This window comes from Thunnus maccoyii, chromosome 1, assembly GCF_910596095.1.
Source record: "Thunnus maccoyii chromosome 1, fThuMac1.1, whole genome shotgun sequence".
NCBI classification, from domain to species: domain Eukaryota; kingdom Metazoa; phylum Chordata; class Actinopteri; order Scombriformes; family Scombridae; genus Thunnus; species Thunnus maccoyii.
In genome coordinates, this window is record NC_056533.1 from 36,149,598 (window position 1) to 36,221,181 (window position 71,584).

General features: G+C 38.8%; 5 protein-coding genes and 1 long non-coding RNA gene across 6 annotated transcripts in view; 3 read left to right on the forward strand and 3 right to left on the reverse strand.

Annotated features, from left to right (window-relative positions):
* The window catches only part of ctsd (cathepsin D), a 10,216-nt gene extending 7,790 nt beyond the window's left edge, over positions 1–2,426 (forward strand). Inside the window, exons 7-9 of the mRNA XM_042417026.1 lie at positions 237–381; positions 1,440–1,538; positions 1,856–2,426. Coding sequence (XP_042272960.1) covers positions 237–381; positions 1,440–1,538; positions 1,856–2,017 — 406 coding nt within the window. The 3' untranslated portion in view covers positions 2,018–2,426. The remainder of the gene's footprint in view (positions 1–236; positions 382–1,439; positions 1,539–1,855) is intronic.
* Positions 2,427–3,623: 1,197 nt separating this feature from the next.
* cdhr5a (cadherin-related family member 5a) lies at positions 3,624–15,055 on the reverse strand. The gene is made up of 13 exons (XM_042412577.1): positions 14,847–15,055; positions 14,624–14,683; positions 14,360–14,449; positions 14,189–14,275; positions 12,718–12,822; positions 12,451–12,636; positions 11,031–11,121; positions 9,897–9,994; positions 9,555–9,761; positions 9,340–9,453; positions 9,154–9,220; positions 7,712–7,872; positions 3,624–6,594 (listed from the first exon to the last, which is right to left on the reverse strand). Exons 1-13 carry the CDS (start codon positions 14,871–14,873, stop codon positions 6,004–6,006), a joined length of 1,884 nt encoding a protein of 627 aa, XP_042268511.1. The 5' UTR covers positions 14,874–15,055; the 3' UTR covers positions 3,624–6,003.
* Positions 15,056–30,423: 15,368 nt separating this feature from the next.
* On the reverse strand, positions 30,424–31,212 carry LOC121900035. The gene is made up of 2 exons (XR_006096878.1): positions 31,124–31,212; positions 30,424–30,801 (listed from the first exon to the last, which is right to left on the reverse strand). It is a non-coding gene; the product is annotated as an uncharacterized LOC121900035 (long non-coding RNA).
* A 4,173-nt stretch (positions 31,213–35,385) lies between these two features.
* drd4b (dopamine receptor D4b) lies at positions 35,386–51,221 on the forward strand. The gene is made up of 4 exons (XM_042410197.1): positions 35,386–36,431; positions 37,260–37,372; positions 38,398–38,993; positions 47,825–51,221. Exons 1-4 carry the CDS (start codon positions 36,183–36,185, stop codon positions 48,025–48,027), a joined length of 1,161 nt encoding a protein of 386 aa, XP_042266131.1. The 5' UTR covers positions 35,386–36,182; the 3' UTR covers positions 48,028–51,221.
* A 7,170-nt stretch (positions 51,222–58,391) lies between these two features.
* Positions 58,392–64,579, reverse strand: sirt3 (sirtuin 3). The gene is made up of 9 exons (XM_042414097.1): positions 63,863–64,579; positions 63,720–63,775; positions 63,581–63,632; positions 61,926–62,105; positions 61,564–61,796; positions 61,379–61,479; positions 60,651–60,812; positions 59,931–60,143; positions 58,392–58,771 (listed from the first exon to the last, which is right to left on the reverse strand). The coding sequence occupies exons 1-9, from the start codon at positions 63,907–63,909 to the stop codon at positions 58,748–58,750; spliced, it is 1,068 nt and encodes a 355-aa protein (XP_042270031.1). The 5' UTR covers positions 63,910–64,579; the 3' UTR covers positions 58,392–58,747.
* A 143-nt stretch (positions 64,580–64,722) lies between these two features.
* Positions 64,723–70,901, forward strand: psmd13 (proteasome 26S subunit, non-ATPase 13). The gene is made up of 13 exons (XM_042414085.1): positions 64,723–64,913; positions 65,963–66,041; positions 66,419–66,453; positions 66,543–66,598; positions 66,684–66,727; positions 66,812–66,898; positions 67,369–67,540; positions 67,617–67,696; positions 67,796–67,921; positions 68,582–68,644; positions 69,914–69,994; positions 70,265–70,381; positions 70,554–70,901. Exons 1-13 carry the CDS (start codon positions 64,813–64,815, stop codon positions 70,647–70,649), a joined length of 1,137 nt encoding a protein of 378 aa, XP_042270019.1. The 5' UTR covers positions 64,723–64,812; the 3' UTR covers positions 70,650–70,901.
* The last annotated feature ends 683 nt before the right edge of the window (positions 70,902–71,584 follow it).

A 71,584-nucleotide genomic window follows, 5' to 3' on the forward strand; every position in this document is an offset into this window, starting at 1 on the left:
TGTTGGTCTGACAAAGCAAGACATCTGGAGACATCACCTTAAGCTCTGGGAGCCATTTTTCACTTTTTTATAGACTAGATAGTCGAAGAAATAACAACCAGATTAGTAAATAAAGAAAATAAATGTTAGTTGCAGCTTTAATCACAGGTCTGCTTCAGTGTGTAATGTCCTAAACCCAACATGATACAGAGATTACATGTTGGATACTGAAGCGTATGTGTGTGTTTTTATGACAGGATGGCCGTGGGCAGCCAGCTGAGTCTGTGTAAGAGCGGCTGTGAGGCCATCGTGGACACCGGGACGTCTCTGATCACCGGCCCCGCCACGGAGGTCAGAGCCCTGCAGAAGGCCATCGGAGCCACTCCGCTCATCCAGGGAGAGGTGAGATAGTGCTGCTGTCTAAAGGAACAGTTTTACTGGTATTCTGTGGTTTTCCTGTGGGTTTCTAACACATTCTGAGTGTGTATCTAAAGTCTGATATAACTTACTTCTTTGTTCTGTTGTCCAACAGCTGTTAAATATGTCACTGAGTCACACTGTTTCACTGGGTGACACACTAATCTATTTCCCACAAAGGTTCAAAGGTTTCATTTATTCATCCATAAAAACAAGAGCTGTGCTGTAGTGAATATTTCCGACAGCAGGGTTAGTAGACCAGCCATTGTTAAGAGGAGAAAATGATGCATTTGCTCCTCTTTGTTTATTAAAAACTACAGTAGGCAGCTGTTTGAGGAAACTACTGAACCTTTTCTAAAAGTGGAAAGACATTTGTGAGATTTAAGTCTTCAGTAGGAACCAACGGGTTTGGGTAGACACTGATGGTTTGAGTTTGTTGACAATAATAAAAAATAAAGAAGCCTTATCTCCTCACAGCTACACTAAAACCTGATCTGCTGTAGCATATTTGCAAAATATCAGTATTTTATGTCACTATGAAATATGTATTGTAGAACAATTAATGATGTAAATTCATTAATTTTACTCCCAAGTTGTAGCAAATAAGAAGTTGAGTACAAATTTGAATTGACTAAAGATTCAGTAGCCCAACCTTGTTTCCCAGGAAAACTTTTCATTCAAACAATTCAGTTCAGCTTCGGAGGAAACGACAAGCAGAGACAAGACTCAGAAACATGTTGAGTCAGTTTTGCAGGTTTAGAGAAATCCTCGTTTAGCCAAGTTGAGTTTTAGCTGAATTTACTGTCTACCTCACACTGAAAGAGTCACATCTGCTTCACCAGACATATACAGTAAATACAATAAGATTTACTTTATACTTTTAGGATATAAAAAGTACAGTGCAATAAATTAAGATTAAATAAAAAAAGTGTTGGCTTCATTGTCTATTTACTGTGTTTATGTTGCAGCTTTATTTTCCAGTCATGTCGGTTTCTAGTTTAAATTCTATTGTACTAATAAGTGAACGCCGTTTGTGTTTTCAGTACATGGTGAACTGTGACAAGATCCCGTCGCTGCCCGTCATCACCTTCAACTTGGGCGGAAAGCCTTACACTCTGACCGGAGAGCAGTACGTCCTCAAGGTGAGAACTGTGTGTGTTTTATTATTATCCAGCAGGAGGCGACAGAGAGTCAGCTCCTGCAGTAAACAATACAACCCTGTGACTGTGTGTTGCGTCATGAGAAACCAAACAAGTGCAGCTTTGTTTCATTTGGCAAAGCCCAGGAGGAGGCTGGTTTGTTGTCTGAGGAGAGATTACAGAGATCCATGTTTGTTTTTCCTGATTTGTCACACAGCCACTTTCAGATTATCAGGTTTATGTTAAAGGTTATTATTTTATATGATTGTAACATTATAGCCACCCTGTCTCTGACTGTGTGTCTCCTTCCATGTATCCAGGTGACCCAGGCTGGAAAGACGATTTGTTTGAGTGGCTTCATGGGTCTGGACATCCCTCCCCCCGCTGGGCCCCTGTGGATTCTGGGAGATGTATTCATCGGCCAGTACTACACCGTCTTTGACCGAGAGAACAACAGGGTGGGCTTTGCCAAGTCCAAATAAGCACATCCTGCATGCGAGCAAAGCTAAAAGTCCAAGTTTTGGAAGACGAAAGTCTGTGCTGCACACGTTTTCTGTTGCTTTGCAATCAAACAGTATTTAGCAATAGATTTTGTGTAGAGTCGAAATGCACTGATCTGAAGTTTTTACGATTTCTTGCAGAGAGTGAGAAACAGCAGATTTGATACGTTGTGTGATGTGTTGTGTGTATTTGATCAGGGATCAGTTGACTGTATCGGTAGTGACCTTTTCAAACATCAAACATCTTTTAGTGAACTTTTTTTTTTTTTTTTTTTTTAAATCAGGGACCTGTTTTAAACAGAACGATTTTAATTTGCATTTTAGGGTGAAGCTTGTGGACCTTTGGGATGTATGTTAATGTGATTGGCCTGAATAAACACTTTTAAAAAGATAATTTGTGTCTTCTGTGTTATTTTGATTTAATAATGGGTAAAAAGCAATTAGTTTTACCTAGTTGTCTAAAGGAATAGTACAACGTTTTGGGAAATACTGTAATTTGCTTTTTTGCAGAGAGTTAGATGAGAAGATTGACTTCACTCTCATATCTAAGCTGCAGCCAGCACCAGTTTAGTTTTACATAAACACTGTTTTCATGAGCATATTTCCCAACAATTTCTTGGCCAAGTATGCTAACTTCCTTGACCCTCTGCTGGTTGCCTGGCAACCTCAGGGTAACAAGACTACAGGAAGTCACTGCTCACTGATGAGAAATAGTCACAGAAGCCTATAAAACCACAACATGTCACTTCAGGTTTTTGAACACATTAATGACATGAGATAATGCGTTCAAACCTGATGTTGAAAAGAACAGTTCAACATTTTTAGAAATACATTTACTCACTTTGTAATGTGACACTACCACCAACAGCCAGTTAGAGTAGCTTAGCACAAATACTGGAAACAGATAACCTGCCTCTGTCTAAAGGCAACGAAATTTGCTAATTAACACGTTTTATCTCCTTTTACAAGAACCTCAGTGTAAAAACAACATGATGTGCCAAACTAAGTTCCTTACCAGTAGCAGTGACTTCCTGGAGGTTGCCAGGCAACCAGGGGAAACTCCAGGAAGTGACTGTGCTAGCCAAGAACTAGTCTTGCTCGTAACCCTCTCGTAAATCTAAAACACAGCTTTTATAAAACAAGATATAACATGTTAACTAGTGAGCTTTAGAAGCGGGCAGATTCTGTTTCCTTCAGACACAGCCAGGCCAGCTGTTAACCCCCGTTTCCAGGCTTTATGCTAAGCTAAGCTAATTGTAACTGTCTAACTTTATATTTAACAGACACAAATGAGAGTGCTTTTAAGATTGTATCGTCTACTTTTGTCTAGTTATTTCACTCATTTCCTGATCTTTAGATTTGACTTGTTTTTTTCTTTTTCTTGTTTTATTTATCAATGTGGGGAGACTAGCGACGGCTATGTGGAAGCTAATGAGGATCCAAATAAAGAATAAACAGTGGTATCAACAGAAAAATACATGAATATTTCCCAAATTATCAAACTATTCCTTTAAATATTAAAACATCCTAGGCGACAGGTGTGAATCATTTGCACAGAAAAAATTTATAACCAGCGATTCCTTATAAACTCAACAAATCCTTCAAACTTTATTATTCTTTCTACATCATCATCACTCTAATGTACAAAAAGTCAAATATACATTAACCAAAGATTTATCCATAACAGTAGTTATTGTACTTAACCTGCTCAATAAAATACAGTCCACATATAAAAGTCTTCTCAGCTGTTTAGTATTCAGTAGATACAGTTTGTCTTCACATATTTCTCTCACTGTAAAATCCAAACACTACTGGTTCAGTTTAGTAACGTTTGTACAGAATATGTGCAGAGTGAGACAGAAATCATAACAGCACTACAGCGACCGCCGTCACCGCAGACAGAAACATCCATCAGTTTTGGGGCCCTTTGGTTGACTCATGTTGTCATCTGTCGTCCTGACCTGACTGGAAGTAGGAGTGGGTGATATGGACAAAATCTATCTTGGTCCATGTCATTTTATATAGTAATAATGACAGGCTACTGTATATTGTGATGTAGTAAATTTCCAAGGAACTCAATTAAAAAAAAAAGGAATAAACAAACCAATAACATGAGAAAATGGGAATGTCTGTTTTTGGATAATAAACTGAGTTAAACACATGCAAAACATTTAAATGACTCCAACACTTTCTAGAAAGGCACTCCTATTAATGGTTAATAAATAATTTATCAATGCTTTATAAATCAGGTATAAGGTATGAATAAGAACAATTTTTGGGTTGCCAGGTTTAAAATAAAATCTCTTTAATGGACCTTTTTACCTCTGACTTTCTTTAAAAGAGCTGCAGAGGATGCTAGCACTTAGTTTCCCATCAGACTCAGCTGTACTTTATTTAGCGCTGATTAGCAAATGTTAGCATGCTAACGCGCTAAGCTAAGATGGTGAACATTATAGTAAACATTAACTAAAAAACATCAGCATGTTAGCATTCTTACCTGAAAGCATCACTGTGCCTATATACAGCTTCACAGAGCTGCTAGCTCTCATTAAACAACTTATTAACATTTATAACTGCAGATTTAATAGATTATTATAGGAGTAGATTATTAATAACTTACTAACATTTATAATACATTTAGAATATAAACTTTTGCTGATGGCTTATTAGAAAGTGAAACCTGGCAACCAAAATAGTATTTTCTTTTAATACTGTATCTATGAGGCATTAATAAATGATTTATTAACCACTAATAAAGCTAGTTAGAACTTGAAAAAAGGGTTCTTATCAATTTGTGACATTGCCCACAGGTCTAATGAAACCAGAGCTATTAAAAGATAATTCTGGTTTATTGTAACTTGGGTTTTACTTTAGTTTTGTCTGTTATAATAACATTGTACTCACCAAAGTTATTGTTGAGATCACAGCAACATCCTACAAAGATGTCATCAAGGGCAAAAACACTAAAAGTCAGACGATCTGGCAAGTTGTAAATAAACCAAGACCAGCACCAGGCCAGCAAACACATTCAAACGATATGATGTGCAAAAAAAGCTGAATAATAAGTATACAGTTTAACTTTATAGATTATTATTTTGGAACTTGCTGCATCTTGTACTGTGTTCTTTCCTTCAGCACTACATGAAATATGTGTGACGACACTTTCTGAGTGTTGCTGAGTCTCATCTGACACAAAAAGCTTCGTTTTTATGATTTGTGAAAATGCATCTTTATCTACCAGTGTGTGTGTGTGTGTGTGTGTGTGTGTGTATTGATGGGGCGTGTGGACAATAATTCATGCCAGTTATTCCAAACTGAAACTGAGCACAACTGAAATATTGGTAATAATTCCTCGCTGCACAGGAAAACTGTGGCAACTACGTCAGGTCAAAGTTGACACAGGATGTCCATCTGTAAATTGTGATGGATGTTATAACATTCACTTTTGTTTTCCACCTTTTTGGTTAACCTGTGGTGTGTTTAAAACCTGTCTGATCGTCTGACTGCTTGTGTTTTTTACCACGTTTAAATTTGTTGTAGCGATGTCGCTGCAATATCTTCAGTTAACTTGATGAGTTTGTTATTACCAACTGAGACCAAAACTATGAAAATAAGACCCAAGTTGTATAATTCTGCAATTATCCTTCAAAGGGTCATCGATAAAAAGTCATAGAAAGTTCTGTTCATCATTTCACAGAATATATCGTCATGTCGGCCAATGCTAGTCAAACCTATATATTTTTAAACACTATTCTAAGATACTCACAGTAGCAAATAAATACTTTATGGATGCTTGAATCTGTTGTTGAGGTTTGGCAAATATCCCGAGATGTTGAATCTTCATCCTGGACTGCTGACACCTCTGCTGGAGGCTGTAATATCCAAAAAGTGACAAGAAAACAAACAGCGTTCTGCTCAGTTTCATGAACATTTCCCTCTGACTCGAGTTTGACCTCTGACCTCTGCTGTCAGCCCTCCTGCTCCTGGCCTCTCTTCTCTCTGTCTGAGTTGGTATTTCCATCGTCATTGGGTTCTGTGCCCTGGCTCTCCTCCCCGCCGTCAGACTCTCTCCGTGGGGCTGCCGGGTCTCTGACAACTCCATCCATCTCCACCTCCCCTTCCAACTCCTCCTCAGTCTCCTCCTCCACCCGGCCCACAGTGTCCGGAATAATCTCCACCTCGATGTCCGAGGAGTCCTCGCTCTCCTTGAACCACACCTGCTTCTGCCCCTCCTTCCTTTTCTTCCTGGTCAAGATGGACCTCATGCTGTACTCGTCCCCGTCTCCTCTGCCTCTCCTGGAGGGCCTCACCGAGGGGCTCCCTTTGGGGACGTGGTTGGTGAAGACGCCGCAGGAGGAGCAGTGGCGGCTCCGTCTCTCCAGGGGGATGACCCGGCTCCGGCCCTGGGGGAAGGTGCTCCGTCTGGGGATAGCGTTGTTCCAGCGCCTGGATCCCCCGCGGCTCTGGTCGGCCTCGTTCTGGAAGCCGTCGTTGGTGTACTGCAGGGAGTCTCTGTGGCCGGTGCGGGGCTGGTCGGACCTCAGACAGGAGCCAAAACACTACAGGCAGGAGAGAGACCCCTCATTAATACAGCAGTTAATGAAGCATGGAGGATATTGAGGCATTGTTCAATGTTACAGATGCCACCGTGGTTCCCAAGAGTGAGCTAGGTTCATTTGTTCTGTTTTAACACAGAGCCCTTCTGTGGATTTCAGCTGATAAATATTCATCAAAGCCACACAGGAGGAGCTCTGAACATGCAGGCATTAAACAGCTGAGGCTTTCTCTGACGTCTGACTGTACGGAGGTGCGTCTGTGTCCTTCTTCACAGCCAGAATAAATAATAAATAAATAGTTTCAAAGGGGAAAAAATGTTTTATTTAACAAGTTATTGACTGCTGAAAGTTATTTAATAATTTGAAAGTGTTTTTACTTTCATAACTCCATATAACCAACATCACAATACCAGAGTGATACCATGAATAAAATCTATCTGTCTGTCTAAATCCCAAAATAAGTGAAATAAAATGAATAAGACCAATCTAAGACAATTAATCAATTAGATTCTAAAATAAAATTAATACAAATGTCATTTCTTTACCTGCACACAAACAGTAATGTAAAAAATAGTGTTTTTAGGTGGAGATGCTGCACAGAACAAGAAATACTGTAGTTACACCACCCATTCAAAAACCACATATTATCATTTCTGTTTGTGTACAGAGTAAAAAAAAACAAGTTACAGCATTTAAGTGAGTTTTAGAGGTGCTGGTAGGTGTATTTTTGAACATTACTAAGAGTCAGGATAGCTAGTTATCTAGATAGTTTCTCCCTGCTTGCAGTCTTTATGCTAAGCTAATGCTAATATATATAATAATATAAAACTCCTCCTGGCTCTATATTTAACACACAGACAGGAGATTGGTACAAATCTTCTCATCTAACTCTCAACAAGAAAGTGAAAAGGCGTACTTCCCAAAATGTCGAACTGTTCCTTTAATATGAGAACACATACAGTAAACAATCACATACAGCACAATAAAATAGGACCTGAAAGACGTGAACAAAACAAAACAAAAACAGAATAATATTCATGGCTGTTTAAAGACCTGATGTGACGCCAGTGTTTCCGAATGAAGTTTGGTTTTTATAGCTCAAAACATGAAGAGTACTGACCTCACATATTTTGTCCATGCTGGTGTTTCCCTTCCACAAGCGGGAAATCAAGAAGCCAATCACAATGAAGCAGAGGACCAGCACGGCCGCCATGATCAGCCCCAGGAGCGCCATGTCCCCCGCACGGTAGCCAACGTTTGAAGGAGACGGGATGGCGACCGCTGCAGAGAGGACAGGTGAAAATTACACCTGCAGAATTTATATACTAAATATACTGAATTACAAACAAACAGACAAAAACGTGCATATATGTATAAACCTGACGATATTTAGGAAAATCTAATTTCATATCGACAACCTGTGATAGAAGGACTGATCATTCATATGTGGGAATACAAAGTGTGTGGCATTTAAAATTTAGTTGTGCAGACATTCCCCCCCAAAGATTCAGTGATCTGTTGCTTTTATGTGATGTTAGATATGTTGCTTCTGATTCTTGTTTATTTAGGTGTTTGTAATTTAAAATAAGTTTGGTGTGAAATGTCGTCTCTAATTTACTATGAGTGAAAATGCTAATGTGTATTTTTGTTTGAGTTTATTTGAGGACAAATCAAGAAAATAATAATGTGACAACAGCAAGAATGTTAAAAGTAAATAGTAAGATCCGTGTAAGATATGATATAATTTATGGGCCAATTTTTGAGAAATTGTATACATACATGTATAATTATCATTGAGGTCTCACAGTATGTTATGGTAAAACATACAGGACTCACTCAAAATAGACACCAGTTACTGTATGGAGGGAAAGGGGGTGAGATCATTTAAAAATCCGGGACCAATTTATTTTGTAGCGCTTTTTTGGACCCAATAGAGCAAGATACCATTGACTGTATGTAAATATGGACGACGTGTCTCCACTTCCTGCCGCTATGCAAAAGTGAAACCAAAGTATCTCCTTCTAGGGAGCTGCCATTGGAGCCAGAGTCTGTGCAGTAGTTGGGACGGAGGTTTGAAAGCGGCGGTCACAGCTGTCAATCATGATGTCACCCCCCCCTTTTATATCATCAAATAACTAATTAAAAACAAACTTATCTGAAAAATGAGCACTTGGACAAACATCAGCATGATAAGAACGACCTAAAAAATTTATTTGACATGCAGTTGGATTTTTTAGTTTGGGTCATGTCTCATCCGCTAACATGGAGGGGGCGGGACTTATGACCTATACTGCAGCCAGCCACCAGGGGGCGATCCAGATGTTTTGGCTTCACTTTTGGGGATCTGTCATGTCGTCCATCTTTATATACAGTCGATGCAAGATACCACTACTAAATATATACTGCTTTTTAGAAAGTGATAGACATATATATATATAAGAAAATAAACACTTCTTGGCTGTTTATTGTTGCTATAGTGACATGATGTCATTTTAATGTTATTGTAACTGAGCAGTGAGTATCACAGAGAACAGCAGTGATCTAATGAACTGATGGTCTTACCAGGTATGACCTGAACAGAGAGGGCTGCTGTACCAAACTCCCCCGTCGTCGAGTCCACTGCTCTGAGCTGCGTTCATAAAAACAGTTTAACAGTTAAGAAAACTGCAGCAAAGTGTCAGTAAATGCGAACAGAGATGCTTTATTGTGCTTGTCTTCTAAAAAGTTGTCAGTTTTCACGTCAGTCACCTGAAGCGCGAAGGACTCTGTCTTCACAACTCTCTTCAGGATCACAAAACCGTCTGAAGTCACGTTGACGTAGCTGCTGTACTGCACCTCGTACTTCACATCTGGATTCAAACCCTGACACACACAGAAATGCACGAAAGAAAATTATTTAAGAATTTTATTATTATTTTATTATTATGGGAGATGTAACATAGTTCCACATAGAGAGCACTCACAGTGGCGAAGTCCTCGTCCCGGGCTCGGGCCCTGAAGGGCCGGTTGGTGCTGCGGTCTCGGAGGATCATGCTCTCAGGGACGGAGTTGCTATAGATAAATCCCTCGTATCGTTCCTTCTCAAAGCGAGGAGGGTTCCTGCTCTTCTTCATCACATCGATGGTCACCTGCGTCACCGCGAACTGATCCCTGTTGGTCACCTGCGACGCCTGACGGGTCCACGGTCAAGAGAAGTGTGTTAGACACTAATGTTCAAGTCTTAATTTGCCTGATCAATCAAGTAAAATCTATAAGTTGTATTGTTTTGTTCATCTGAAAATATGTTCCAGACTGGATTTATTTACCAGAACAGTGAGAGATATTGGACCGACAATATCAGCAGCTTTAGCCATGGTGATGTTTCCTGTTTCCTCATCAATCTGGAATATATTTCCCTCGTTTCCTGAGTATGAAAGAAAAACATCATAAAAAACAGATAAAAAGAAAAGCAACACAAATATCTGTAGCCGGAACATGAACATATCAATGCATCAATCAGAATATTTTCTAATGTTTAGTCTGTCCTCACTGATACAACTTATAAGTCCAAACAATCAAACAGCATCACCAACTACAGTCTGGAAGATGACCTTAAATCACAAATAAACAAACTGTTTCACTAAAAACATCTTAAACTCTATGAAGGTTGGAGTTATAGCAGGGCTGTTGTATTAGACAGCGTCAGGTTTAGCTCAGTGTAACTAATAAATGGCAACTAAGTGAATAAATGTATTTTAGATTTAATTTAATTTATTATAGTCCCCATTAGCTTAATCAAAACAGAGCTATTCATTTTCAGTTGTTTTTTTTTACTGTTTGAGTAAAGCATCTTAAATTAATATAAATAAAATGTACTGTTATTATCATTATTAATAAATATAATAGGAATAAGAGCATCTTTAGCTGTACCTTAATTTGAATAATATTTTGAATTAGAATATTAGTATTCTTCCTTTTTTGCATTTTTGTATTTGGCAATGAATATGGGGGATTAATTCTTAAGGAGAACATGTACTGGTCCTTTATGCAGCCCCTCAGTTCAGCCTCTGTCTGAAACAGGCTGTTTTAGCTCCTGTCTCTTTAAGACCCCGCCTCCTGATGAGCTCACTCTGTTCTGATTGGTCGGCTTCAGGAAGCTTCCTCTGGCTACATAAACAAACAGTAGTAGCATTTCACTTGTTTTTCCCGTTCTTTACTACAAATGTCTCTCATACTCGTACATGTTCGACCGCAAATCAGATCCAAAACATGTGAGTGGACAACGCAAACAACCTTAGCAACAACCTTAGCAACAACCTTAGCAACAAAGGCTACAGAACGGACAGCCATTAGTGGGTATGTGCGAACAACCTGATATCATTATAAACAAAAATTATCAATTGATCTCCACTAGAATCAAATGAACAGATGGAAATATAAGTTTGTTTGTTAGTTCAAACCTCTGAGTATTCTGTAGCTGATGTGTTCGCTCCTGTTCTTGTCTCCGTCTCTGGCGAACACCGGGCCGGGCTCCAGCACCAACGGCCCTTCCTGTGGATTAAAATCATCATTGTGCGCTGATTCTCCTAGCTCACATTTGTATTCATTTATACAGGTATGTCTCACTGGCAGGCCTATAAAATCAAACATCTGATGAGCTCTCAGCTTGTGTCATCCCAGGGGTAGTTATAGATCAAGTGTGTTCACTGTTTTTTAACGTTTCATCAACACCCCTCTCCACTGTCTATGAGCAGAAGTTGCCCTCGACAGTGGCTCAAGTTCCAAGATACTGGAGGTTACAGCATTTTATGTTCAACTTCAACACATGGCTGACAACTAAAGAGTCTACAGCCATGCTAGTGATCTCTGAGACTCTACTGAGACACAACAGTGCTTTGAGCTAAATGCTAACCTCAAAATGCTAACATGTAGAAAATGACAATGTTTGCACAGATTAGGCAGGTAATGTTTACCATCATCACCATCTCTGTTTAGCCCATTAGCATGCTAACACTTGCTAATTAGCACTAAACACAGAGTACAGCTGAGGCTGGTCATAAACCAAAGTATTGGACAAAACTGAAATTTAACTTGATGGTGCTACAGGAAAAGTCAGATTATCATCATAGTTGTTACAATTTATCCTCTGGGGACCATGAATATCTGCACCAGATTTCATGATAATCCATCCAATAGTTGTTGAGACATTTCACTCAAAAAACCATGAATGTGAATCTGTTAGTGGCGCTAGAGGGGATCAGTCAGCACGATTGATCCTCTGGAGATGATGAATGTGTGTACAAGATTTCAAAACTGAGGGCATAGGAGTACTGTATGGCTGCAACCAAGAGTTATTTGCATTATCAATAGGTCTGACCATTATCTTCTTTACTAATTGATTGATTGTTCAGTGTATGAAAATGTCAAAAAATTGTGGAAAATGCTGATCAATATTCCCTGAAGCCCAAGTTAAGATATTAACCCAGAGCCCAAAGCTGTTGAGGGAATATAGCAAATATTCACATTTGAGAAGCTGCTACCAGAGAATTTTGGCATTTTTGTGTTAAAATAATAACTAAATATATATATCAATTAATAATTAATCACTGCCAATTAATTTTCTGTCAGTTGACAAATTGATGTATCATCTAATCAATTAAGCTCTAGAGTACTATCATGTGTAGTGGAGTTCAAGGGGGCCCAACAACAAACTTTTGCCGCGGGGCCCCAGAGGAGGTTAATCCAGCCGTGTTCATCGCTCCAGTAGAGACTCACAGACTCTGGAGGCTCGTGGTCGAACAACAAGTTATTCATACACCTAACGTTGAGTCTTCCCTTCATGAATCTCTTACTGTAAAGCGTCTTTGAAAGCAGACTCACCTCTTTCTCGGTCAGATTGACTTTGCCTCTGTAGCCGCCGCTCACACACAGTTTGGCGATTCCCAAGTTGGTCCTCGTACACGGCTGAAACCACGGCGGCCGGTTATCGACGTCCTTCACGTGCACCGTGATGGAGGCCACGGACGTGAAGAAGGGCTCGTTGGAGGCTGAACCGTTGAACGTGTCCTGAAACATTTTAGAGGTCAAAGGTCAAAGAGAAGCAGACTTTACCTGGACGTTGATGCTTTTTTTTAATGATTATTGTACCTGCACATGTAAAACCAGAGAGATCTTTTGTACGACATCGTAGTCTATGATGCTTTTGACGAGTATCTTCGGTGTGTTGATGTTCTCCAGGCGGAAATATTTATCCTGGTTTAACAGACAGAAAAAGAGAAATAAAAGGCTTTTAAAAAAAAGTGAGAAAGAAAAAGTTTTGTGGCTTCTGACACTTGATTTCTGAGAAACATGATCGGTAAATTGCCTTCTTCACTGGTTTTAATGGGACATACTGTAGATTTGATTGTCATCTGAGTAAAAAATGGTAAAGACGTGTAAAAATACTCTGCTTTGAATAATAATTTCTCTAATATGTTTTTTCCACCTAAATATAAAGTTACCTGGTTACATCTCCTCCCTCACTGAGAAACCCAGAATCTATAAATTTATAAATATTTTTAATTTCTAAAGTTTTCCTGTTGGACACCAGATGTCTCCTACTTCACTGTGAAGTCTATTCTCAGTGTTTCTGCACTGGAAGATTCAAGTTTCCACATCACACTTGTGTAAGTTGAATATTGGACCAGGATCGGCTCCAAACTAGTTGTCCCCCTCCAGTCAAAAACCTGTTTTTCTTCTTGTTCCTTCAGTTGGACGTTGTCCTCTTCACTGTGCAGAAACCAGTTAATGGTTTGGAGACACCTTCCCACTCACTTGAATCAGAATGTGTCCAAACTTTTGACTGGTGCCGTACGTACAGAGTTTGTTTTCACCTTCATCTGCTGAAGGAGGAAAGTTTCTCTGTGCTCACCTTAAATCACGATTTGTGACATCACAACTAGTTTGGAGCCAATTGTGGTCCAGTATGTGACTTACACAAGTGTGATGTGGAAACTTGAAGCCTCCAGAGCACAAACACTGAGAGTGAACTTTACAGTGAAGGAGGAGACATGTTGTATCCTGCAGTTAAACTTTTTAAATGAAAGATATTTGCATTTTTATAGATTCTGCATTTTTAATGAGAGAGAATGAGGATTTTAAGATTTTTTAATTTGTTAACCAAGCTTTTTTTGTGTGGAAAAACCACATCAGGCATAAATTATAAGTTCAAGCAGAGTTTTGTATTAAAACATGTTTGGAAGGGATCTATAGACTGAGATTGTTGATGAGTACAGAGAAACATTCCTCCTTCAGCAGATGAATATGAAAACAAACTGCACAGAGAAGAGAACAACATCCAACTGAAGAAACAAGAAGAAAACATTTTTGAGTGGAAGAGGACTTTAATACATCTTAAGGACAGAATTATTTTGTTATGTTGGGACTACAGGAACAAATTAGTTGCTGAGTTAATGCACCAATGTTGCATTGTCACCTACTAATAAACAAATAAACGTACAGTAGATACGTTTTGATGTTTCCATCACTCAAAATAACTTTCTACTCATCTTTATGTTGCTTTAAAAGAATAAAACCAGTGAGATCAATCACTATATGGTTGCAGCAGATATGATCTCACCGTTGCAGACTCTAAGCGGTAGTACAGCGGCTCTGAGTCCACATCTGTAGCTTCTATCAGTCCAATGCTGGTGTTGACCGCAGTGAGCTGCAGGAGACAAAACTCAGAGTCAACATCGGCTCACAAAGTGAGACAAACTGTAAATACATGAACATCTGGAACGCTGCTCACCTCATTCACTTCTAGTATGTAGTGGTTTTGTGCAAAGTTCGGAGGGTTATCGTTCACATTTTCAACCAAAACTTCAACAGACTCTCTCACCTTGAAGAGAGAGAAGAAGAGTCAGATCAGAGCTGATGCTCAGGATAAATTGTTTAAATCATCCAAGCACCAATAAATACTCATGGCAGCTGTTTAAAATGCATTTGCTTGGTTCGTTAGATTACTGTTTGCTTCTTTAACAGGTGATTTTGTGTTTGCGACTGATGTACTCACTGATGTGGAGCCTGCTCTGCTGCACCGAACCCAAACCACCAGAGTTGAAGTGGACAATGACTAAAAACACAAACCAGTTACATGAAGTTTAAAGAAACATCTCAAGTTTAACACAAATACTGATAATTACATCGTCATATGACAATAAATAAACACTCAAGGAGCACTTTTGCTTTAATATCAGTATATATGTATAGTTGCAGTATTGTTTGGGCTTCGTTACCTCATAGTCCAGTCCTTTCTTCACCATCAAGGCGTTCCCTTTCAGGTAAAACAGATCGTCAGGGTTCACGTCGACTGTCAGTATTACATCACTGTTGGAGATGATTTTAACCAACTGGACGTCAGCCGTGTTGTTTTCTGCGACCGTCACAGGACCAGGAGGCACCGTACAAACTGAAAGAGGTGAGAGGAGTCAGAAAAATCAGATTTTAGAGAGAAGAGTAACAATGAACACCATTAAGTGGGATACAACTGACCTCTACAATCCTTAAAGACCAATTGTGAAACCTGACTCATGCCTATGCACCCACACAGATGAGTAAACTGTCCTTTTAGGGCCTTTACTCACGAGGTTTATATCCTAACTTCTCTACTAAATGCTGTAACGCTTTTCTTAACCTTAAAACTAAACCGACTGCAGAACATCCATCGTTGGATTAACCTGTTTGGGTGCTCCAAGGTATAACTTTGCTGCTGTTCCCTTATTAACTGCCTGACTCTATTGTGTACATTGTGTCCCTTCCAACTTCCCACTAAGTGCAATACAAACAGCACCAGAGAGACCCAGAGACTAACCAGTGCTCCTGTGCTGGAACAATACTACCTTACATGAAGTTTTCTGTGTGTCACTTTGTGGTAATTCGATTAAATACAACTTTATAAAGGAATATGCACCATGTGAGTGTAATGTAGCTGAAAAAAAAGGTTTTAAATGTAGATTTTGACACAGACTCCCAAGTTAGGACCCAAAAATTGGGTAATAATGCTCGACCTGTCTTAGTTATTGTGTTTAAGTCGTGCTAATTCCCCCCAAAACCAACTGACATGCTGTGAACCATAGATTTTTTGGGGCGTCTAGGGGTCTGTGGCCCCCGAGCAGTTGCCTGAGCAAAGCAGGAAACCTTGAATAAAGGAACAAGTTGTGGTAGCTGATCAGCTCATGTGAAACTCTTTTTGCTCACCGTGGTCCTTTGACTGAACACTTTTTGTCAAATTTTTTCACTGTGTCACTTTGTACACATGAAATAAATTTAATCTTTTGGATCTTTGAAGCCTCTTCTGTTTGTTTTTGTCAGTGTGCAGGTGATCTGTTTATGAAATGAGCCTCGAATAACTCTCATCTTAATACTTAACCTAATCTAGATTTAGTCGTAAATCAAATCTTAACGTCAGCATCAAGTGCTAAACATAAACCAGTCCACTGAAAAAGTGAGTATTTAAGCAGTGGTTCTCAACCTGTGGGTCAGGACCCCCTCAAAGGGCCCAAAATCTGAGGGGTCACCAGATGATTAAAGGAATAAGAGAGAAAATTAAGATTTCTACTGCATGAAATTATGTTTATATTTTCTTCTCTTCAGGAGAAAAAATACTGTTTAGTTCTTAACATGACAGGGTCACAAACAGATAAAGCTTCATGGGAACCATTGCTTTAAGAGACCAAAAAACTGAAAACATGAACTCTCCCTCTCAGCAGCCTCATCAACATCCACCGCTCCCCTCCTGCCCTCACCAGCAAACCGATGACGCCCTCAGCAGAAATCAGAGCTCTACTCACGTCTTTGAGCCGGACAAACTGTACAAAAGCAGACGGCGACGACGCATCCGAGGAGAACGTTCACAGGTTTGCTCTTTGATTTCAGTTCCATGTCCTGATTTCAGACGCACCAACAAATGAAGTCCTGAGGAGGATGAGGAGCCCGTGGTACCAGCTGGTACTCGTCCACATAATGCCCTGTCTGTGCTGCCCGGCGAGTGGGAGTCGACTACAGTTGCAATGTTTGTGACTTCATCTTACGGGCACATATTGCATTAAGCGCCTGCCAGCAGAGGACTTGCAGCCTCCCACAAAAATACTTGCATCTGTTTTAGCTGGACGGGTCACTCTGTATTGGTGGCCCTGCTGCATTCTGGGAGGAATCCAGTAGAGGAATGTTAGCAGCTGGAAAAATTTCTCACATGCTTGACACTCTTCAGGTTAGACAGACCTGTTTAAAGTTGTATATTAGTCTGTTTGTTAATGTGAAATTCACTGGTGATCATACATTACATCCTGCATATACATACATACACATACATACATATGTACAGTATTCAGATACTTTACTAAGTAAAAGTACCAATACATCAATGTAAAAATACTCCATTACTAATAAAAGTCCTGCATGAAAAATCCTACTACAGTAAAAGTACATAAGTATTATGAGCTTGATGTAGTTAAAGTATTGCAGTAAAAGTAGTGGTTTGGTCCCTCTGACTGATATATTATTATATATGACATCATTAGATTATTAATAGTGAAGCATCAGTGTTAGAGCAGCATGTTACTGTTGTAGCTGCTGGAGGTGGAGCTAGTTTCAACTACTTTATATACAGTTAGCTAGTTTAGTCCAGTGGTTCCCAACCTAGGGGTCGGGCCCCTCCAAAGGGTCAGCAGATAAATCTGAGGGGTGGTGAGATGATTAATGGGAGAGGAAAGAAGAAAAAACAAAGTTCTGATACACAAATCTGTTTTCAGTTTCTGGACTTTTTCTCTAATCTTTGATTTTTGCTGAAATATTGGATCATTTGAACATTTATTGAAATGAAAGCATGTGAGAAGTTTAGAGGGAAAAATCACTATTTGGTGGAGCTGTTAACAACTCATAGACATGTGAAATGTGACCCCGACTACACACTGCTTTTTGTAAGACGTCAAAAGCCAAAAAAGGTTGGAAACCACTGGTTTCATCTTTAACAATGTGTTGTATTTTAAAAGCTTGTTATATTATCCATTGTGTCAAATCTTCATCTGAAAAGGAACTAAAGCTGTTAAATAAATGTAGTGGAGTAGAAAGTACAATATTTCCCTCTGAAATGTAGTGGAGTGGAAGTATAAAGTAGCATCACATGGAAATACTCAAGTAAAGCACAAGTACCTCAAAATTGTACTTAGTTACTCTCCACCACTGAATATGTACACACATACAGTACATACAAATAAACACACATATAAATACCTACTGCAAATTCATACATGAATCTTCTGAGACCTCACTGACTATCTGGTGGGTCAGTCACTACAAACTCATTCTTTGCAGCCAAACATTGTTCAAACCCACAGAACACACATTATATGAAATATATCAGGCTGAATTTTGGGGGAAATGTGTATAAAATGATACACAAAACATCTAGAATATTTCTATTTGAAGGAAAAGTGCAGACTATTTTACTCAGTGTAAATCATCATAGAGCTTCAATTAAGAGCTGAAACAATCTTCAAATCTATGTGAAAAAACTCATTTAAAAGTTGATGTGAAGCTTTTATTCAGCTTCAGCAGTCTGAGTTAGTCATATCAACTGGATATCTGACACATTTACAGTCTTTTTAGCATCAAATTCCCTCTTTGTGTTTCCTCGGACAGTGTTTCCCTGTTGAGCTGCGGTGGAAGTATAGTAACAAAAAGAGGAACTTTGGAAAGATATCTACTTGATCTGACTCATTTGAACAACTGAAGCTTCATATTAGCTTCAGATTTCCCCCATCACTTCCATTGTAAGTGCATCATGAAGGGATCTTTTGATGGTCAGTATGAACAGGAGGAATGATTACAGCAAGAAAAACATGTTTAATGTTCATTTAGGCTCCTGACTGTTGTTTTAAGAGAGGTTTAAATTTGACTAAAAAGTAAATCTTTCCTCCCAGACGGCATTGTTTTCAGAGTGGAAACGTCTCATTTAGACCATAATAGAAGACTCAGACTTTATCATGAGATCATACAAAATTAACCTATTTATCCATTTTTAGCTTGCAAATAAACAATCACATATGTACTTACTGTGAGGCAGAAGACAATCTGGATTACATTAAATGATTATAGTTAAATTAAAGAATAACACTTTTTATAAACATTACAGGGATAATTCAGTGAATAAATAAAATGTAACAGGATGTAGAGTTTCATGTCAGTTTCAACTGGTTTCTGTATTTGTGCTGATTTATAAAAACATGATGGACTTTTCTTTTTTAAACATCCCATTTATTTGGAAGGGTGTGAAATGTTTTCCTCTGCTTCTCCTTCCTGTCTGATGACAGAAAGTCACAATGGCACAAACTGGGACACATGATGGTTTCACATGTAAACAAGGCAGCACTGTGCGCGCGCACACACACACACACACACACACATACACACACACACACACACACACACACACGGCTGTAATACGTTTAAGTGCTGATACACATACACACACTCATATATCCCCCCCCCCCCCCCCCGTCTCCTCTGTGTGGGAACAACAAGCTCACAGTGTCATGATGTCACATGAAGCTCCTACATTACATGTTTCCATGCGGAGATGCTCCTCGCTAACACTGAACGCACAGTTGATCAGGCTGAAAACTGTGAAACACTGAAACTCTGCTGAAAACTCTGCTGAGTGTTTAAAGCTGTTATTCTCCCCTCTGACCACCGGGAGGAGCCTCAGCTGCTCAGATCAGCAGCTGGTCCACGTTAACATGCGCCGAAGAGTCCTGCAACTAACAATCATCCTCAGTATCAATTAATCTACCAAATATTTTTCCAGTTAATCCCAAACTGACGCCTTCAAATGTCTTAAAGATATTCAGTTTTCCATCATTTATGACAGAAAAGTTTCAAATCCTCACATTTGAGAAGCTGCAAAACAGCAAATGTTTGGTTTTTTTCTTAAAAAGTTACTGAATTACTGAAAAAATGATAATTTGATTATCAAAATGGTTGCTGATTAATTTTCTGTCAATCAACTAATCAATTAATCGACTAATCGTTGCAGCTCTAATTGTGATTTCTGTGTGTTAGAAACTATTTTCCATTTGTTCTTTCATTGTATCGACACACTCACTGAATTTCTTCCAGAGCTTCATCAGAGAGAGAGAAATACTCTATATTTAGTAAAAAATAGTTGAATAATAAATATAATGCATATTTCACATGCATATAAATTATAAAGACATGTTTTAGTTTATCATTTGCACATCAAAGTTATCCACCCGCTTCAGCTGTGAACAATACAGCACAAACATTGTGAAGTAAACAGCTCAACATAAACACAGGAAATCACAGCTGTGTGTTTCGATTAACTACATTTGTAATATGATGTAAACTGAATTTACAGCCTTTTAAACTTATTCATAGCAAAAAAAAAAAACCTCCAACAAACCCAAAAAAACAGAAAAAGCAGCCATTTCCCTCAAAAAACTGCATTGAGAAATGTGATAATTTATGTTTTGCAGTGTATCTCCAACTTGTTTATGATGTTTTTTACCTGCAGGTTTGACTTGTCTGTACTGTTCACACTGTGTACAAGACGAAACAGACAATAAACACACACAAACATATTCAACCTCAACCTCAAAGGCTCAGATAGAGTGTTAGCTTTGAGTTCAGTGCCAACTTCAGTGTGTTGCACTAACTTTATTCTAACAACATGCATATTAACATGCCCAGTGTTACATGCTAAAGTGCAGATATGCCACATTTTACATGACTGAGGACAGTGGTGGATTGTAACGAAGTACATTTACTCAAATACTGTACTGAAGTACAATGTTGAGGTATTTGTATGTTACATTTATCTGACACCTGTAGTTACTTTTCATATCAATATTTTACACACAAAATAGTATGAGTTGTTAAAATTAGCTCTACATGGACCCCATTAAAATGCTGCTTAGATGTACACGTCAGTGAATCAGTATTAATATTCTAATAATAATAATAATATATGTATAATACATATAACACCCTAAATACACTTTGATACTTTAAGTACATTTTGCTAATTGAGTATTTTTTTCATTGTGCTGCTTTCACTTCTTCCACTGATTAAAGATAAAAAAGCAAAGTTGTCTTTATTTTTCATTCACCCAACAGTTTTGTTTCTGGGGTGTAATGAGCCTTTCGGCCTCATGGGGGCGCTCAGACACATTCAGTTTAGTTCTTGTCTGAGTTTAGTGTTTTTGTTAAACTTTGGACTTCTCACTGACCCTTTTATATAATAATTTGGGCAGTATTGGTGATGTAACCGTTACTTGGGGCTGGTGGGGTTTAGCAGAGAAGCTAATCTCATTAGAGACCTACTTAATAGCATTCTTGTTCCGCCTAAAGCAGAGAGAGAGCTGTGGCCGCAGACAAGACAATTGTTCAATGTTAGTTTACAGAATTATGACATTTTTTATATAAAAAAACAACTATAAAATGAAAAGTTAATTCATACTAGGCCTCAGGACCTCCCGCAACCTAAAACCCTTAACACTACTGAGACGTGACAAAGAAGAGAAAATGGATTTAGCTTCACCTTCGGTTTACAGAGTTTCCCTTTAAGCTAAACGTGAAGCTTGGCTGTTATAGTTTGTGATCGTGATTTTGCTTGTTTATAAAACTTCAGGAAAGTCTCCCTCACACACACACACACACACACACACACACATGCACAGATTATCACACAATTTGCAGATTTCTCAGTCATGACAGGAGTGTGAACAGATCAGCTTGTTGTAAATCTCAGAACTTCTCTTCTTCTAGTAGTTGAAGCTAAAAAAAAAAAAGCAATTTCAGTCTTTCTGAAAACTGTATTTACATTTTCAGCATTTTTGTTGACAAGTATGCAGACATGTTCACAAGTCTGAGTTTGCATTTATTTAACTTTTTATTGAGCTGAGATACAAGTTTACGACTCTTTCAAACAACTTTTGCACATTTGCAACTTGTTCTGATTCAATATCAGAGACACGCTTGACATCTGAGGCTCACTTCTCCTGTTTTGACATAATCTGTAGAAAAGATGCTTTTGTTATTTAGATCTGGTGAGCTACACCGACTGGCCTGATGGAGGTGCTGTGATTAAACCTAAAACCCTGTGAAAGCTGTCCAGTTCTGATGAAACATGGACAGTTAATGCATCTTGTTCCTGGCTGACCTGCATCATCGTCCTCTGTCACATTTTGACATGTGACGGTAGGAAAAGATCAGGTGTAAACAATGAAAGTAATGGTGGCTGAATCCCATTCAGCTGCTTCAGTTTCAGGGTTCTGGTAGTGTTCATGCAGCCTCACTGTCACACTGGCCCTGTTCACACCTGGTATTAACATGTGTCTTGGGTGATCCGATCACAAGTGAACAGCTCTAAGTACAGCTGTGAAGCTCTGTATTGAGATCCGATCACTCAGACCACATCCGGAGGTGGTCTGGGCTGCATATGACCACATTCTTTTAGCAGTGTGTACGTGAATGTGTTCTGAGTTACATTGAAGGACCATCTACTAAACTGATGTCCTCTGTGTAAGTGGAATTATGTGCATTTGTGCACCAATGGCATCATGTTAAAGTGAGAAATAAAGTTGCATCACCAATAACTGCCAGTCATCATCCACTGAGCCCCTCCCCCCCCTATCTGTCCATCTTTATATTCATTGTTTATATTTTGAGTAAAGAACAAGAAAAAGAAGTGAAATCCTGCTACTAATGTTTGTTTACATAGCCTATTGAGCCAGAGGAAGCTCCCTGAAGCTGACCAATCAGAACAGAGTGGGCTCATCAGGAGGCGGGGCTTAAAGAGACAGCAGCTAAAACGGCCTGTTTCAGACAGAGGCTGAACTGAGGGGCTGCATACAGGGCCAGTAGAAGATAAATAAGGAGTTTTTAACTGTAAATCATGCAAAGATATTCCAGTAGAGCCCCAGAATATAAATATAATAATGTGCATGTTATATTTTAAGCCTACAGCATTATAAAACCTACATCAATAAATGAAATAACACAAAACTGAAAAAAGCAATTGTCATCAAAAGAAAATATGATGCGTTATTATGATCAATGTTATTGTTATTTTGATTATTAATAAAACATCGTCACTTCCATATTGCTGTGGATTATGGGTAAAAGTTAGTCTGCACCCCAAGCAGACAGCCACATGAGGCCCCTTGTTGTGGACTTGATGAATAGTGGATTTGGTCCAGACCTCGACACTCACAGACCTCCTGGAAATGTGTCCGTTAACTCCACGAGTCTGCGAGAGCGGTGAAGCCCAGACATTTGTATTCAACGTCAGCGTTGACAGTGAGGATGAATCTCCTGGTGTGACAGGCGGTCGACACAGTGACATCACAGCTCAGGATTATGGGATGTAGGTGTGTCACATGGACGTGACAATAGAAAACAAGTGTGAATGGTGAACAGAGTGTCTGCTGTGGAGTCTGATGGGCTTTACAGACGCACTCTGAAACCGGGACAGCGCTGCTGACCTTTGACCCACATGGCGGCTAAAGGTTAAAACTATCCAAACTGAACAGTTGGCCGATGCCTCGGGACGAGCAGGCAGCCTGTTGTCACTCTCCATTCATACGTGCCAGTTTGTGACTCGATGTTCTTTATATTCTGGATTTTTAAATAGAAATAGAGAAAAAGTAGATGTAATTTTAAGGATTTGAATGAGGTAATTTGTGTGTGTGTGTGTGTGTGTGTGTGTGTGTGTGTGTGTGTGTGTGTGTAAAAATCATGTTGGATATTATTATTCAAAGTCAAGTATTTTTATATTTATATTATATAAAACATGTCTGGAGGGAATCTTTAATCCCCAGAAACAAAAGCGTCTAAATGTTTCAAAACAACTAGTTCTGCATTTACAGCTTTGTTGGTGTCAGCAGGAGCAGCAGACTGGAATCAGGACCACAGCCCACTGAAACCAGTGAAACCACCAGTGAAGATTCTGCAGAGGAAGTAGAGATAAGATTATCTAAACTTAGTTAGCAGATAAACAGTATTTACTGTACCTCAGTTTTCTGCACTGGTTTCATCAGAAACTCAAATGCTAACTATTAGCTTACCTCAGAGGTTTTCAAATACAAGTCTTAAAGGTTCACTTACCAAATTTTCTCTGCATCAAATGTCCAGCAAAGTTGAAATAAATGATGATATTTCTGCACAAAAACTCCAGAACTCTACATGAACTGTATTTCTATTAATGGGAGATGTGGCATCTCCGTTGTATGACCAGGTCATTAACCAGAGCACTGGTAACACTGGTGTAAGTGTTGATGAATGAGTTCTTCACTGTATTCATTGTTGAAAATGTTTGATTTTACATTTATTCTGTAGGAGGCTCGATATCACGACCTCAACTGGTTCAGTTTTGTGGTTTTTCTGTTTAGTTTTGTTCAAAATTGACATGTTTGGTGTCGTAGTCGTGTTTCACACCATCCTCTTCAAATTAACACATAGTTCTTAGTCCACTTATACTTCACTGCACTGTTTTAACTCTCAACCTTTCTCTTTTTGTAATTGCTAGTTTTGATAAAGCAGATAAAGCTCCTACAGCTGAAAATAACCTTGCTATCTGTGGCGACTAGCAGGCGGCTGAATGAAGACAGGTGAGGTCATGTGACAGCGATGTGTCACTCAAAAGCAGTTCAGGTCGTGTCGCAGTGAAATTTTGTTCCCCGTCCGGATTAAACTGTTATAAATGTTATCTGAACCAGAGTCCACCTGCTGAGTTTGTGTGATTAGCTTTGACTTCACTTACAGAACTTATTTCTTACACAATAACTCAATGAAGGAAGAAAAGCTGCTAAAAATAATAATGTTTGGTTCTGTATTTATTGCTGCACCGTCCAGTTTGAATTTTAATATCACACTAGTTAGTTTACAATGACAAGGAATAAATAATACTTACTTTTCTTATTTGTTCAGTTTTTGTATTATTGTATTAATATAATTGATATATCATCATATATATATAATTCTATGGAGGAGCTCTATTTCCCATAATCTGACAAATTATAAGGTGTCAGATTATATGTGGGTGGTAGTTTATCTCCAGGTGGTTGGATAGTCTGAGTCATAAATCCAAACCTGCCGTCTATACAACAGAACTAAGTTCTAAAATAAAGGCTGAGTCATAAAATTGAAGTCATAAATAAATGATGGTTTCTTTTTTTAAACCTTGTGAAAGTGAGCCCGGACGGGTTTCGTCATGCGGTGAGCTCCAAGTCGACGCTGCTGCTGCTGCTAAAACACTTTTTGGCAAAATAACGGTGTCACGGTGCTAAAGGCGTCCGGAGGAGGAAAGATAAGCAGCGAAAATGTGAAATGTCAAGAGTTCAATGTTCAGCGACGAGAGGTGATGTAGTCGTCTTGTGCTGCCTCCTGTAATTTAACATTTATAAATCTCTTGTTTGTGTCTTTATCTACCTCTAACATGGCTTTATTTTATTGTCTTTATTTTTCACTTTTTCTGCTTGTATACATCTCTGTCTTTATGTTTTTTTATGTCTTCATTCATCTCTTTTTGTCTATTTCTCTTTATTTATCCTCATCTCTTCTCTCTTTGCAGCCACTCTGCATCAATAATCTTCATTAGATGGTCAGGTTGCATCACTCTTTCTCTCCTCTTTTAGGTTGGGAAGCAAACTCCAAACACACACATACACACACTGTCCCTCAGTAATTAGCCTTATCCCATCAATCAGCAACATCTCAAAGCACTCCTGTCTTCTTATGAATTTTTTAATCCTGTTCCAAAAAGTACCAGATGGAACGAGGAGCTCCCACCTTTTCTTAAAACACCGCGGTGAAATCCGAGGGAGCTGCCATTCACTCTTACCGCTCTATCAAGGGCTTATCTTTCATTTATGTGTGTGTGTGTGTGTGAGTGTGTGTGTGTGAGACTACCTGCAGGGTTACAAAGCCATCAGAGGCTCATTTAAGGACAGACTGACCTATAAAAGCTGTGGTCAAGTGGCAGAGAAGCACTTAAAGAGGATCCAGCCGAGTTTAAGGTGAAAGAAAATCTCACCGGGTGTTATGGACAATTTAAGTCTTTTTCGTCACATTTTCACCACCATGTGAACATTTATTCACCATGCAGGTATAAAATGTCACTGCCTTTTATTTGAGATAAGTTATATCTCTGCTAAAAAAAAACATAAAAGAGGGAAAAATCAACCCAGGCTCAGTGATTTATCCTGTTATCTACTGTATTCTGTTGTTTTTGTTAAGAAGATATGTCAAAGAACAGATTTTGCTGACATTTTGGTGGGAAAATGATAACATGATCAAAGAGCTTATGCTTTATTTTAAAAGTTCTATCAAGGGTGGGAAGGTACAATACTTTTCATCTTTCCTTCTATCCATCTCCCTCATCTGCACAAGTTCACTGGTCAATCTGACATACGTGTGTACTGTATGTATGTAAAAACAACCACACAAATGGTGTTTCAACTCTGTGTTTGCACAACTGATCAGAAGATACAGTATCTGTTTGTGTGAAGGCCACAGTGTACAGGAAATATATAATTAGACTTAGATAAAAAACTGATTCAGCAGAAACAGAGATACAGAAGACGGATACATCAGTTGTTTCTGACCAGTTGCTCGGTTACGGCAAAATAACCCACATCCCACAACAGAGATCGGCTGACATGGACACACTGGGTCTCAAGAAAGAACAGATTAATTCATGGACGAGAGATATAAACGCAAAATATGTAATTTTCTGCCACTTTCATTCAAAACAACAACAAAAGACGGAGTTTGATGAGGTTGTACACATAAAACACTGAATAAAGCAGTTTTACATTAATGATTAATGTTTCTCCGACGCTGTTCAGCAGACACAGGATGTCCGGAGGGGCTGCTAGCCGAGGGGCTGCTAGCCGAGGGGCTGCTAGCCGAGGGGCTGCTAGCCAAGGGGCTGCCGCTAATGTTTGCTCAGCTTGTTTCTCTGATAACTTAAGATCCAGATGTCTGATGACTAAAATCCTTCATCCAGTTAAAAGATACAGTTAAAAACGACCAAGATCTAAAAAGTTTATCATAAAAATGTGGCTTAAAACTGAATAAAAAGTCAAGTTACGACAGTTTCTGGCAGACAGCCACGATGCTGATGCATGTGTAAAGGGGATATGACACCATTGAAAGGCGGTCAAATGAAACAGACCTTGATTAAAATGACATATTTCTCTGGGATTGAAAATTGTCGGAAACATTTGGGATAATGTGAGTACACAACTCAACAAAATATACAACATTTGCCTACTTGTTTTTAGACATACCTTTAAGTTAACTTGTCGCATTCACCAATTTTCTCATACAAATTTTTTCTGTGTGAGTGATCCAGACCTGTGGTACAAGTCATGAACAATCTGCCTTTCTTCACACGGTAGAAACATTTGAGAATCATATTGCTTTCATCTGAACAAATTTGGAGCTAAATGATACCAAAATTAACTAAAATAAAATGTATGATTAAAATAAGCTTGATGCCAAATGAATAACCTGTTCACTGTATCCTCATCATCATGGCTTTCTAAGGGGTTTCAAAGTTTTAAAAAAAATACTCTGTATATTTTATTTGCAAAGTTTCAGCACAGAAAGCCTCTTCTGTTGCACAGACAGTGTTATATCAACTACTGTTCATAGCAGTTAAGGGTTGGCGTTAATTATGCTATTATAATTACATCTCATTAACGGACACCTACTCGTGAACAGGTGTAATTCATCAAGTTAAAATGAACAATTTTTGTGCAGTTAAGAGAGTTTGGTGAATCTGACTTAGAAAACCTGTACAAGCAAATCTCAGAAAAAAGTAGAAGAGGATAATAATCCCAACATGTTCCTGCATCGGACCCAACGTCAGACTAAACAATGATAGTCCAGTCTGATTATTAGTCTGTAGAATAAGAGAGCTGGTTTATGGTCGATCAGAACCGGATCATACAACATGCTGACCGACCACATCGGAAATCAAATGTGTTTATAGTTGTTTTGAACGCAACACTCAAAGGTGCAGTAAAAGCCAACTTTCATAGAAAAGGGTTTTCGTTTTAATACAGAACTAACGGCGCGTTTTCAGACAGTTTCTCCTGTAAGACATTATTAGACCATGTCCCCACTAAGCTAGCTTAATTCGTAAACACATCTTTTTCTCTCCATTTTGGCCTTTTGTCCACTAAAAACAACCTCCAGAGTGTATAAATCTGAAAACACCAGCTTGGTGTTGTTTTGTGTTCGGGGACATTTCATTGGAAGAGGAAGAAGAAGAAACAGAACAACAATAAAAACGATGGCGGATGGTTTCATGCAAGTGTTGTTCTCTTCATTGTCTACTTTGACAGCTTGTTTAGAGTTAAATGTAACTATCTACCACATTTCTCTCACTGAAATTGTTTTAGTCTGCTTGCAATAAACAAAATGTCAGGAAGCTGCTGCCAAAATGGAAACAGTACACCGTTTCTTCTTCACTGGTTTTCTGTGGCTGACTTGCTCGTCTGTCCTCTGCACATGCTCAGTAAGAGGAGTATTTTCAGAAACAAGCTGAAACTCCTGCTGTGGACGCGTGTCGTCTTTGCTCGAAAACGGCATTTAGCCGGCTTAAAGGAAACGTGGTGTTAGTGTCGCACTTTGTTGTTCACAAAAAAAAGTGACAGAAATAGTTGAAGTGTGAAGAGTGAAAAGGAGAGCTACAGAGAGAAGATGAACCTCTGGCTTCTTTCTCACCTCTGCAGAGCAGCGCTGTGTGAAGTTTGGTGTGAATGTCGGCTCAACTGTTCCAGACAGCTGTATTCTGCCTCTGAAGGATTATATTGGCCCTTAACTATGGAAACAAATAACATCATTAATATTTTGAGCGTTTTATTCTGCCAGAATAAAACGTTGGTATTGTACGATTCTGCAAACCACAGATATGTTGAATATCTACTTTTCAACATGTGTAATATGTATCGTATCAACATTTCTGAAGTGACACATGACATCTATATGAGTTGACTCTCTTATTAGGAGGAAGAGGGGTTGGTTGGTGGATGATTTGGAAGTTTGTTGGCAGAAACCAATGCCCACTTCCTGTTTTCCTGGCGAGAAAACCAGGTGTTTTTAGTGAGACATCGGGACATTTGCAGCCGTTTTTATTCTATTTTTTTAATTTAATTTTAACTCAAACCATGATCTCTCCCTAACCAAGTGGTTTTTGTGCCTAAACCTAACCAGACCTTAACCACAGCGTTGTCAAATCATAAAACATCACTATTCAACGGATAACGGCCGACATTGAAACATAGACATTCAACGTATCCGTGGTTTGCAGAAACGTACAATGCCGACGTTTTGTTCTGGCGATCGGGTTGTTCAAGCTCCGGCTTTTAGTCATTGTGCACATCCATGATGAGATGTGTGTGTAGCAACAAGACCAAAACCTCACGCTTTTTATCTTTGAATACATTTCACCATGAGGATGTTATAAATCTTTATCAAATTAGATCTTTACTGTACCTCTCCTAAATGTTGTTTTGAACAACAAACTTTTTGGTCAGATTTTTTAAAACGGCGAACACTTTTCTCATCTCTGAGTCAGGCCTGTAATCACATGCTCACATGCTGTTTACTGTGATAACAAGCAACTTTTTGCCAGGAAGTCTTAGCTGTAGCTTCATCTCAGGATGACTAATATGTGCTTCAGAGGAAAGAGCTGACTCCACTCAGTTTACCTCCCTGCTCTCATCTAATCACTGAGTTCAAGAGGAGGAGAAGAAGAGCAGCTCACATTCGAGGGATGATACCTCACAGTGATCTTCCCTTATGTCTTTATGTATCTTCTGCCTAAAGGGATTTAGAGCGAGTTAAACATCTGCGCTGTGATTTTTAAACTCGTGTGCTATTCTTCTTCTCTTTTTCCTCCTGAGGCTCTGTGACAATGTGTGAAAAGCTAATTGCTGCTGACTTTATTCTAATGATATTCATGCCACAGGAGCAGCCGTGGCACAAACACCTTTACACTGAGATCAAAAGTAACAGTTGTTAGAAAACTTGTCAGCTGTTTGCTGCATGTGATGTCTGATTATAACGTTGTGGGGTGAAAACTAGACCTGGAATAAAAAAGCATTTCTGCCCTCAGTTGATACCAAATTCGAGAGCTAAGATTAGTTTTTCAGAAGTATAAAAATATTTGCTCTTTGAAGTTTTGAGTCCATGAGTTTGGCTGAATAAACAATAAAGTGTCATTACTGTCATAGTTTTATTCTTATTATTTTTATCCAGGTTATCCAGTGTCAGGTTCATTGCTACATGTGGGTTTTGAACAGTCTGTGCAAAATGTGATGAAAAATATAGAAAAAAAATACAGAAAAAATATAGAAAAAATATAGAAAATTGTCAGCCTTATCCTTTGAAATCCCACTGACAATTGACATTATTCACTCCATAGGTTTAAACAAGGATGGTATTTGTTTTAAAAATGGTTTAATACTGTTGTTTAGTCCATATTTAGTTGTTTAGCACCCTTTAACACACCCCGTTTCCCACAAGCCCTTGACCATCTTGGTTTGACAGAAGGCTTGGCTGGATATGACACCAGGACTTCTGCTCCCTGTGAGGTGCTTTCCAAATCCAAAAACTCAAGGGCTGAAGTGTAAGGAATGGATTAAACAGTGTTTGTATGCTAACGTAAACTGCAAATGTTAGCTGACAGGACCGCAGGGCTAATCGTCATTTGGGCTGGGTGATGTTATACTAGCTTGTTCATTGTAATAAGTTTTGTTGCATTCAAGAAGTAAACTGAGTCCATTTACCACCAAGTCAAGTCAATTTTATTTATATAGAAGTTCTCTCTTTACAATATCATTTACAGAGACCTAACGTTCCCTCATGAGCAGCACTTGGTGACAGCAGCAAGGAAAAACTCCCTTTTAACGGCAAGAAACCTTGAGCAGAACCGAGCTCTGGGTGGGCGGCCATCTGCTTCGACCGGTTGGGTTGAGAGAGAGACAAGAAGAAGGGGGGGGGGAGCAGGAGGAAAGAGAGCCTAGCAGAATATAAGTTCCACATAGAAATGCATAGTAATAATAATAATAATTGTAGCAGTGGGTGTTGAGCAGGATCACAGAGGCAGCAGGTGGTTTGCAATCATAGATCCAGATTCTACAGGTCTGGAGGCAGAAATACCTGCAGAGCCGACAGGAGGAAAGAGATGAGAAGGCACAAAACTACGGGAGAGAGAAGATGCCGAGTTAGTAACATGCGTTAATGAATGTGTACAGATGGAGAGGAGGAGGAGGAGGTGAGAGGAGCTCAGTGCATCATGGGAAGTCCCCCGGCAGTCTGAGGTCCAAGGTGAGCCTGGTCGGCCCTAACATAAGCTTTATCGAAAAGGAAAGTTTTAAGCCTACTCGTAAAGGACAAGTGTGCAGGATTGGCAGAAATGGAATATAATATTTTTAAGTATGTTTTAATCACCTGAAAATAACAATCATTATATTTTTATTACCGTAGAATGAGTCCTTTATATCTACAGAGGGAGCAGGTCCTCAGGCTGTCAGACTCAAACTGGAGGATGGTTCCACAGCAACAGTGTTTACTGTCATAGAAACACTTGATAAAACATAACATTCAATAAATTCAAGTGTGTGCTCTGGGTGATGATTGTACGCTTCCTGTGTTCGTATGTGCGTGATGTCTGTTTGTGTTCTTGAACGTGTCTTTTATGGTTTTCTTCTCCTTTTTTCTTTGTGTGCCAATGTCAATGTGAAGCACCTGCATTAAAAAAGGTGCTATATAAATAAAGTTTTACTTACTTACAAGAAGACTTAAGACACCAGAAAATATTCACATTTGAGAAGCTGCAACCATTTTTTTTTCTTACAGAATGAATGCAAACGATTAATTGATTATCAAAATAGTTGGCAATTAATTTAATAGTTTTCAACATATTGATTAATCGTCGCAGCTCTCTTGATAATTATCACCTTGGCTCTGTGTGACTCTGTTCATTGGAAACTTACTCATCACTGGTGAGGATGATCTTACATTTTAACTTCATTTCCTCTTAGTTCCACATCTTCGCTGTCACATCAAAACCGGCTGGTTCAGGACTGTCAAACTTGATGAGAAGTTGTCAGAAGTTGTGTGTGACACTTTTCATTCTGGTATATTTAATTATAGTATGAAGTTAAGGACTGTTTTGTGGATCAAAGTGAAGCCGGGTGTCATTTTTCTCTCTGAGACACTTTTACTTTTTACACCAGAAGGCGTTCAGAGATGGAAGATGTCTTTCTGTCCCTGAGGGAGTTGAAAAAAGTGATGAAAACTCACTGACAGAAAACTACATCCAAGTGCAGTCATAGTACCAGCAGAAGTACTTGAAGTAGATGGATTAGCGGTTGTTATACTGTAGAAGTAACAGTAGAAGTAATACTAGTGGTAGTGCAAATAGTAACAGTCAATATTAGTAGAACAGTAGCAGCAGTGGTAGTAGAATAGTACTAGTAGCAAGTAGTAGTGCTAGTAAAATAGTAGTAGAATAATAATGGCAGTAAAAAAAGAACTATTGTAGAATGACAGTAGTACAATAGAAATAGTAGTAGTGGTATTAGTAGTAAAATAGTAGTAATGTCAGCAGTTGTTGTCGTATTAGAATGATCGTAGAAGTAATAGTACTTGCAGTAGCAGCAGAATAGTGGTAGTAAAAAAAAGAAGTTAAAGAAGATGGGTTAGCAGTTGTAATACTGTAGAAGTAACAGTAGGAGTAATACTAGTTTTAGTGCAAGTAGTAGTAACAGTCACAATAATAATAGAATAGTAGTAGCAGCAATGGTGGTAGAATAGTATTAGTAGTAGTAGAATATTACTAATAGCATAGCAGTAGTAAAAGTAGCAGTAAAGCTAGTAAAATAGTAGTAGAATAATAATGGAAGTAATAAAAGAACTATTGTAGAATGACAGTAATAGAATAGTAGTAGTAATAGTAGTAGTAGTAAAATACTAGCAGGGTTAGTATTAGTAGAATGGTGGCAGTAGTAGTTGTAGTAGCAGTTTCCTACTGTAGTAGTAGAAGAAGTAGCCTGTGGTAGAAGAATGGTACTCATAGTAATGTCAGTTTCATAGTAGTAGTACACCTTATGTGTAAATTCATACTGCTTGTTGAATCAAGAGCTTTGTACCTCTGCATGTTCACTCACCATAAATGAGTCCACAACTGCAACAGATTTATCCTCAAATGGGAAAAAAAAAGCCTGAAAGTATTGAGAGCTGAAGAAGGGAAATCTGTGCAGTCATTGGGTTTCATCTATCGCAAACAGAATTTTTAATGTGATCGTCTCATAAAAAATAAAAAGTCAAAAGAATGAGAAGGCGTTATTTCAGTAGATTCATTAGAAGGTTGCTGTGTTAAAGGGGGGTTATTTTTATACTGTGATGATGTTGGATTTTAAACAACAGGTGAACATGTGTAAAAATGTTCCCTGAAAGTCAAAAGTCAGGACTCGAGCGCCTCATGGATGAATTAAGGAGAACTAGATACCGAGAAAGATAACGCCCATTCATTCCAAAAGTCATCTGTGTTTCCGCCATGTTGCTTCCTCACACTTGCACGTTTTCAGACCCAAACAGCACATCCACTAGAGTCCTTCTCTAGCTTGTCCGAGACTTCCCCTGGCCGACTTCTGGTTGGCTCATCGTTCACTTGAATAAAATAATGTAATCATGCGTCTCTTTCAGCCTTTCCAAATGTTTTGGATCAAATTCTGATAGTAAAATGAATCATGTCGTGAGGGTTGTAATGCTCAGAAAAATGTATTCACCATTTTACAGCCACTTCTGATGTTTGTAATGTTTGTTGTAAAACTGCCTTTTGGGCCAGTGTGCATCACGTGACAGACCTGGAAGTTGTGATTATACAGCCCAGCGGTGTTGTTCGCGTCGTCCACTCACATATTTCAGATCAGATTCCAGCTCCAACGGATGTATTTGAGAAGTTTATATTTCGAGTCAAGAATGAGAAAAAGAAGTGAAATCCTGCTACTACAGTTTGTTCATGTAGCCTCTGGAGCCAACAGAAGTCTGCTGGGAGGAAACTTCCTGAAGCTGAACCAATCGGAGTAGAGTGGGCTCATCAGGAGCCTATTTCAGACAGAGGCTGAACTGAGGGGCTGCATAAAGGACCAGTAGAAGATAAATAAGGAGTTTTTAACTGTAAATCATGCAAATATATTCCAGTAGAGCCCCAGATTTAAAATACAGACCTGGAAATGTGCAGAATATGTTAACTTCAAAACTGCATCTGAGCAACAAAGAAAAAACAAATATCAATTAGCAATTTAATTACATTTTAGGGATTTTTTTTTACTTTACTGTTTTATTGCTCTGTTTAGTAGTTAATTTGCAGGTCAGGCTGAACTACATAAGAACTTATATTATGCAATGTCATTGATTAAAAATACACAACAGTATAGGAGAAATAAAATTAGCTCCATCTACAACATGAACATAAACATAATCAATAACATTACAATAATTTATAACAGTAACACTCTTAAAAAGCATTTATGCAAAATGAGAACATTTTGCTGATAATACTTATGTACTTAAGTATAATTTTCCGATATATATGCAAAATATATTTATTTACTGAGTGGATCTTGAGTTCATCTTGGTGGTGATAAATTCATAAATGTGTGATATTTTCCAGCACAGCTGAGGATAGAAGAACAGAAGGGCAGGAATGTGTTTGCGTAGTAAATAATAAAAGTAGAAGCTCTGCTTTTAATACTGCTGCTGTGCTGCTGGAACAACCTGACATTAAATATGAAGCTGACAAAAACAAGATGATGACAGGCTATTAATGAAATATTACCTGAGCTGTCAATCTGTCTTTACGTATTTATGCGGCTGCTTTTTCATCTAGTTTGAACTGATGACATTTTGGGGTTTTTTTTAGATGTTATTGTTGTTTCATATTTTATGAATAAATGCAAATGTGGGACATATGCTTTATGATCTGTGAAATTACCAAGGACATCTATGTAAATATATGAGTCCATGACTTTATCATTTTATTCCTGACAAAGTCTGATATGTTGTGTTTGAATATTGTCAATAAACCTAAATAGTTAATTGGGTACTTTTACTGTGTGATCTTTTACTCAAGGAAAAGATGTCAATACTTATTATTATTAAAGTTTATTTGTAAAGGTACAGTCCTCCAGTATGAACCACATACACAGCATTTATACCCCCAGCTAGTTTGTGATGTTGGTGCCAAGATAAAAAACTTAACAAAACAGCACAAAACACAAACAACAATGACGTCATAAAATTACCATAAAACTCAAAGCCAAGAACCAGTTCACTCACGACTGATCCATCTTTAAAAAAAAACAAAAACTGTTTCATCTTAAAGTCTAAAATTATCCCAGTCATGATTCATTTTCCACCACTGACCATATTTACATGTAGCATAAGATGCATTTAAACATTTCTACATCCAATAATGTTTAAATCTCTCTTAATATTTCCTAAAAATTGTTTGAATTGATGTTTTTTGTTGTTTTTTTTTTAGTTTAATTCCACATTGATCTGGTATTTTATGTATTTGTAAAGCATCTTGTAACCTGTTTGAGAAGTGCTATATGAGTAAAAATGACTATTATTATTACTACTACTACTATTATTATTATTATTATTATTATTATTATTATTATAATTACCCATCCTGTAAGCACTTATTTGGCAATTTGCAGGTGAAGAGTGTAGTGTGTAGTTAAAAGAGTCATGTTTCATATATATTTAGTATATTTTTATGTGTAATCTGCTTCTCAATGACATGTAATTGGAATAAAGTTGAAACAGCAGGTTATCATGTAATGTAAAGGTAAAAAAAAAAAAAAAGTAAACTTTCATCCAAATTTAGCCCAATTTGATCCCAAACACCTGCCAACTACATGTCGCCTATAACGTGCGAATCAATAAACCCATGCTGACAGAGCAGGGTCACGTGACAATATACAATAGCTTATTCTAGAGAAATATATATGCTCTATATATTCCTCAGAGATTATTTCCTGAAAGCAATTGATTTATTGTGTGTCGTCCTGGTCAAACAGCTCACCGCCGCCTCTGTGACTGTTGACACAAAGCGAACAGCAGAGCTTCAGTAAGCAGATTTGTGCGGATGGATTTAAGCTGTTGCCTTCTGATTCATCCACTCTTGTTACCTTACTCCCTAACGAGCAGTTTGAGAGGACTGCAGAGAGGGAAACGGATCCACATCTGGCAGTAATAACAGTCCACTGAATGTAAAGGAGGGGGGAAAAAAGTGAGAGGAGGGATCCGCTGCGTTTTGGAGAACAGAGCGCACGGGGCTCAGCGCGGATACCCACCGCTTCAGATGTTCATCCCCGCGGGAAAACTCACACCGACTTCACCTCTATCGCTCCTACTTATCAGAGCTGCTGGATACGGCTCATAGATGAAAACTGCTCCGGAGAGAGCGGCTCTCCGTCGGACAAGGAGCCCGTCAGTCTGCGGCGCACGGCGCAACACCGGCGACCATGTCGGACAACTTCACTGATTTCACCAACGACACGCTGCCCTCGGCTGCGGTCACCCACTACAACTTCCCGGCGCTTATATTCGGGATTTTACTGATTGTGATCATCGCCGGTGGGAACGTGCTCGTGTGCCTTAGCGTGTACTTGGAGAAGGCTTTAAAAACGACAACAAACTACTTCATAGTCAGTTTGGCGTTTGCGGATTTGCTGCTGGCGGTGCTGGTTCTGCCGCTCTTCGTTTACGCAGAGGTAAGAACACCTGCGGAGATGTTAACAGTGGTGTTTTTCTCGTGCGTAAAAACCGTAAGTTTGCACAATTCTCAAGAAAAAGCAATTAGGCCTATTTCACCCTGGTTATAATTATAAACAGGATCAACGCTTTGATTAATCTGATCAGGGACGGTCGCCAGTTAGACCCACCAGAACTATTTCATCATCATGACACAACATAGAGGAGAGGCCAGCCTGTCTCTCTTTAATAAGGAGTAATTAATGACATGAGGGACGCTGAGGGTGTTAGAAGAGGTATGATTCATAAATCACAATATTTCCAGGCAATAAAAAAGGCCTAAAGGCTGTAACCTGGCCCTCATTAAGGTATTAAAAGCCACCTGCCTGCCTGTCTAAATATCTCTGGCGCAGAGATGCCCCTGCTGAAGCTTCCCCCCTCCACAAATCCTCCTTAATTAGCCGCTTTTGTGATCTTGTTACCTGTGCCAGCCAGTTAATCTGGCCACAGTACTGAGTGTCACACCGGTGGTTTGTCCACATGCACTCACTGGATTAGAAAAAAGTCAGTCTGAAAGTTAAACACCTGCCACCTGAAGAAAAAGGAAGGAGAAGAGAAGAGAGGCCGGATAGAGACAGAGTTGTGTTTCATAGGAGGAATGTTTGTCTTAACAGTGAGCTGCAGTGGTGAAAGCACAAGAGGATTAGAGATGTTTACACTGCTGCTCAGATTTGGGGCAGCTAATTAGGTGTTTCTTTCTTTCTTCCTCTCTCTCTCTCTCTCTCTCTCTCTCTCTCTCTCTCTCTCTCTCTGTGTGTGTGTGTGTGTGTGTGTGTGTGTGTGTACAGTTCCAGGGTGGAGTTTGGTCCTTGAACATGCTGATGTGTGATGGCTTGATGACCATGGATGTGATGCTGTGCACCGCATCCATATTTAACCTCTGTGCCATCAGTGTTGACAGGTACGTGACGCTGAAGTTTCAGTTTGGTTTCAATGTGAAAGCCGACGAGAGAAGGAAGGGAAGGAGTGAGAAACCAGAGAGAGAGGATTCATATTTATCTGAACGTTTAAGAACAAGACTTGAATTTTGCACAACAGATACTGTGTTTAATTATTCTACTGTAGACTCTGCTTTAACATCTAAAATCCCACTGAGATCTGAAGTGTTAATAACATTGAGTTTGTTTACCTCCCAAAAAAAATCAGGAAAAAGGCGACTCTCCAGTTGTAAAACCTAACTGACAAAAACTGCTGACATTTTTTGTTATTTCAGTCCATTAGTTGAAAATAAAATTCACCAAAATTATCAAGACATATGGGTTGATTCTTTGGCCTTTTTTCCCTTTTTTTTACCAAGCTCTATCATCACTACTATTGGATGAACTGCTGTGAAATTCACACACAGTCATTGGTGGATGAAGGACTGAGATCTTTTGTTTAAAGGATACAGATAGTGATTATCTATATTTTTCTTATTGTCATCCTGTGTGTGTATCCAAAGCCTGATACATCTTATTCCTCTGGGCAGAAGACCTCCATTGTTGTGCAAAAACGATTAAAAACACATCAATAAGCCACACTGGGTGACATGTTCCTTCATTATGAAGAGTTCGGTCACGTTAGTTTGTTTAGAAACGGCTCCAAAGACTCCAGAGAGTAGTTCTTATATTGAATGGTGTTCCCAATATTTTGTCCACCCATTAACATACATGAGGGAAGTGAAATATTAGGAATACATTTCAATATAATGCACTTAAATACAGCACCACCATCCACTATGACCTCAGTAATAAACATAAAGGAGAATTATATAATTAAAATGCTTAGAATGACTTATAATTACTGATTAATATCTGTTATATACTGAGTAATAGAATAAGAGAGAGATAGTTGTTATTAGATGTTCAGGGAACAGATTTTACTTCAGGTTAGTCACTCTATCAGACGTGTAATTTAAAGCATTTCCCTTCCTTCTTCGTTTTGCAGGTTCATTGCAGTGTCCATACCTCTAAATTACAACCGTAAGCATGTGGACCATCGTCAGCTCATCCTGCTGTCGGCCACCTGGCTGCTGGCCCTGGCCGTAGCCTCACCTGTCATCTTCGGTATCAACAATGTGCCTAATCGCGACCCAAGCGAGTGCAAACTGGAAGACAATAACTACGTGGTTTATTCCTCCGTCTGCTCCTTCTTCATCCCCTGCCCCATCATGGTCCTGCTCTACTTCGGGGTTTTCCGTGGGCTGCAGCGCTGGGAAGAGAATCGCAGGGCCAAACTACGCAGCAGCATCGAGGCCTGCAGGAAGCTGCAGCACGCGGCCGTCGCCACCGCCCTCCCCCCGCTGGCGGGCACCATCCCCGGGCCGCTGCCAATGCCGCTGCCCAGGATCATCGAGAGGGACTTGGCCCAGTCTCGGCTGGACGACACGGACGAGTACATTCAGCAGGAGATTCCTTATCCTCGGCAGTACAGAGAGAACTCCGTGCCCACGCTGACCTTCAGCAACCATCAGTTCAGGAAAAAGAGAGCCAAGATCAACAGTAGGGAGAGGAAAGCTATGAGGGTGCTACCTGTCGTAGTAGGTGAGTCTTCCTCTTCTCATACAGCAGCTACAACTGAGTCTAAATATAGTTAAAGGACTATAACAGGGTTTTTGCATTAAGGACAGATTCACAATTTTTCAACTCTGTGGATTTTGCCCTCCATCACTTGGAGGGGATCTTCTAATGGTCAATGTGAAAGAAAAACCTGTTCAATGTTCATTTGGGCTCATTTGGAATCCTTTAAATACATACCAAATACAAACCACCACTTATCCACTACTTCTCCATAAGTTTTAAGCTGATTTTACAACAGAAAGCTAATTGACTTTTAATTGATCCAGCCAAGAGGTTCATCTGACCCAAATTTGGTGTATATGTTAAGGTGGGTTATGTTCATGGAAAATACTTTAAATATTATAAATTTACATTATTGTTGCAGTTCCATACAGTTGGGGACTTGCAATAGACAGAAAACAAGACTAGGTTCAGCTGGACCGTGGATGGTCAGTGGGTGAAACTGGGCATTAAATGTTCATCTGCAATTTCCTGTAGTGGTCCCAGTCATATTTGTTGTTAAAGTGAACTGAAGGAGCATCACATGACATGGTTAAGCTACGTTTGAGTAAAAAAAAAAAGGGTATAATTGCAGTTGCAAGAACAATACTTTCCATTCATATCTTGGGGCTGTTTGATTTGAAAGAGAACTTATTTTAATTCTAATTATAACTATTCTAATTATCGGTTAACTCCTCCTGCTCTTTCATCCGTTTCACTCTGTGGATGTCTCTCGTTTTTTTCACTCTGTATTGAGCGTTTTGTCAGAGTGATGGTTATTTGGGGAGCTTTAATTGTGTTCCCTCCCTCATGCCCAGGGCTGCCAAGTGTTGACTTCAGCTCGGAGTGAGATTTGTTCCCTGCGGGGGTGGGGGGTGGGGTGGAGGGGGGTGTACTTTAGTTCATAATGCAATGACCATTATTTGTGGTTAATTGACCCACTTTGACATCTCTCTGGCCTTATTAGCCAACACCTTTTCATAAGACTTTCTTTTTGCTCATTTGTGTTTATTTAGTTTTTGATATATAGACCAGATATTACACATTCACCTCTTCATAAACAGCTGATATTCATCAGGCTGAAACGAGTCACGACAGTTGAGAGAATTTGTCGAATCCGACTTTGAACACCTCACAGAGAGAAGTTAAGATAAGAATATACAAAAAATGGCAATGGGGTCTTTCTGTGTGGAGTTTGCATGTTCTCCCCGTGTCTGCATGTCCTACAGACCAAAAACATGCAAGTTAGGTTCATTAGTGGCTCTAAATTGCTTGTAGGTGTGAATGTGAATGGTTGTCTGTCTCTATACTACATGTTAGCCATGTGATTGACCGGTGAACTGTCCAGGTTGCTCCCTGCCTCTTGCGAATGGTGTCGCCCAAAGCTGAGATTGGCTCCACCTCCCCCAGTGACCCTCTAGAGGATAAGCGGTATAGAAAATGGATAGATATACGTATATGTTCTTCCATGAGGCCCATTGTCTCCTGAAACAACATGCCAATATCTCACCCTGCATTGTTTTAATGTAGAGGGGTGTTCGTAAGACAAAAGTTTAGCTGGCTTCAGCTTTTTTCACTGTAGCCTTCTGCATCAGCTAAAGTCAGTCTGAACACGGCATTATGGAAGGACGTCAGGCAGTGTCTCTCATCCTGTAGGGCTTCATTACTTATAGAAACAGAGTGCAAAGAGACAAACAAACTAGATTCTTAGATTTAGGTTTCTCTTCTATATTTGCACCTCGCTGTGATGATTCCTCCTGTTCATACTGGATATTAAAAGATCCTTCAAATGTGCTTTCAATGTAAGTGATGGAGGCCAAAATCCACAGTGTGTCCACACAGTCATTTAAAAGTTGATATGAAGCTTATATAAGGCTTCAGCAGTCTGAGTTAGTCATATCAAGTGGATATCTGCCACATTTACAGTCTTTTTAGCATCAAATTCCCTCTTTGTGTTTCCTCGGACAGTGTTTCCCTGTTGAGCTGCAGGTGGAAGTATAGTAACAAAAAGAGGGACTTTGACACTAAAAAGACTGTAACGTTGAAAGATATCTAGTTGATTGACTCATTTGGATGCTGAAGCTTCATATTAGCTTCAGATAAACTTTTAAATCCATTTTTGCACAGAAGGAGGACTGTGGATTTTGTCCTCCATCACTTCCATTGTAAGTGCATTATTAAGGGATCTTCTAATGGTCAGTATGAACAGGAGGAATGATTACAGCAAGAAAAACATGTTTCACTGTTCATTTGGGCTCCTGACTGTTGGTTTAAAACTTACTTGAAAAAATGTGAATCTGTCCTTTAAGAAGTGAATCACAGGATTTCCTTTTCGGTGTTTGTCTACTCTTAGAAGATTGTTTTTCAACTTTTATGAGTTTTTCAAGCGAAAATGTTGTTTCCTCTGCTTGGAGGAGTCTTTAAACAGTTTTTATTAAGGTCACTTTTTGTGTTTCAGTTATCTATTAATTCACTGAAGCAGGAAATGAAAGTAAAATTACTTCTGACAAAAGGTGAGGTGTTTTCGTGCCGAGCTGCTCAATATGGTGATTACTGCCCTCTTTAAAGTCGGCAGTGGCAGCAGTTGTAAGTAATTGCACCAAAGTTGCTCGCTCGTGTGTTTGTGTGTGTGTGTGTGTGTGTGTGTGGTGCTTTTTAATCAAACGGGATCAGAAGACAAATTATAAACACATTTCTGTCCCGACGGCATCTCTGTTCCGTGAATTTTGATTTTCTTCCCTGAATTTACTTTCATGTGCTTACAGATTCATTAGTTTTTTTTTCATTAGTAACAATTTTTTTCATTAATTAACTTTTCCACTCTTGTCTTTACGGTATAATTACTGTTCGTGTTTGCAGCTCAAATGGCTGTGAGGCAGCTGACGTTGATGCAGGTCACCCGGAGTGTAAAAGCGTCACTTCTGACCGGCTGCCTCTCTACAAGTAACGCCATTATAGCTTAAAGCCTTCAATCCAATTATTATGCAACACATAATCTTAAAGTCACACCGTTTCTCCTGTCTGAACACGGACTAAGATCTGCTCTGATGTCTTTACTGTTCTGATCTGTTCAATGACCCACCAGATAATACTCTCTTTTATTATGCAAATGCTTATCTGATACATGAACACAGAATCTATACAAACATTGAACTTAACATCTACAATTTGGCCACATTTCTGTACAAACTGCAGTGCTCAGCAGATTTTCAGTCAATTGCAATTAAATGATGTAAGGCACGTACGTAGTGGTACAAGACCGTAAAACCACGCAGACTAATTAGTTACAACTTTAAAGACGTTCAACATGCAGAGCAAAGCCTCGACTGCGGAGCACAAGCTGATTGCAAACACTCTCAAACACGTCATTAACACGGAAAGTAAGAGTCTACGGCTCAGCGGCTCTGTGAGGAACAGTGTTTGAGCTGAGGTCAGCTGAGGATGATGGGAATGTTATTAGTTTTACCGGTATTTGATCATAAACCAAAGTACTGAACAAATTTAAATTTTGACCTGATAATGGAGCAAGATGACTTAGATAAAGACATATTCTGCATATTTCCAGGTCTATATTTATATTCTGGGGCTCTACTGGAATATCTTTGCATGATTTACAGTTAAAAACTCCTTATTTATGCAGCACCTCTGTCTGAAACAGGCTGTTTTAGTTCTCGTCTCTTTAAAGGCCAGTTCAGATCACTTCTCTCATTAGAAGTTAGCTCAATAAAGAACTTTTTGAGTGACTAATCTGATCAGAATTGCTTTGCAATTATCTTCTAAATCATATCCAACAATATAATATCTTCCTAGCTGTGAATGCGGTGGGTCTGTGGCCTAATGTGTATTTGGGGATTCTTGATATGAAAAAGTTTGAGAATCACAGGTCAAGGTCTCTTCTATTTAGCTAGATCACATCTCAAAGGAGCCTTTTACCAAGCAATGTGTCATCTACCTAAAATAGCCATGAAATACGATAATATTATTGGCTCAAGACAGTATCTTTCCAGAAAGGCTGTAACAACAGAAACATGCAAGGTCCACTGTCGTCCAACACCAGTTTCGGTCATTACAGTATCCAAAAAGAATCCATACCTGACAAATTCATTTACAGAAGCAAGTTAATAACCACTTAGAGTTATTATAACATCATAACTGCCCATGGCGATGGCTTGTTAAAGTTTCAAGTAACATTAACGTAGACAAAGTACCACAGATGTTCATATAATGTTATTCTCATGAATGCCAGAACTCTTTGGCCACGGATATCATGTAACTGCTAATGATGATAATCATCAGCTAAAGTAGCTAAAGCTAGCTGCAGTCATTGTTGACCAAGATAACCAACAAGCTACGTTACTATCTATAAACAGATGAAACATTACCACCGTTTGGCTGGTGTTTTGTTTGTTAATGTTAGCTAACTTAACTCACAACATTAGCTTAATATAAATGAAAACAAAACAAAATGTAACTTGCCAAACACACTCAGGATGCTTGCAATCAAGCAAAAGGTATTGTTTTTGATTATTTTAGTGGAGTATGTTCAAGCTACAATTGTAAAGTGAATGCTGTTCTTCAAAAAGTTGGATGAGCTCCCTCTCCTCTGTCCAGAAATCCTCCATGTTTTCATACCTGCCTGTGCTGTTTCCTGATTGGCTGAAGAGAAACAGCTACATCCTTATGTTCTAAAACGGCACTTGGCGATTTGACAACAGGCAATGACTTCAGATGCTCTGCAACTAACCGATTCACACTGCTGCAACCGTTTCATCTTGTTGTGAATCATTGATCTGATGATCCCACTCTGTTCTGATTGGCCGGCTTCCAGAAGCTGCTCAGTAGACTTCTGGTGGCTCCGGAGGCCACGTCAACAAACCATGAAACAAACTACAGTCAAAGGATTTCATTACTTTTTCTTGTTCTTTATTCAAAATGTGAGCTTCTCAAAAACATCTGTACATGTTCAAGCTGGAATCAGATCTGGTAAAACCTTAGCATCAACCTTAGCAACAAAGGCTAATGAACACATGGCGGTTTATGAGCATGTGCTGATGTCAGCTCATCGGCAAGGTAGAAAAAAAAACATTGCAAACGAAGAGTTTAGAGCAGGTTGAAGCCCTGACTTTTGACTTGCAGGCAGCATTTCTACACATGTTCACCTCAAGTTTTGGAACTTTGACCATGTTTAAAAATCATGAGTAGAAAATCATGAAAAGCGTATTATGTCACCTTTAAAAGATCACCAAAGTTATTACAATTTGTCCTAAACAGGACATGAATGGATGAACCAAATGTCATGACAGTCGATCCAAGTGTCAACCACACGGTGGCGCTAGAGGAAGAGTCAGGGGTTCAGTATTTATCCATCTGGGGACCATAAATCCAAATTTAATGACATGCCATCCAATAGTTGTTGAGATATTTCAGTCTGAACCAAAGTGGTGGACTGACAGACATTGTCATAAAAGAGACATTTAAATGTGCGTTTGGCTACGTTTATTTCTGTGTGAACATCCACATCATCTCCACCTCCACCTGCTCGACTCTGCTCCTTCTGTTTCTCTCTCTGTCTGTTGCTCATGTATATTTTGTGTCTTTGTTTCCCGTGAACGTGTTGATTGCCTCCTGAAATATTAATAATTAGATAGATTTGAATTTTTCTCAGATGGAGTTGGTCTGCCCAAGAAATTGTTATGTAATCAAGATCAATAAGTTATTAGTAGCAATCATACTGTTAAAACTGCATCTATGAGTTCACCTTCCTTCACACAATACATCTTGGAGGACAGGAAGACTGACTGCGTTGTCTTAGTAAAGCTTAATAATTCAGAGGCTGAATACATGCACGTTGTGGCCACAATCTCAGCAAAAGCCGCACTGTACATTCTCTTTGTAAATCTGTCCCCAAGTGTATTGTTAATTTGATTTATTGCAGAGTTTCTGTCATACTTTTGTGCCTAAAATACTCCTCACAATACTAGGACAGAACTACATACATACACAGAACTGAGTCCTGACACAAATTCCTACATTTAATGCAGTATCAGCAGAGCTGGCCTGAATACATTTTATGAATAAGAAGTGAGCAGAGTGTCCAACTGGCAGCAGAGCTGTGGCATATTATGTAAATTCCTCCAACCTGGAAAGAAAGACATAAATCCCATCCGTCAACCTATCAACACAAAGTAAATAAATCACTCGTATCCGTTTTATCAACATGAGACGACACCTGAGACAGATGGTCCCAGTTTGACTCGGTGACACGGTTTCTCATCGTGATAAGGGAAACTACATTTATTATGGCGCGTTATCATTTCCAGCTCAACTCATTGTCTCGATTCGGACTGTACGCTCATTGTTCATGTCTTATCAGATTCGTTTCAGGAGGTGTTTTAAATCATGTTTTCACACTGGAGTTTTTGAACTGGCCAGCAAAAGCAAATTCCTCCTGCTAAAAGTTTACAGGAGTTGTTTTCTGCCTTTTTCGGTGAATTCTGGCAATGAAATAAATGATTTTCTTGTGAGGGAGTCAGACAGAAAAAAAACCGTCAAGAAATCCAAAATTTATTGAGCATCCCCCGAGCTGTAATGTCTTAATTTAAAATAATGAGACAGCAGGATCATACATTTCTGCTTTGTCTAATGAACTCAGTCTGGTCATGAATCTTTTAGAGTTCAACTGTCAAGTCACAAAGAAACACGTCATCTCGGTTCCTTAAATCTGAAACTTCTCCTTTTGAAACTGGATGTTGAGACAAAACAAATAATTCATGAGAGATCAGTAAGGAGGAGAAAGGTGCTGCATTCTGAATCGCATACTTTTACTTTTTACTTCTAGTACGTAATGCAGCTCCCCTTGCAAAGAACATAGTGTTACATGAAGTATGCATAGAACTTGGACAAACCTTCATCTGTCATTACGGCTTTAGTCGTTGCGCAGTCATTGGTCTGTGCTCTTGGCGGCTCAGTCGATGTAACGTATCTTGAGCTGCACAGAGGATTGTGGGTCAGAATAGGCAGAAAAGCGACTGGATGTAGAAGAATCCTGGTACTTTTGGCAAACTGCATTGTGATAAACTAAATCTTTTTCTGGTACACTAATTAGTAGGTATTATGGGTGTCGGAACGCACCCAGGGAGTTACGTTTGAGATGAGAGGAGTGGACGATGGGATTGTTTGAATGTGTGTGATGATTTTATTGGCTGGAGGTTTAATTTCCTTCCCGCATTACAGCTTGAGGTCATATAAGAACCCACGGTGACACAGATGCCACCAACCCTTTCATTGTTCTGGAAAATTCCTTATACAGCTTTATCCTTGATTTTAACTCATGAAGTCCTTAAGTGACATCTACTGAACATCCTGGTGCAGTCATGTGACAATGTGTGAATCTGTGTACCCGTGACATCACTTCCAAAATGGCGGTGTGCCCGGTCAGCAAATGTGACAGAACCAGCTAATTTTAAAAAGCTTGTTTTTTGTTACTAAAGGTAAATGGTCTGTTTTATATTCTCCATAATTTTCCTTTAAGGAGAAATGGGTTCTTATGGGTTAAAGTCATACTCAGACTTTCCACCAGATACTTATTTTACATTAAACTGATGAGATTCCTTTACTGATACCTCTAATCTGAATGTCTGTTTCTACTTCACTTTAAATTTTAGTTAGTGGTCTTTTCGTAGTTGCATTCATTTTTTTAAATACTTTTTGGTGTACATGCGTTATTGTTCTACATGTACACACACCGGCCACTTCATTAGGTACACCTGTACAATCCACAAGACATTGTCAGAAAGGTGATAATTCTACTTTATGTTTATTATTGAGGTCGTAGTGGGTGGTGGTGGTGTACTGGAGTGTATTATATTGAATGGTGTTCCTAACATTTTGTCCTAAAATACATGAGGGGGGCAAAATATTAGGAACACTTTTCGTGACCTTATATGTTAGCTTGTTGTGCTACATCTCACAATCACTTGACCTTCTTACTATATCGTACATTGTAAAGAACTTTAGTGTAAGTCAAGAGACTGTGAGATGTTAGCCAACAAGCTAACGCAACACTGTAAACAGAACTGTGTTCCTGCACATGCTCAGTGGCATCTGCTGTACACAAAAAAGAATGACAAAATTGATCACACTAGGTAATAAATAAAAGTTTATAAATGGGCCTCTGGCATTTTACAAGTCACAAAAATCATATGATCTGTGCTAAATTTGTGAAATATTGTGTCTTAAAAGGATATGTCCAGCTATTTTCTATTAATCTGTGCCGTAGACCTTCGTTGTTGTCCAAAAAACTATTAAAAACACGTCAATGAGTCACACTGGTGCACTGGGTGACATGTTACTTCATTATGAAGAGTTTTGGTCATGTTAGTTTGTTTAGAGACGGTTTCAAAGACTAATAACAGCGATTGCATTTTCAGTCTCCGGAGAGTAGTTCTGTGTAAGGCCACTGAGCATGTCCATCTGTTTACAGAGCCTCTCTAGCCTGTTATGCTACATATCACAACTTCTTTACTTTGTACTAAAGTTCTTTACAATGTGCATACAATACTTGTAAGTGGATCAGTTCATGGTTGGTTTGCAGATGAAATTTGTTGACAGTAAGAAAAATATAGAAAATAGAAATACAGAAAAATATATGTTTGTTGCACCCTTAGTATTCGCAGGACGAAAGCAAGAGAGACATAAAAAGTTCTATACAGTTGTGAAAGAGAGAGAATCATCACTTTGATCAGGGTTAAAAAGGTCTGAAGTTATGATTCATACAGATGACAAACTCTGATCCCCTTCTTCATATCTTCACGCAGGTTGCTTCTTGTTCTGCTGGACTCCGTTCTTCGTTGTCCACACGACACGAGCCGTGTGCCTCACGTGCGACATCCCTCCCAGTCTGATGAGCACCGTCACCTGGCTGGGCTACGTTAACAGCGCTCTCAACCCCATCATCTACACCATCTTCAACACCGAGTTCAAAAAATTCTTCAAGAAATGTTTCTGGAGATGCTGCTGACACCAGATTTTCCTCCCAAAGACTTTTGCTGACTGAGCGAACTAAAGGAAGAAAACCAGGAGATCATGAAGCTCTGTGATGTCGCGTCGTCTATGAAAGCATCCTGTCACACAGGGACGTGTTCTGGTAGGATTAACGGCGTGGTTGGGACATCTGAGGCTTTCATTTTAACAAATCAGCTCGTCTCTGGGCTGCCAGCTGGATGTGGATGGTTGACAGTTACTGTCTGACAGGAAAAAATACACCCTGAAACACTGTTAAAAAAAAACAGTTACAGTGATATATATTGCATTTCTAGTCCATTTTGTTGTTTGGTGATGTACTTTTTTCATTCCTGGAGATTAAAGCCCAAACAAAATGATGATTTTTCAGCAGAAAGCAAAGATTAGGGCACGTAGCGTCTGAAAGGAGGTTTTCATTGCTTTTAGTTTGTCTGAATTCCCTCTTATGGAGGAAATATCCGCCTTTGTGCGAGTAATGGTCTGCCAGTTCCAGTGAAGGATGTGGGATTTGTGCAGAGCCTGAAAGGGAAGTGTGCCTGGAGGGATAAACTCAGGGCAAAAAAATGTCCCCAAGAAGCAGAAAGACCGAATGAGCTTCAACAGACCAGAATACCAAGCAGCTGAAAATCCTCTGAAATCAGCCACTGATCTCCACTTCCTTATACAAGGATAAAGGAATAGTGTGACATCTTGGGAAACACATGCATTTGCTTTCCTGCCGAGAGTCAGATGGGAAGATTCGCACCACTCACATGTCTGTATGCTAAATATGAAGTTAGTCTAGCTTAGCATAAAGACTGGAAACAGGAGGAAACAGCAAGCCTGGCTCTGTCCAAAGGCAACAAAATCAGCCCACCAGAACCTCTAAAGATCAATAGTCAAAGTCAAAATGAGTTTTTCATATAAACCTGTGTTCAGTTATCTCTTGTAATAGGCCAAATATGTGTCCAAAACCCATTTTTTTGCAAGTTTTTATATCAAAATCCCTGCCTTTTCTCTTCCTGTAAAAGCTTTTTTATACATATCTTATGTCATTCATAGTCGTAGTCACTAGAAGAGAAATATCATAAGAGGAGGTGTGTGTTTTTGGAAATCTGTGAGCAAAAACTGTTTTCATTTCCAAAAGAATGCAGCTGAGGTCTAATTTATTCATTTCTCTCGTGTCCTCCTTCCTGATCCAACAACAGATGAGGTGTGACTGGAGGCCTCTACAGCTCCGTCTCTCTCTCTCTGCAGCTCTGCTGCTTTTATGTTCAATTAAAATCTGAAGAATTCAATTTAAATCTCTCTTGTAATTGTACATTGACCACATTTTCCATTTCACAGTACACTAAACTAAAGACACTCTAGCTTCCTTTTCACTGTGACTTAATTTTTTTTTCTCATTTGTTTAAGTCGTTTAAAACCCAAAGTGTAAAAACAACAGGGGGGGGGGGTTTATGTGTTAGACTATTTCTTGGCTGAGTGCACTTAACGTGAGTTTTGTCGTCACCGTGAAGTTGTCAGGAAACAGCAGGGACTCCAGTCAGCTAACAGCCCCTTTACACTGTCTGAGACGCGAGTTGACAATCATGAAATAATGTAGTGAAATTTTTTGGTTGTCAATCCAAAACGGTGTTCTAGCTCTCACTGTGAGACCAAATCTGTCCGTCAGAAATTTAGGACCAAATTCTGACATTGTAACTGCTGCTCCGACCCACATCTACCAACCAACCAATCAGAAAACCACATGAAATGACTGACAGTAAACTTGCCAGTGTGACATTTTGTTAAGTGCAGTTTTTTTGAATAAAGTTTACAGGGAAAAAACACTCATAGTTTGTGTGACTTTGCTGCATTTTCGAACATCAGAGCTGCAGACGGACGACGAGCTGATGACGTGTCTCTGCTTTCATTTACTTTTTTCTGTTTCCATTCATAACGTTCATCTCAACAATCTGACAGCCTGATGTCGTACAGTCTGACAAAGATTTGGATCAACATTTTATTAAAGCCGTCTCTCTCTCTCACACACACACTGTGAGATGCAATAAACTTACACCATTGTTGTTGTCACACAGTCTTGAAGGCGCCTTGATGAGCCGCCGGTTGTAGCTTCGTATTGAACAGAAAGATACGAGAGTGGTATCCGTCTTTCCATCTAACACTCAGCAAGAAAGCTAATAAGCATATTTCCCAAGATGCAGCACAACAGTGTTTGTGGCGCTGTTGAAAGGCGTAAAACATGAAAGGCCTTCTGGGAAACGCTCGAAATCACCAACTGATCAATGAGTTGAAGGAGAAGAGGCTGATCGAAGGAAAGCGCAAACACCAGAAAATATCAAAACGCTTCATAACAAAATATCTTCCTGAAATGTCACAGAAGGATGATATCTGTTAGTATGTGTAGAGGAGCAGCAGCAGCAGGAGGAGTCGCTACCAAAAGGGACCTGAAAGATCAGCAACATCCAGTCACACTTCCTGTCGTGGATCGCTGACCTCTACGAACTTGTGTGTGGATTAATAAAAAAGGTTTGCAATGCTGAACATGGCACAGTTGAAACCAGCTCACCGCGGCTGTTTAAAGTCATTTAACATGTCTATAGATATAAAACGTACATTCATACAATACTGAGTAGCAATATGCCTTAAATTCAAAGGTTGTACCGTCTGTTGTGATGAATTCAAAGCACTCAAAACACTTCAAAACACTGAGGAAATTCACAGCAGACCCGAATTAATGAGAACCCAGAGGTGAATTTCCTGTTTCATATTTAAAATTGTTACTAAAGTTGAGTTTATAATTACACTGATCAACATCCAAGGCTGAGGAGTCTCAGCTTTATGAATATGACAACCAAATATGTTCCTCTCTCAGTTTTTTGTCCCAGTAATATGATTTCTCTCCAGTGCTGAGAGGAGTTCACGTCTACATCTAGGTTACAGTTAAAGTCTTTGTTTGTTTGTTTTTTTAACAGCTTCGGTCTGACAGTGAAACATCTGTAACGATCGTTCTCCTCTCTGCTGTTCTGGAGAGAAGAAAGTTTATCTTCCTAATTATGTTTGTGCAGCAGCGTGTTGTTGTCACAAAGAAATATGTATATTTGCTCAGTTTCTCATTATAACAACAAAATCATTTTTCACATCATAAGAAGACATCTTTCATGTCATAATGACATATTTTACTTGCTCGTACTACAAACCAAATTTTAAAAAGCAATGCTAACAAGAAACTTCTTGTTATGAATATATATATATATATTATATATATATATCCAATATTTGTCTTACACGTTATTATATATTATATAATCCGTATATACACTGTATGTTATTACATGATAAATTGAGATTATATATAAATTATATATTTATATTAAATTACATATATATGTTATATATTAAACAAGAAAATTCCATCTCTGAAGTGAAATACGCCAATTATGTTTCAATTTATGTGACAAAAGTACAAAAAAAATCATGTTATAGTGAGTGCTCCTTCTCATGTTATAACAGAATATTTTTCATAGTATTATGATGTATTTTCCTCATTATTAATACAGACCAAATTATTCAATTTTAACAAAAGAAATTCAGATATTGTTATTACACAGTATCCTTGTATCTTGTTAAAACTAGAAGTCATTGTACCATAAACTGGTGAGCTGTTATATTTACAGGCTTTAAATGTTAATTATGTTCTCATGTGTGTAGCAAAACTACAAAACTACAAAAGTACAAAAGTACGATGTACAAGTACGATGTGAGAAACATGAGAGATACGTTGTATTGTGTAATAATAATATAACAAGATAAAGTGATATGTTGATATAAAAGAAAAGTTGAAATGAAAAAAACTTGATATCTAAAAACAAGAAATACGTCATTATAACATGAAAAGAATAATTGCATTTTTTTCTCACTATAACAAAATGCTGATCAAATATTTGTGTCGAGGTGGCAGCAATATGTATGTTACACTAATGTCTTGAGAATCACTTTGACAAGATAAAAGAGAGAAATCGGACATAAATTACAGCTCTGACTTACCTTCATTATTTCTGCTACTTGAAATACAAAAACAAATACAAACAACCACTCAAACTGATCAATAATATCAGAGTAAGTTTCATCACATAATACTGTACGACTCAAAAAGCAGCTTAGAGGATGTCAGTTTATAGAGTGGTGAATGAAACCTTGAAGTTGCTTTAATAGAGAAACATTTTCCAGATTGTGTCTTGCACATTAGACTCATTATCCTCATGTCAAGTTTTGTGAAAAAAAAAGTTGTTTTATGTTCTGAAACTGAAAGTATCCTCGACTGCAGGGTGGCTTAAACTTGAGCGGTGTTGTCCTTTAAGCCATTACTGCCTGTCACCACAGTATGTATGTTTGGTTACTGACTGTGCCTACTGTTTGCCATATCCACGTTTTATGTGGAAACATTTCTAATAAAGTCCATCTTTCTAAATGTTCCGGTGGCCTTTTAGCTGAATGTTAATCAGCTCGGAGGTCGACGTGGTCGGACTGTGTCGTCTTTTAGTTTGAGATAACTTCACGTACTCGTACGGCTCCTGACAGACAGACACAGACCGGATCCCAGATGTGGTTTTAGATAACTTTCATAGAAATAAATGACTTTAAAATGCTATTCATGAAGCCACGCGGTGCAAGAAAACTAGAGAGTAGAAGAGTTTGAGGTAAAGCTGCAAATGAGCAACATTAATGCTTTTGAATTAAAGTTGGATTAATCAAAGCTGGGAAATTTCCCACCACTGAGTGAGAAAAATACACCCTGAATAGACTCCCGACCGAGATGTGCAACTTACACATGAAGGTCTGCAGAGTCTTATCACTTCACACATGGTGACTGCATGTTAAAAAACAAATCCTGTTAATCCTGCTTCTCCAGCCGGCTCAGACGAAAAAGGAGCATTTCTGATATTTCCTGAAATACCCTTTTTTTCCTTCAATGTAATAATACAAAACTATAAACAACACATTTTAAAAAACACATTGACTGCAAAGTGGGATAATTAAATGTTGGGCTTCTTCTTGGACTTCTAAGATTGATCGTTATCAGAAAATGAAGCCCAGCTGCTCACCAGTGACAGGAAAAAAAAGCCTGGATGCAAAAACATGAATTTATGTTTTGACTGAAGTTTAACAGGTAATTTAATCAGTTCCAGAGGAATAAACGCAGTAGTTGAGTGGTAGAGAGATCTTCCATTTCTACAGTTAAAGTTTGGTTAAGTTTAGGAAGCTGTAACCACTTTGTTAAATTGACAAAACAATTTCACCTCAAGGTTCATTTTGTAGCTGCTCTGGAACTTTTTATCATATCACACGATCTTCCTCAGTCGTTGGAGTTTTTCTAGTTCTCAGGGCCGGCCTGTGGCATAGGGCACCAAGTGAGTGGGAAGTGGGGTTATTTGGCCTACATGTTCTCCCCTCATTTTTCCTGTCTTTTTCTATTAACTTGCATGGATTTGCTGATTTTCCGGATCTGGTCTGATTTTCCAAAGTCTTACTGTTCAGTCAGTTTTCACATGACAGCCACCAAACTTCATGTGCAGCCTCATGTTGCAATGCCACCAAACACTCATTGAATGGCACCTTTACCCCCACCTGCCTGGAGAACTGGGAGGACTTTGTCTGGTCTGGAGGAACCATTGTGGCAACTGGTTTTAGTATCTGACGTTCTTGGACTGGAGGTTGGAGCTTCAATCTAAAATCACCAACATAGTCAGATCCAGCCCTGCCAGTTCTCACGGAAATGTAGATGTTCAAATTTCCATTTGAGTAGGAAGTGGGGTTATTTGGAAATACGTAGCCTACATGTTCTCCCCTCTTAACATTTTTCCTGTCTTTTTCTATTAACTTGCATGGATTTTCATCCGGTTTGATTTTCCAAAGCCTTACAATTCAGTCACCAAACTTCATATGCAACCTCATGTGGCAATGCCACCAAACACTAATTGAACGGCACCTTGACCCCCACCTGCCTTTTTGTCTGGAGGACTGGGAGGACTTTGTCTGGGCTGGAGGAACCATTGTGGCAACTGGGTTTAGTGTGAATTCATATCTGACGTTCTTGGACTGGAGATTGGAGCTTCAGTCTAAAATCACCAACATGGTCAGATCCAGCCCTGCCAGTTCTCACGGAAATGTAGATATCCAAATTTCCATTTTTTTGTGAGTGTTTTGAGGAATTCTCCTCCTAGTTGGCTTAAAAATTGAGATTTAAGATTAAGTCTTGACCTTGGAAACAGGAGTTGACAAAACAATCTCACCACGAGGTCCGTTCAGGTTTTGGGAGGAAAGAACCTCAAGACAGAGTTTGAACCATACTTCAGTCTGAAGGTCGTCCCCTGCTTTGTGTTTTTAGTAGCAGAGTTATTACAAGTATCTTATTAATGCATATATACAATGCAAATCATTCTCAGTCTTACATTGAGACCAGGTTTTAAACAAATTCATTAAACATTAAAGTGCTGGTAAAGCCCTCGGAGGCAAAACACACTTTGGTGTCTGACAGTTTGAATGGATTTGCTCCTCTAGTTGTTTTTCAACATATTTTCTTGCCTGATTGAAAGTCTTGTTTCGGGCTGCCTTACAGAGACGATGTTTCCTGCCAACGCAGCAAGAAAGTTAACAAAACTAAAGTAAAGTTAATTAAAGAAAACTGTGAGGTTGTACTTGGGCACAGTGGTGCTTTGAGCTAAATGTTAACATCAGCATGCTCATGATGACAATGCAAAAGGTTAATAACTAGCAGGCATAATGTTTTCTGAGACATTTCATTAAAAAATCAAAACTGTAAACCTTATTTTGGCACTAGAGGAAAAACCAGAGGATCACTCAGGTTTTTAAGGATTCATCATCTGAGGACCATGAATGTCTTTAGAGAATTTGGAGCCAATTCATCCAGCAGATGTTGAGATATTTCACTGGGTAAGTGAAAACGTTGATTCAATGGTGGCGCTTGATAAAAGATCAGGGGGTCACCAAAGTCATTGAGATTTATCCTCTGGGAACCGTGAATATTTGCACCAAATTTCATCACAATCCAGCTCACAGTTGTTGAGATATATCAGTCAGGACAAAAGTGGTGGACCGACCGACCGCTGAGCTGCTTCGACCAGCGGATCTGTCGACACATTCAAACAGGATAAACCTATTGTAAGCATCACAAGAAAAGAAGATGAGAAACAAAGCGGTGAGCTCTACAGTCCAGATATCGGTTATTAGTAGTACTTTGAAGATATTAAAATGTGGGACAACGATAAATGACACTTGGTAAAGCAGTAGAGAGGATTTGATGTAAGTACTTAAGTCTCTTTAAGAGGCACAGAGACATTAGCATGAAAGAAAAAAATTATAATTTCCTTGCAGTAGATGATATCACACAGTGTGAAATAAAATAGACTTTGTCTCGTTACAGAGGCGTCAGTCAGCATCACCTCATTTTAACGGGACCGGCGGGAAGAGAGGTGAAAATTGGAGCGAGGTGAGAGTGCTGCTGAAAAAGCTGAAAGTGATGAATTTGATAAAAAAAAATCTGTAAAACTGCGAAACTAAAAACCCCAAATAACACAAGACTAGTTGAGCTCAGAGCGAGGGCTGACTCTGGAAAAACTAATAAATGAATACAGTTCACACCATTCAGCTGGTGAAAGTAAAAGAGATGAAGATGAATGGAGCCTGGTTCACAGAAAGTGTAATTGGCAAAATTTACATGCTTATTATTCTAGATGTGGTGTTTATCCCTGTTTATGTGATTCTAACAGTATCCAGGATGCTGATAGTCTGAGTCAGTGCAGGTTTATTTTTTTTGTTTCCACATCGAGAAAATGTGTCGACTGAGTTACATCAACAGCTGAGAATGAACCTGGTTTGGTTCTGGCTGCTGGACTCTGGACCAGAGTAACAATAAAATGTATCTCCTGCATTTCCAGACTTCAACACTTTCACTTTTATTTCAGCATTCAGATCAATCATTGCATTGTTTATAATTATATTTTTGGTTTTACCGACCAACTATGTCATGATTCGTGTTGTGGACTCACCTGTAAACACACAATGATCAGAAACCTGGATAATGTGTTTACATGCAACTAGAGCCACAATGATTAGTTGATCAACAGAAAATAAGTTGGTGGCAATTTTGATAAAGAATAATCAGTTTTTTAGCAAAAATGGCAAAAATTCACTGGTTCCAACTTCCAAAATATGAATATTATCTGGTTTTCATGCTCTTCTATGATAATAAACTGATTATCTTTGGGTTTTGAACTGTTTTTGGCCAAAACAAGACATTCTGAAGAGTAACCATGGGCCCTGGGAACCTGGGATGAACATTTTTCACAATTTGCTCACATTTTACAAACCACACCAGTAATCGATTAATTGCATTTTGTTGCATTTATCTGCATTTCCAGACTTCAACTCTTTCACTTTTATATTTCAGCATGTAGTTCAATCATCACAGTGTTTATTATCATATTTTTTTGGTTTACTGATCAACCGTGACGTGACTCATGTTGTAGACGCACCTGCAAACAAACAACGATCAGAAACCTGGAGAATGTGTTTACATGAAGTTGCAACAATTAGTCGATAATAATAATAATAATAATAATAATAATAATAATAATAATAATTGTTTAAGCTATTTTTTTTAGCAAAAATTTACTTTTTCCAGCTTCTCAAATGCAAATATTATCTGTTTTCATACTGCTCTATGATAATGAACCCATTATGATACCATTTTGAACTATGCTTGGTCAAAACAAGACATTTTGAAGATCAACTATAGATTCTGGAAACTTAAGTTAGATATTTTTTCTCAATTTACAAACAAAATAATCAATTAATTGGGAAAATAATCTGTAGATTAATTGATAATGAAAAATAATTATTAGTTGCATGTAGGGTTGCAACTAATAATTATTTTCACTATCAGTTAATCTCAGTTTCTACCAGAGTACTCAAGCTTGCAAATCCAAATTTCACAAAACTGAGATAAGTTCTTATCAGGTTTCAGAAACCAGAACATGACGTTTGAACGCACAAAGCATAACTGTATGCAAATAAACACACTCAGTGAACTGTAATAAAAGACCAATATGTCTTCATCACTCAAGAAATTCTGTCATATTTATTCTCATTTATTTATTTACAAAAGGTCAGTTTTTCTGAACATTTCTCTACCGGCTGTCATACACTAAATTGATTCGGCCTGTTGATCCTCGGAGGGATTTCTTGACAATTTAACTTTTTTTTAGTTGAATAGACATTTTTCACAGCAGACATTTTTCACATGTGAAGGCAGGAAAAGTAAAGGTGCAATAAATCACATTTAGTTTTTCAGAATTCATGACTCTGGTATAGAGCATGATGAATTGGCTCCCTCAGATGCTTGAATGGAACTAAAGTGCTGTGAAAACGGTTTATATCCAGAATATACAGAGGAGTCATCAAAGGAGACTCCATGCAGTACATACTGCTGTCGCACTGCACTGTTTATAGTCACATCACATCATTTAGGGACTTTCTGATCTTTACCTTGAGACTTAAATTCAACTTCCTGAGCTCTGAATGAAGATACACCATCCTGCAGATTGATAAGTTGCTGTGATTCTGCTTTAATGAGACACTGTACAACATATTACAGATGAAGTTTATTGTTCACCGTTGTTGCCCAGAGAATCTTTTCTGCAGCAGCTCTGAAAACGTGAGATCAGTTTTATTGGCAGGTATTGTTATAAAACCACCAACACCACCACCTACAGTCTGTAACCAGTCAAACAGAAATCTTCAGCACTATAAAGGCTGTCCTCTGCCGCCCTCTGCTGGTTAAAACACGTTTTGATTTAAAGTAAGTCAGTCTGGTGATATTCTTTATTTTTCTTATTGACAAAAAAATCCCACAAAAACACCAAAACCAACAATGAACTGATCTACTAACAAGTGTTGTGTGCATATCCTGGCTGAGAATAGTCACTAACTAATGCATCATTTCCTCCTTTTTGAGTCATTTTTGCTTAAAACTACATTTTAGGAAATTACTGAGAATTTCTAAAATGAAACTATCAGTCTTCCTCTGATGTTTTTGTATATTAGAGTCCTGACAAGCTTTAAAAGCTAAAACAATCATCTTAATTTCCTTATATATGTATGTATCTATGTATATATATATATATATATTCTTAATTCTTATTCTATATTCTTAATAATATACTACTGAACTTTTGATTTTCAGGGATTTCAGAAGAATTAAATGGCTGATTCTTCATACAAAGGCCACCGTTAAGTCATTTCTTACAAAGAATTTTTCCACACAGCTTCAAGAAACCGGAGACTAATAAATAAAATACATCTTATTGAACATCTTCTTTATAAAGGTCCACAAGGTATTCTACTGTACATATCACTCATTTTGACATTTTCTTTTTTGTTGAGACAAAAAGCACCTGATTTGATTGTCCCACAGCATCACTGTGTGTCACTGTCGTCTGTATCTGAGTCATATTTAACTGAGAAACACTTCTGTTATATTACATTTCCATTGCTGCTGTTCCTTTTTTTGCCAGTCTGTGAGTTTCCATCGACTCCAGTATGTCTGTTATTACATGATCCTCAGTCGGCTGGATGTAGTCCCTCAGTTTGGGTGTTTTTCATTAGCGGGTGCAGTAAATAAGGTCAAACCTCCAGCTTGATGCAGTGAAACAATCTCACTCTTCAGTCTTTGTTGAGGCCTGCAGATAAAAGTACAAACATTAACATAAGTGAACTTATCAGTGGAGCTCGTGCTTCTAAATCACTGCATCTTTCACAACTTAATGACTAAATCCCGTTCAGCTTTGTATGATTTTAGTTTTATCTTTTGAGCGGTTTTATCACCGGACTTACAACACAACGGTGAGGTGCAGGAAGGCTCTGCACACTAACGTGCAGGTATTTAATCAAAAAAGATTTTGGTCATTAAAGCTGCACTAATCAATGTTTTTATGTTGACATTGGATCAAATTGGTGTGTGTGAGTGTGTATGTGTGTGTGTGTGAGACTGAGGCAGAGCTAAAAGTGATTGAATATTAGTCTTATATTCATCAGGAGGCCACAAACACAACACTAAATGATCAATAATGTTGCTCTGTATCTGCCGGATGTGTTAATAGAAACTAACTCGCCATAACAACTTTATTAGGTAAGTAATAACAACATGTCTGTTATTTATCAGTGTAAATAATAACCAAAATACACTTTTCTATCATTATTATTATTATTATTATTTCCAGTTTTCCTTCTTTTATTTAGATTTCTGACTGTTTTCTGTATTGATTTTAGGGCTGCAACTAACAATTATTTTCATTATTGATTAATCTGAAGATTACTTTCTCGATTAATCGTTTAGTCTATGAAATGTTAAAAAATAGTGAAAAAATGGCGTTCGCATTTTCTCAGAGGCCAGTGACATCTTCAACTTGCTTATTTTGTCTAATTAACTGTCTAATATGTAAAGATATTTAATTTACTGTCATATATGACGAGGAAAGACAGCAAATCACCACATTTTTGCTTGAAAAATGACTGAAACTATTAATTGATCATCAAAATAGTTGTTGATTTTTCTGTCAATCAATTAATTAACTAATCACTACAGCTCTAATTGATTTATCCTCAGTTTTATGATATATTGTATGTGAGGAACTTGTACTTGACAGTTGTTCTATCTGATGTGAGAGTTTATTTTGCTCTGATGAAGGTTAAAAACCAAAAGCTGAGAGACTTTTGATTAAATAGCAACATGGACTTCAGTGTATAAAGAGTAAATAACCACAAAGGCTCACGTGAACCCTGACGTTGAAGAGTTATAACGTAAGTGTGAGCTGGTAAACAAAAAAAAAAACAACTCACTTTCTCAGCAGCGGACGCCATCAGAGCGTCCAGCTCCTGAGTCCAGCCGAGGGCGTCGGACAAGGCTTGCACGCCGCTGACCACGTCGCCCAGCTGCACCACGTCATGAGGTCGGCGGCTTCTCCAGGCGAACGGACCCACCAAGTCCCTGTTGATGAGGAGTCGGGGAACAGAGCTGCGTACGGCTCCTGACAGACTGGCGAAGGGCTCCACCTGCAGGACAGAGAGTGAATAAGTTGATGGTTTAATGTGCTGCAGGTGCTACATCAGTTATAGCAACTTAGTGTTTTGTTAAGACTCTTTTCTTTAAACTTTTAATATGTAAAAACTCTCATGAGACCCTGATCCTGCTTGAAACTATCACAATAAACAGATTTAACATGTATTTGATAATATATGGAGAGACTTTGTATGTTTTCCTATTAAAATCTTTTTAAGTCTTCCACAAATAAGTATATTTCATGCAGTAAACAGAACATTTTGCACCAGTAGTACCAGTAACATTTAATTTAACAACATGACCTTGCTGTAATATAATGTTTCAACTCTGAGAGCAGCATGAATGGAACATATCTGAAGTACTGAGTCAGTTTCTATGTTTGTTCTGTTCCAGCCCACCCAGCTCATGTTCTCTCCCAGCCTGACTTTTTGTTTCAGATGGAAATACGTCAGATTAAAAAAGGCCCCTGACGTTGTTTCCTCCTGAGTTTTGGCGCTCACCTCCAGCGAGGTGCCCATGATGATCAGCAGGTCTGCCAGTGGGAAGTCTGTGAGGTATTTGAAGAAGTGAGGCGGGAGCTCCTCCCCAAAAAAGACGATGTCGGGCTTTACTACGCCCGTACAGGTCGGACACTTAGGGACCGTCCCGCTCATCACGTCTGGCTGATGAAACACAGGAAAAACACACAAAATCATTTAAGTCTCCTCGACTAAAACATGTAAAAGAAAAGAATTTGTTTTTCTTCTTGTTCCTTCAGTTGTTTGTAGAGTTTGTTTTCATTCATCTGCTGAAGGAGGAAAGTTTCTCTGAGCTCATCTTGAATCTCAGATTAACACGGGTACCTACGAGCATGATTTTTGACGTCACCACCAGTTTGGAGTAGAGCTGCAACAATTAGTTGCCAACAACTAAATTAATCGCCAACTATTTTGATAATCGATGAATCTTTTTGAGTCGCTTGTTGAGAAAAAAAGTCCAAATTCTCTGGTTCCAGCCTCTCAAATGTGAATATATTCTGGTTTCTTTAGTCCTCTATGACAGTAAACTGAACATCTTCGGGTTTTGGACTGTTGTTCGGGACAAAATAAGACATTTGTGGACGTCAGCTTGGGCTTTGTGAAATGGTGACTGATGTTTTTCACCATTTTCTGACTTTTGATAGACTAAACGATTAATCAAAAGAATGTAATTAATGTAAATGTTGACCAAACGTGCAGATCAAACTCACTCGTAGGTCCTCTCCTTCATATTGTCTCCTGCAAACAGTGCAGGTGGCCGTTGCAAACGTACCATGGGCCTCCACCAGCATCTTAGCGGGAATCCCTGCCACTTGACACAGACGATCACGAGTAAACAAGCATGAAATAATATGAAACAATTCCTTTAATATATCAAAAAGATATAAATACATACATCTTTCCAGCCCGTCGATGTTCTGCGTGTACATCCTGAGAAGCAGACCCTTCTCGTGAAGCAGTCGCACAAAGTAGTGTGTGACATTGGGCTGGTAATTACCCGGATACAGCTCTTTGGCCAGGGCGAAGAAGGGTTCAGGGTTATGATGGAAAAAGCCGATCTCGAATATGGCCTCTGCGTAAGGCAGGTTATACTGCTGCAGGTTGTCATAGAGACCGCTGCCTGGGGACCTGTGAGGGAATAAACACTCATCTGTTGATAGAACCCAGAATACACCTGATATTTACAGATGTGTATTTATAGAAACGCTAGAATATGAAGACAGGAAACCACATCTAACTTTTTTTTTTTTTTTTAACCTGAAATCTGGGATGCCACTGGGAGTGCTGATCCCAGCTCCGGCCATCACTACGACCCTCTTGTACTGCCGCTCTCGGATGTTCTTGGCGATGCTCTCCAGGGTCTGCTGCTCGCCGGCTGCACCTCCGCCACGGGAGAAAAGTCCTCGAGCGCCATCCCACCGGGGAGAGCTTGTTTGTCTGTGAAGATGCATAACAAAACTTCACTGAGATGCACATAAATATGAGATTCAGTGGAAGGATCAGTTTATTACTGAGATGTGAACCACCACGAAACTACAAACTGTTTGAATTTCAGGTGACATCATTGTTTCGGCACCATAAGCAGAGAAACAGCTGTCAATCTGGTACTGTCTCATCTCTTTTTGATATAAGCACATTTTATTTGTTCCACTTGAAATCATTTAAATTGCTCTTATTATCCTGACTTCACTATGTTGCAGCTTGAGGGTGCAGAAGCCAGCATCGCTCTGATTGGACAAAATGGGAAAGACTGTTGTGTCCTAAGAACCACAGTCTTCATCGTCTACCTGGGGTCTGTGGTACACTTCATAAACAAAACATTTATGCACTTGTTGGAGTCACCACATTGTTAAGTGTCTACTTAAGAGCACCTAACATCTGCACATATACAAAATAAATACAGCATCATTGTAGAATAGGAATAATTTACACTCAGTAAGTGCTACATACTGTATATATACACTACACCTGACTGAAAGATATTTCAAAGTTATGCCTTTGTTACTTCTGTCTACTAGTGATCGCTTGTAGTGGTTCAAATGGAAACCTGCATAGCAACCAGTGTCTTAAGGAGCCAGAGCCTGAAATAAAATGACACCCACAGCTGCCTTTAAGTAAAGGATTGTGTCCTTTTTTACAAGGACTGAGTATCATTTACACTGAAAGCACATTAGGATTTGATCTTTTAATTGCCGGTATGAACAGGAAGAACGATTACAGCAAGTAAAACCTTTATTAATATTCATATGGGCACCTGACTGATGTTTGTAGTAAATAGACAAAAACATGCAGTAAGCAGATGGTATGATCGTTTAAAGAAACTATTCAGTTTGGTCCCTTCTGGTTGGAACAGACTGTAGTAATAATCCTTAGACACAACAGGCAGATACTGACATTCCTCGTACTCCTGTTACAAAGGGCTTACAAGTTAGATAAAGCATTCCCCCCTCACTATTTAAAAATATCACTATGTGACTGAATGAATTACTAAAGTCCAATATATCATTTTGCAGGGCTGCACCATTACAGTGGATGGAAAATTCAAGGTGTCATTTGCAGCATTTGCATCCATTGTGTCCAATCTTCATCTGAAAAGTAACTAAAGCTGTCAAATAAATGTAGTGGAGTAGAAAGTACAATATTTCCCTCTGAAATGTAGTGGAGTGGAAGTATAAAGTAGCATCGAATGGAAATACTCAAGTAAAGTACCTCAAAATTGTATTTAAGTACAGTACTTGAATAAAACACTGCCCACATTTTATATCTGGTTTACATATGAGTCTGACCCTGAATGGACATATTTATCTCTGGTGTGTGTGATATGATCCTCATATTCATGTCACATTTGGAGATGCAAACATGACCCTTAACCCAGACAGAACTGGTGAACTGTCAGGATCCTGGTGAAATACCTGGACGGAGCTGCTGCACCTTGAGCTGGACACAAACTCCTTTCACCAAAGCCTATAAAAACACAATGCATGTGTCATATATTATCAATCATAAATACTTCCTGCTATCGATTAATGCCAGCTGAGTCCGTGTACTAACCGTTTGCACACACCGTCCTGCTTGCTCTTGAACTCAAACTGCGATACAAACAAAACCTGACAGGTGACATTAAAGAGGAGCTCACAACAGAAGCCATAACACAGCTGTGACTGCACACTAAGCTACCCGCAGAGTTTCATTACCTGATTCCTACTTTCCACAAGCAGTTTCCTATACGCAAACACGACATATTAACGCGTTTAGTCCTTATAGGGTCAAATATATAGGGAAACTAATGACAGTCTGCTGAAATGTGTGTTGTTGTAGTCCTTTGACCTCCTTATGACGCGCCACAGTACCGTAGTGTACAATAAAAAGGTAGCTACACAAAACAGCTCAACCGTTAGCTACATCACCTTTTGTTTAATTAGCCGTCGTTTATTAATGATGAACAACCCACTGGATAACATCTATTAAGTGTTTAACTGTCAATAAACCAACTTCACATCACATTTTGAACGAGCATGAGCTAAATGGTGCTGAAATGTTATTGTAGTTATTTGACCTCCGTATGACGCGCCAGAGTACCGTAATGTACAATAAAAGGTAGCTATACAAAACAACTCAACCGTTAGCTACATCACTTTTTGTTCAATTATCCATCGTTTCTTAATGATGAACAACCCACTGAATAATATATATTACGTGTTTTACTGTTAATAAACCAACTTTACATCACATTAAGAGCGAATATTAGCTAAACGGTGCTGAAATCTTTGCTGTGTTAGACCTCCTTATGAGGCGCCAGACTACCGTATACCGTAATGTCTGATATAGCCTAACAATAGCTACACAACACAGCTCGGCCGTTAGCTACATAATCTTGCCGCCTATTTTGTTTAATTGCATTTTCATTGTTTAATGATTAACAACCCACGGGTCAATATGTATAACGTATAAAACTGTCAATAAATGAACTTTAGATCATATTTTTGAGCGAACATCAGCTAACCGGTAACCGTTGGAAACGCCTACTTCATGTCCCATAATTCTTTGCGTCAACCCCACAACACGACAGGCTACTTGACGTTAGCAGAAAATTCAACAACACTCATCAGTCCCCAATAAATTTAACTTTTAACTTGTCGCTACCATGAAAGATGTCACCGGGTACCTCAAACAGCAGCAGAGCAACAGCTCAACGCCGGAGATGGCGTCGGAGTGGCACACGCTGGAGGAACTGCACAACAAAAGGTAAAAAAATCTTCTGTTCGTCTGCCGTGCTAGCGCTAAACGAGCTAAGGTAAGCTAGCTCGTTCAATGGAAATGCACGCTGAGTCATGTACGGCACTAGCGTTAGCTCAGGTTTAGCAAGTGTCTTATTTAAAATCAAAGCAGAAACGTGACGACTTATATTATATGCTGAGCAAATAGTCTGACCCTGGTTGTAGCTTTCAGCAAAATACCAGAAATTTCGTCTTGCGGATGACAAAGTTCATCAGACTGAAGTTTTACTAGCTGTTGTGTAGCTTCTAGCAGAGTTCATCATAGTCATTGTACAACTGCAAATAAAATCTGTGCTTTCCCACTGTTTTGTTTCAACACGGCAATATGATTGAAAATCATGACACTTAAATGTGTCATGTAAAAGTTTGCCCTCTAAAATATAAATGAATGTCCATCAAATATAGTCAATGTTAACTTGTCTTGACGAACAGCCCAATAACATTAAAGGACGGGTTCACAAATTGTCAAGTCTGTCATAAAACAACAGTCAGGAGCTCAAATGAGCATTGAAACATGTTTTTCTTGCTGTAATCATTCCTCCTGTTCATACTGACCATTAGAAGATCCCTTCATAATGCACTTACTATGTAAGTGATGGGGGACTAAATCCTCAGTCCTCCATCTGTGCAAAAATGTATTTAAAAGTTAATATGAAACTAATATGAAGCTTCATCCCAGAGGAAAAACCTCTTTCATATGGACACCTGACTGTTGTTTAAATACACACACTTGAAAAACTGTGAAGCTGTCCTTTAACACCTTTTGTAATAAACGGTGCATTTAAAACATATACTTCCCCTTTGGACCTTTCCATGTTTTGTCCCACAACATTGAAAGACTGTGTATGCAACTAGGGTTTCCTAAATGTTCATATACACCTAAACCATCATTGATCACTCACTAAACATCAGTATCACTCCCTATGTTTGTTTTCATGCTGTAGTTTTTGTCAGTAAGCTGTAGTGAAACAACATGATGAGCTGGTGACTGACACTGTGTGTTTTTTTTATTGACAGATTGTGGCATCAGTTGACTCTGAAGCTGACAGACTTTGTTAAAGACCCTTGCTTCAAAACAGGAGATGGCCTCATACAGGTAACTGCACCACAGTCACACGTTATGCTGTAATACTTTGAATGAGTGTAGAGGATGCACAATGATGTCTGTTGCCAGAATTTCATATCATGTAGTGTGATATACGATCACTAATGAAGCTATTGATTTCTCATTTGTATATAACTCTCAAGGGAAATTAATTACGTCATTGCGCTTCAGTTTCTTCCATTGAGGACTGAACCACTCTGTTTAATCCAGTTATATGAGCCACACCATTCATATTGCAGCAGCATTTAGCAAACCATCAGGAACAGAACAAAACCCAAACACTTGTTAAAGTCGCAGTAGAGAAACGGTTTCTAATGAGATGAACATTTAATGTTTTAACTTTGTCTGTTTGTATTTTCTTCTTCCAGCTCTATGAAAATTTCCTCAGTGACTTTGAACACAGGTGAGCTAGAAATTGTAACATCTGCTAATTCAGTATTTGTGGTTTTTGCTTATTCAGCTGCTAATTCATTGTTTTTGATCCCTCAACAGAATCAATCCATTGTCCCTCATGGAGATCATTCTGTATGTTGCCAGACAGATGACAGGTAAGGACACCTTGATGCAATAGGGAATATTTCTCTGCAGAATATGTGTATTTTGGGGTTTTAAGACAATAGTTTTTGTTTCCAGATCCTAAAGATGCCATCGTTTTTCTGGAGAAGACCAAGGAAAAAGTAAGTTTATTGAAACATCACAGGTTTTGAAATGTAACTGATGCATTTTACAATCAGATTTTAACGAGTCTCTGTCTGATTCAGGTGAAAAGCAGCGAAGAAGCCGTCATTCTCTGCAAGACATCTATCGGCAGCCTTAAACTGGAGATCAATGATCTTCCTGCTACAAAGGTAAGAGCTCCTAAAATCTCTGCCGCCTCCCTTTTTTTTTTTTTTTACATTCGCTGACGCAAAACAAGTCTTACACCTCATTCAGATAATCACACGTTACGGCACATGCTGAACGTCAAGCTGCTTGTTATGATCACACATGATTCGTTAAAGCAGAGCGTCAAAAACCAACAGCTGTGCAACAAAACAACAGGAGTGTGTTTTATCTCCTTTTTTCTTACTGAGATCATTTTTCAAAGGATAGAAAAGTCAGATTGGTTCGTCCCTAATAAAAACATTACTAGAACATGTTAAGTACTGCTGACCTGCCAGATGATGTCATCTTTAAGCAGCCTAAGTTATCCTGAAAACAATATATGATGTTTCTGGCTGAACCAGTTACCAACCAAAACATCCAGTCAGAACAAATATGATCCGCCGCTTTACGCCCTGATCAGCTCTGATCGCCTTGTTGTCTTCTTCACTTCCAGAAAATAATTGAAGAGGTCGAGGAAATGTTGAATAACTTGCCCGGAGTGACGTCGGTCCATGGCAGATTTTACGACCTCTCCAGCAAATATTATCGCATCATCGGGAACCACGCCTCCTACTACAAGGACGCTCTGCGCTACCTCGGATGTGTGGACATCAAAGACCTTCCAGGTGAGTGATGATGGAGCCACAGGGAGTCTTCTGTATTAACAGCGGAGAGATTAATGTTATTGTTGTTTTTTCACAGAGACAGAGAAGCAGGAGAGGGCGTTCACACTGGGACTGGCTGGACTCTTAGGAGAAGGAGTTTACAACTTCGGAGAGCTGGTGGGTTTTTTCACTCAACGCGGCGTTCTGTTCGTGTGGTTAGCCTTTCACCTGAAGTTTAGCATGCTAACCAGCGTGTCTGCCGTTTTGTCGTTGCAGCTGATGCATCCTGTGCTGGAGTCGCTGAGGAACACAGACAAACAGTGGCTCATTGACACACTATACGCCTTCAACGGAGGCAATGTGGAGAAATTCCAGGGCTTCAAGTCAGCCTGGGGCCAACAGGTGATTCACTTTCATACAACTGTTCAACGTAGACTGAGACGATAGAGGTTAAATCACCTCTGAGCAGCATGTAAGGACTAAAAAGATGCTGCTCCGGTGAGGTGAAGTCTACCAGTTTAACCATCTGGCCGTTTGTTAGAACTGGTGAAACAACATGAGTGTTAATTCATGTATTTAGCAGTTTATCATTTAGAATAAAAAGAGTTTTCTGGCTCTTTCTGTTTCACTTTTGTTTCACGATTTTTACGTTCTGCTTTCTTTAAAATTGTTTGTTTAACTGTGAGATGATCCTACTGTAGAGTAGTTTACTGGATATCTGTGACCAGGTAGCAGAATACATCTTTAAAGCTCTTTAATGATGAATGAAGAACATTTTATCCACCTACTGATAGTTTGTTTTAGGATATAAAAGACAGAATAAAAACACCGTCCACACAGCCTGTATACAGAGTGTTGCAGTGACACGTCCTCCTGACAAAGGGTCTTTGTATTTTGTAACATTAAGTAGAAATGTCGACACTCAGCAGCTGAGGTGTTTTGTATCCTGCGTCCAGAAGCAGAATCATTTTATCTGGAGTTTGACAGAAAGATTTTCACTCGTTCATGTGGATCAACTTTAATTATTAACTGTCTGATTCATGTTTCCTCTCTTGATCCTAGCCGGACCTCGCAGCACATGAAGCCAAACTGATGCAGAAGATCCAGCTGCTCTGCGTGATGGAGGTGAGATTCCAGTTGTGTTTTAGCTCTGATCTGTGACTTTTTCTTTTTCCATTTACATTCTCAGAGATGTGAAGAATGAGCCACAATTTGCATCAAAACTCGGATTCCTTCAAGTTATAACTCAGTCAGATCTAAACACACAGCTGTCTTAGATTCTGAGTGACTAATATATCTCCTAAACATTCATAAATCATAAAGAAAACACACTTCAGAACTTTCCTGAGAATTGTCACATTTTTAACTTCAGTATCAAAGTAATGTATCATGAGTACAATGCTAATAGGTAATAACACAGGGCTCAAGTTGTTCCCACAGCCGACTCACTGAATCCACAGAGTTGTCTGAGGGGGGACCACCAGTGTCAGACTTTGTAAACCCACTTCAGGCCTCATCAGACCAGCATTAAAAACTGTGAAATCTCAGAGCAGAATAAACTTGATTTGAATGGAGTCACTAATGCAGGAGGAGTCGATACGTGCAGAGTTTTTGTGTAGATTTCATCTTTGGTAAACTTCGACAGGCAAATTAGCTCTGTTGACCAATCACAAACCATCTTCACAGTCTGAGCCTTTAAGGAAGAGAAAGAACGAGATGATGAACAAAGGAGGAAGTTGTCGTATCAGCTGTGTTGCTCCAGTCAGCTTTTACTTATCACCTGATACAAATATCACGATTAATTATCGCATTTACCTCGGTAACGATTAATCAAATGATACCTCATTAAATACACCTGAGCACCAGATTCTCAGTCCTCACAGTGGAACTCTTATGATATATTACTGAATGATATTTATTTACCATATTCACTATTTTAGGTATTTGTTTGCTAAAACGGAAAATATGAAGTGAAATGTATATATTATATATAATATAATTCATATTATTTTAACAACACTTTTATGACTTTATCATCATCCAATCAGCTGGATCTTTTACAGTATAGAGTGACGTTATTTTAACTTACACTGTATGAAGGAAAACATGTATTAAACGTATCAATATGACTAACATAAGGTCGGTTAGACAGTCATAATTTGTTGCCCAAACCTGAGCAGTTGATACAAATATCATCATCTCTTAAATGAACTGCGTTAATCTAACATCTGGTTAGCAGCTGTTAGCTTGTCACCAAGTTTACAACACCGCCACTTATTTCACCAGAACGCACAAATCTCTTAAAAGCGTTCTGAGATAATTGTAGAGTGACACAGACGAGCAGGAGATGAGTGTCGACGTGAAGGTTTAAACTCTGTCTCCTTCCTCCTCCAGATGACTTTCACTCGTCCTGCCAACCACAGGCAGCTGACCTTCACTGAGATCGGCCAGAGCGCCAAAATCCCCGTTAATGAGGTCAGTTGGATGATGAGAGTATTTCATCAAATGTCATTAAATCCTTCGACTGCGATGAGCATGATCGACTTTTTATTACCAGAAAGAATAATGTTGTTTTTCTGTTGTAACTTCCTGTTTTTAACACCTGGATGGAGGTGATCTTGAAGTAGTTTAACATTTTAATTGTGAATTAGTAAATATTAGTGAGGAAACCTGTGAGGTGAACCGATGGACTGTAGTAATTTCTGATGTTGTGTGACGGTGGTTTCTGCATGATTTTCCCTGCAGGTGGAGCTTCTGGTGATGAAGGCTCTGTCTGTGGGCCTCATCAAAGGCAACATTGACGAGGTGGACCAGAAGGTGCAGATGACCTGGGTGCAGCCCAGAGTGCTGGACCTGCAGCAGGTTAGTTCACACCACAACAGAAGAGATTAATAAGTAAAACAGAAGAGAATTTATTCACGTTACAAGCAGTTTATTGTGCATCAAGTTTCAATCTTCAACATGTTTCCTGCTCTGTTGCGTTTCATGTCTCTTACCTGCTGGTCTGACGCTCACCTGTTGGTCTCTGTTTCAGATCAAAGGCATGAAGGAGCGGTTGGACTTCTGGTGCGGTGACGTTAAGAACATGGCCATGCTGGTGGAGCAGCAGGCCCACGACATCCTCACCTAAACGGTTTCCCTCTTCAGTCCACAGAGGGACGCCTCACTTCCTTCCCCGCACACAGCGACTCCTGTTTGTTTTTTGTTTTGTTTTTTTTTTTCTTTCTATCGGATGTTCATTCTTTCATTACTGTCACTGTTTATTACCAATCTGTAAATTACACTGTGGTATTTTACAAATAAACAAATTGGTTGAAACGTTATCCTCACAATATGGACTGAGAATATTGTCTAAAACATTAATAAACATGTCCAAATATCAGCCATGCCAGTTATTATCTGTATATGTATCGTTTCCTTTTCTTTCTTTGAATGTGCATCCAGGTCAAAGTTTCCATTTTTGTTTTTTAATTCCTTAGCTGAATATTAAAGGATAGTTTCTAAATTTTTCATGTCTTAAAACAATATTTAGGTGCATAAATGAAAATCGAAATAGGTTTTTCTTGCTGTAATCAATGTAAGTGATGGGGGACAAAATCCACAGTCCTCCTTCTGTGCATTAAATGTATTTAAAAGTTTATCTGAAGCTAATATGAAGCTTCAGCGTCCAAATGAGTCAAATCAAGTAGATATCTTTCAACGTTACAGTCTTTTTAGTGCCAAAGTCCCTCTTTTTGTTACTATACTTCCACCTGCAGCTCAACAGGGAAACACTGTCCGAGGAAACACAAAGAGGGAATTATTCTAAAAAAAAATACATTGGAAGATATCCACCTGATTTAACTAACTCAGATTGCTGATGCATCATTTTAGCTTTAGATACTTTTATTTTTACATTTTTTATGGAAATGACTGTGGATTTTGTCCTTCATCACTTACATTGTAAGCTTATCTGGAAAGGTTTTAATGGTCATTATTAGCAGGAGGATCACAGTAGACAAAACCTGATTCAGTGTTCAGTTGGGCTCCTGATTGTGAACCTTTCCTTTAATCCTTTAACCTCCA

Coding starts and splice junctions, on each gene's coding strand:
- cdhr5a (XM_042412577.1), bottom strand. CDS start 14,873: ATGGTGAAGAAAGGACTGGACTATGAG. Junction 14,276..14,359: donor ACATACTAGAAGTGAATGAG/GTGAGCAGCGTT, acceptor TGTCTCCTGCAG/CTCACTGCGGTCAACACCAG. Junction 9,221..9,339: donor CAGAGTCCTTCGCGCTTCAG/GTGACTGACGTG, acceptor TTATGAACGCAG/CTCAGAGCAGTGGACTCGAC.
- drd4b (XM_042410197.1), top strand. CDS start 36,183: ATGTCGGACAACTTCACTGATTTCACCAACGACACGCTGCCCTCGGCT. Junction 36,432..37,259: donor CGCTCTTCGTTTACGCAGAG/GTAAGAACACCT, acceptor GTGTGTGTACAG/TTCCAGGGTGGAGTTTGGTC. Junction 37,373..38,397: donor TGTGCCATCAGTGTTGACAG/GTACGTGACGCT, acceptor TTCGTTTTGCAG/GTTCATTGCAGTGTCCATAC.
- psmd13 (XM_042414085.1), top strand. CDS start 64,813: ATGAAAGATGTCACCGGGTACCTCAAACAGCAGCAGAGCAACAGCTCA. Junction 66,454..66,542: donor CTCAGTGACTTTGAACACAG/GTGAGCTAGAAA, acceptor ATCCCTCAACAG/AATCAATCCATTGTCCCTCA. Junction 70,382..70,553: donor GAGTGCTGGACCTGCAGCAG/GTTAGTTCACAC, acceptor TCTCTGTTTCAG/ATCAAAGGCATGAAGGAGCG.
- sirt3 (XM_042414097.1), bottom strand. CDS start 63,909: ATGTCGTGTTTGCGTATAGGAAACTGCTTGTGGAAAGTAGGAATCAG. Junction 63,633..63,719: donor CAGGACGGTGTGTGCAAACG/GTTAGTACACGG, acceptor GTGTTTTTATAG/GCTTTGGTGAAAGGAGTTTG. Junction 60,144..60,650: donor TCATGGGCACCTCGCTGGAG/GTGAGCGCCAAA, acceptor TCTGTCCTGCAG/GTGGAGCCCTTCGCCAGTCT.